The sequence below is a fragment of the Spinacia oleracea genome, chromosome 6, assembly GCF_020520425.1.
Source record: "Spinacia oleracea cultivar Varoflay chromosome 6, BTI_SOV_V1, whole genome shotgun sequence".
Lineage (NCBI taxonomy): Eukaryota > Viridiplantae > Streptophyta > Magnoliopsida > Caryophyllales > Amaranthaceae > Spinacia > Spinacia oleracea.
Window position 1 is genome coordinate 36,648,301 of NC_079492.1, and position 72,089 is coordinate 36,720,389.

A 72,089-nucleotide genomic window follows, 5' to 3' on the forward strand; every position below is an offset into this window, starting at 1 on the left:
AATGCATAATTCTCGCCCGATGGGCGAGTGGCTGCCCTTGGAATTGCTGTCTAGTCAAGTGCTCGATGGGCACCAGATGATGGATGCCCTATTGGGCGCGTGCTGAAGGTGATAAATCTCCTTTTGCTCGCCCGGTTTGGCTCCCTTCGCCCTCCAGTCGTAGGGCGACTGGGTTGACGCATCTATTTCAACTTGATCATCGAGTCTAACTCTTGGAGCTCAAACGTGAGCATCCTAGGCTCCCAAGAGTCGACAATAATCATCCCGAACCTCCTCGGGATCATGTAGCGTCCCATATCATCACGAAACGAACCTAAAAAGGCCAATTTTCCCTTAAACAATCCTGAAACTCAAGGCACACTCAATAACGTATATTATTACTCAAAATGGCTCCTAAGAGCTCATTTAACACCGAAAAGTACTAAGGGACGGGGGTAAAAATGAAGGAAATAATGCACTTGGTCCAAGTATGCATTCAATGCTAAGTCTAATAAATGCGGTTCAGTATTGACTAATTAAACAAGTTAATAATTCAGTGAGATCAAGTGAGCTGAATGCCTAGCTAGAGGCCGCTTCAGTTCAAGTGGAATTAATAATATTAATCCACAACTTACTCTTGACTGAACCCATAGGGTCACACAAATAGTACGTGAACGGATCAAGTATTTAAGTAAATTAAATACTCTATTTATGAATATTCGGAATCGACGGATCTCGGTTCCAGTGGGAGCTGAAATCGTTAAAAGGCAAAATATGAATACTACGGAAATGATGATATTGCCGGAAACGGAAATATGGATCATAACGGAAATATAAATATTATCCAAGTCATAGATGTTGCCGGCAACGGAAACATGGTACGTATCGAAAAATATTACCGGAAATAGAAATATTGCCGGAATCGGAAATATTGCCGGAAACGGAATATTACCGGAATCGGAAATATTGTCAGAATCGAAAATAAATTCCGGAATCGGAAATATTAAATATTTGTTCGAATTAGAAATAAATGCCGGAATCGGAAATATTAAATTTTCGAATCGGAAATGAATTCCGGAATTGGAAAACGCATCGGAAGCGCGACGTACGAAACGATCGTCGGACGAACTTGCTAGACGCAAGGCCCATCACGAAGCCAGGCCGCGCCTAGCGAAGCCCGCGCGCAAGCTAGCAGCAAGGCAAGCCCAGCCCAGGTGAGCAAGGCAGGACCAGCAGCAGCGCCCACGATGGGCCGCGTGCTGCCAGCGCCCAGCCTTGGGCCGAGCCGCGCACCAACGCCCCTTGTGGGCTGCGTGACTGCGATCTTGCGTAGGACCGAGTCCTTGGTCGCTTAGGATTGCTTGCTTAATATCGTTTTCCTAATTCTACTTGAATTGAACGTTTTTGTGTTTGATTAAGCATTAAATTCTAATGGATTAATTTAACTAGAATCCTAATGGGTTTAGTTATTTGAATCCTAGTAGAAATCTAAGTCCGTTATTTCCACCCTATAAATACGTGGTTCATAATCACAATTTATATACAACAATTCAATAAGTATTCATATAGATTACGTTCAAGTGGGAATTTAATAATTTGTCTAAATTAATAATTAACCTTTCCGAATAAATATAATACCTTAGAGAATATCCTAGTTGGTTGAATCTAAGGCGGATTCGAACATGCTGTGGACTATCTACGGAGGGGCGATATTTGGAGTCCTAAACTCGTTCTTGTTCGGTTCGGGAGCAGCTAGGGAAGGCACGCATCACATGTATGTATCCTAAATTATGCTAATTGACTATGTGGCAATTAATTTGGATTCCTTGCTTTATGGTTTTTGCGCATGAAATATATGATTTATATTTGTCATAACCTAACAGTGGTATCACGAGCCTCTAATTAATTCCATAATCAATTATAGTTAACATGGTTAAATTTTATAAATTTGCAATGAATTAAATGGGTGATTAATTTCGTTGTATGTAAGTAATTTCAAATTCTTGCGATTTTTTGATTATATGTTCGCAGGATTTTTTGGCCGTTTATAGTGAATTTTATAGTGAATTTCGCATGTAAACGACGTTTTAAAATTCGAAGCCTAACTATGACTTTTCGGAAGATTTAGTTTTTCGAACGCAAAATTTATAATTTTTATGATGTTAAATTAAATATTTGCGAATCTTGTATGTAAAACTTGAATCTATGATTGACCTACTGTATATGTTTAACAATTTTAAAGCCTAATCTTGTTAATTACACAACCTAATTTGTAATTGTAATTAATTTGTTGGAATTTGAATAATTTAGGATTTGTGTTGATTTTCATAATTAATTAGCAATTTAATTAGGATCCTATGATTAAAAACCACCATAAAATTTGTTAAAATTGAAAATTTTTAAAATTTTATGACCTAGATTTGAATCCATGAAAATAAATATAATCGGAAATTAATTTGAATAATAAATTTTCGATATTTCGCCTAAAAATGAAATTAATATGAGCTATTAATTTGTCAATAAATTAAATTATAAAAGTTTTGATTTTTATGTAAATCGTTCACGAATCTTGCACGCACGAAGCAATGGAAGCTAAGTGTTACCCTTAAGGGGTGTTGCAATAGTGCGGGCATGCGACGACGCTCCAGCGAGCTCTGGTTCGCCAAGCGAGAGATGCTTGCTGCGTGCTATGCGTGGCCTACTCGACGCTTGTGCTACGACCATCGCAAGTAGAAGGCCATGGGCGCTGTACTCGTGCACGCGGCCCATGGGCGCTGCTACTACAAGGCTTCGACGAGACATGGGCGAAAGCTTGTGGCTTTGTCTTAGACCGTTGGTTTGTTTTAATTTTTCGGTTGAAAACAATTTTAATTAAATTTAATTTCGAAATTTAATTTTTTCTCGTAATTTAATTTTGATTAATTTAATTATTATAAATTTATTTATACTAATTATTTTACTAAAATTAAAACCTTGATAAAATTTAAATTAATTAATTTTAATCAACTGAAAATAAAATAAAGGGATTTAAATTATATTTTATATGAGCTTTAAATTTTAATTAAATTTGTAGGTTTCCTGTTGGACTAGGAAATACAATTTTATGTTTAAAATTTGTAAAGCATGTAAATTTCTTGGTTTTAGTGGGAGCTTTTAGTCATTAAACTCTTGATTAGGTCTACATTCCTTTAAGGATAAAACAACTCGATTAGAACTAATAAGGATTGAATAATTTGTAGATTATTGGAAGCCTTAATTAGTTGTTGCAAATGTTTATGTGATGCATAATATGTTCTACTAACTTGCTATGTGGGCCATTCATTGATAAATGATTGGGTGAATGGTATATTGTAAATGTACTGTTTTGCAGTGTAGACACCAACTTTTGTCCCCATTCCCGAAAGGGAAAGGTTCGATGATGAAAGCATAAATCTCTACTTGACAACGCATCTCCTATAAAATAAACGAGTCTCAATTCCCCTTTTCATTTCACCCGAAACCTGATATTTATAGAAAACTGCTATTTATGAAAACCTGCTAAAAATAGTAACTGTCGTAAAATGTAGCTTCTAAAAGTGACAAATCATAAAGGATAGAAACCTGTCAGAATTAGGTGTTGCATTCCAACATAAATCCTAAATGAGATAGAAAACTGCAAGAATCCTATTCCTAATATGATTCGGAAATAAGAGTTACGTATTATTTAAAATCCTAACGAGCCTAGAGTTCGTAACGGGCCCAGACGCATTCCGTCATCAATTTGATACGCACTAAAAGACTCGATTAAGTCTCAAACTTTACGGATTTCAGGAATCCGAATCTGACTAAGAAAATAGCCCAGACCCTATTTTCAACGCCTGGCTCTGGGCGCCGAAATCATCGGCGCCCAGGCCTGGGCGCTGAAAATATCTGGGTACGTGTTTTTTCCTAATTCTTTATGGATTAGAACTCTGCAATTCTATCTTTCCACGAACTCTTCCCTATAAATACAGCCCCAAATTCAACGTGAAAAGAACACACACAACACACAATTATATTCTGAGTATTGACTCCAACCCTTAGCCTAAGCCTCACGCTGCGAAATTGTTCACGCGTTCTGTCGCAATCGATCCATAAATCGAACAGAACGTATCCTGTCCCATAATTGAGATTCGTTAAATAAAAAGGAGAAATAGCAAAGTCAAAGTGGTTGGTTTTCTGAGAACCGTGACGCACCTCTCAAGGGTGCGTCGTAATGTGCCCCTTCTCGATGATTTAATTGCTTTCCTCGCCCTTTTTATGAACTGTTAAACTAACTAAATCTGATTGTTCTTTCACGCCTAACAAATATAATATTTTCGGGAAATTGGATTATCATGCTAGGTCCCTTAATACTATTTAAATCAGATAATCACGATCGATCTAGTATTATATGTTGCATATTGCTAAAATCAACTCAGATTAGTTTAATAGTTAACGCATGTCCCTTCAATTATTTATGCTGAGCTAGTAAGGATATCCTGCCTCTGGAGTTATCGACGAGCGAAGTACTCCTCTCGGTAGTTACAGTCCCCCGAACCCTCAATCTCTACCTTGCGGGTGTATGTTGAGAGATCCCCACACCAGGGATCACAAGGGAACCTACGGCCGTCGTGGTCAAACATGATTGCACTCCCTTTATGTCACGATAACCGGGTTTTGTCAGTTTTTCTCATTGTCGTTAAAAACTGAATGGAGACTCCTATATTACTAGTCAATTGGGTGTAAACTCACAGGAAATCCAATTACACTTGATTGAATAAAAAGAATCGTCACACCCACGAGGGACGAGGTCATGCATTAGCCTCGCGCTTTTTCGACCCCCTCACAGTGGCGAATCCACTGGGGATAGTGAAGGAAATACTCGTGCTTGTGGGTAATCAAAATAGCCGAAGGGTGAAACGATCCCACCCCGCGTTTATTTCCCCATCTAGTTGGGACGACCTGAAAATCAGCATATTAATGTGAACGGGCAGAACCGCATAACGAATCTCGGCTCCCTCGGGAGTTGGGACTAAGGATACCTTTTTCCGCCAATAGGGGGGTTCATACGCCGCGCATGTTGCCCGCTCGGCACTTGTGCAGGTAGTACACCTATCCCGAACCCAATCGCTCGCTCATTAGGTCCCTCTCGTCTGCATGCCCCCTTGGCTTGCACTTGCGGGTTGGCCTCTTGAGCGAAATTCGTCTGTTGAAGACACTACCTCGACCGGGGCATGTGTTGGATCTACGATAGAAGCGGTACCAAGCCAGGCGCAAATAAACTACCCATAGAAGCCTATCATAAACTACGTGGCATATTTAATTTTCAAATCCATGTTTGTAATGTAGTTATGTGTAGCGAAATATGTGATTGTGTGTGACAAACTATCCTAGAAAACAAACGACCTTAAAAATTGCCCAAACATTGATAGACTAAATTGCCAAAGAGTTATACCGAAACACGTGTTCCGCAAACCCGAATGATCGCCACAAAAATAAGCGACGCTCGGATGGCCTGTAACGAATCCCACAAACGCTGCTACGCGTAAAGGACGTTATTAGGCAAGCATGCAAATCGAAGTCGCATAAACAGAAGACAGAAAACGAGAACCAGCCAGGGACGCATTTTCAACGCCCCTGGCTGGGCGCCAGATTTTCTCACGCCCCTCGCTGGGCGCTGAAGTTGCTGCTTGGCCTTCTGGTCAGGCGCAGCAGCCTCGGTGCCCGGGCGAAAGGAAAATACGTAGCGCAAAAAAATGTTCATAAAAAGAATTGCTACGAGGGCGTAAGAAAAGCACTCGATTTCAAAAGCGACTCGTGAAAAAATTAATAACTCTTTGTGTCATTGTTAGGCCTCCTACGACAACAATGCTCGGCACCAAAACCGAACATGCTAATAACTATGAATGTCACACGGGAAAGTATTTCGAAAATCCAAAGAATGACCAAAATAAAAAAAAAACCCAAAAAGTGTACCGACAAAAGAAAAAAAGTAAAAAACCAATTTAGAGAGTCGAAGTCTAGACTAAGTAATACTTGAAACTTTGGGAACCTAAACTTTAGCTTATCTTATGCCTAGGACTGGTCCTGTCACTTGGTGCCGATCAGGGAATCAACGGTTAGTGCGTCTCGAAGATACATCACCAACATCAGGTTTAGTGACTCCAAGCTTCGTCCGTCGTCCCTCATTTCAAGGATCTCCTCTTCCCCAACCTCGATTCGCACCTTCAAACATGTCCATCGAAGATTTGCGAGACCAGATGGTCCAAATGACCCAACTTATGGGCCAACTGAAAATGGAAAATGAAGCTTTAGCGGCTGTGCAAGCCAAAAATGACCTCGATAACGAGAAGAGGATTGAAAAAATGGTCCTACAGCAAACCATGGGGAGCAAATACTTCTCCCTCGATCCTGAACCTTTTCTTGGCAAACTACCAGAAAAGTTCAGTTCATCTGACTTACCAAAGTTCAAGGCCACGGACAACCCCCGTGATCATCTACTGAGCTTTGTGAACGCCATGAACTTGAAAGGCGTGGACAAGTCCATGTATTTACCTGCCTTTCCGTTGTCCTTGGAACCTGTGCCGCTCAAATGGTACTATCACCAGGACCCTAAGCTCTTCCCCACTTGGGAAGACTTTGTCAATGTCTTCATCAAGCAATACTCGTCGAACATGGATTTCCAAGTCACCATGCGCGAGCTGGAAGTTCTCTTCCAAAAGAAAAACGAGGGTTTCACGACCTACTTTGCTAGATGGAGGGACCAGGCGGCCCACCTAATCAATAGGCCTCCCGAAACAGAATTGGTCCAAAAATTCATTGACAACCTGGACCCGGCTTACAGACAACACCTTAGGTACCTGGGACTTGACACTTTCAAAAGAGTTTATGATGTGGGAATAAAGATCGAGGACGACCTCGCCAAAACCATACAAAGCAAACCCACATATAAGAACAACACCTATAATCGGGGTAACACATCCCAAGCCCAAGAAGTCCATGCTGTAGAAGAGACTCCCGCCCGAAGAAGCCCTGGAAGATGGGTCCGAGACCGAAAGTTTGCCCCACTCGGGTCGACTTTGGCACAAGCCTTTGAAAGACTAACCAATCAAGGAATGTTGAGACCTATAGGCCCCACCCACCCTCCTGTCAAAAGCAAATATTGGGTCGAAGGTACTTACTGCAAATTCCATCAAGGAAATGGGCATGACACTGAAAACTGCTGGAATCTAAAACATACGATCCAGGACATGATAGAGGATGAAGTGATACCTCTCCCTAACGTTGCAAACCCAACAACAACAAGAGCCCACTTGGCTCTTGTCACATGTCTCTCGACCAACCAGAGAATTTCGACCACACGGTGTATATTACACCTCAAGGTGCACCACTCGCTGTGGTCCCTATGGATCGAATCGAGAGAGAAGTGTGCGGTGTGTGGAATGATGATGCTGAAGATATTTACCTATCTCAAGTGTCGGGCCAGGACCTCTTCACTGAAACTTGGCCCGGGTATGCTCTCATTGACACCACCCCTCAGGAGCCCGAGGTCGACAACCTCACCCGATCCGGAAGAATATACCAACCAGATATTCACCCACCTCCTATGGACGACATCCCGGTTAGGCAAACTCCTGAGAATGGACGGCACGCCACCGTCGCAGAAGTCATTGAAAATCCTCTCCTGAAACAACTAAAAAGAACCAAGGCCGAGATTACCATCTGGGATCTCATGTGTACCTCAAAGGAACATCGCGAAAAGCTTATTCGCTCACTTGACCTCATCTCAGTACCTACAGATATCACACCTGACTCATTGGTTAGCCATGTCACGAGAGATGCCGGAGAAAAGGCCATAGTTTTCACTGATAAAGACTTACCCAAAGAGGGGGGTGCTCACAATAAAGCCCTTTACCTAGTGGTTGGATGCAAAGGACAAAACATCCCCCTAGCGCTCGTAGATAATGGTTCGGCGGTTAATGTCTGCCCATTGAGAACCGCCCATTGCTTGGGGCTAGGAAATGATGATTTCCAAACCTCCACGCAAGGGGTACGAGCTTATGATAACTCCCGAAGGCCTGTATTGGGAAAAATCAACCTTACCATACAAACCGGGCCTGTGGCACGCACCACGGAGTTTCAAATAATCGACATCAAGCCCACTTTCAACCTCCTCTTGGGGCGACCTTGGCTCCATGACTTAGGAGGTGTGGCTTCTACCTTGCACCAAATGGTTAAACTTAACCATAACGGGGTAATACTGGAAGAAGCAATCCAGTTCATCGAAGATTATGATCCAAAAGACCCGCATGCATCCCGGGTCATCCCTAGAATGCTGTTAGCTCAAGGTTATTTCCCAGGAACCCCATTGGGCATAAGGAAGAAGGAATACACATTCCATCCTTTTCCCGACAAATCTACTCCCTTTGGCTTAGGCTATGAACCAACGGAGGAAGATATTGCTGACCGCCTGTCTAGGCTACGCCTTAACAAAGCCAAACAAACCACCCTCCTTCCCCCGTATCAAAGGACCCTTAACGGGATGTTCGTTCGGGAAGGAGAAGAACACCCATGCTGTGATTTCCCTGAACCCTTCGTTCAGGATGGCTTGCTAAAACCCGGATTTGAAATTTTCCATGACTGCCACACCTTGGATGAGGCACCCCACCTCACCAAGACTAAAACAGCTGAAATATTGGACAACCAGGCTCTATGGACATTGTTTAACGAATCGAGGCCTATGGAGAACGAGACTGTGATGACTACCCTAGCTTTACAAGATGAAGGTTTCGATCCAACTCGGTTAATCTCTCCTGCATCAACACCAGAAGAGGTCGAGAACGGATGGGTGAAGACATATCAGTAGGTCAATGCAAAAGGAATGGAATTCAAGATGAGTACCGGTGAAGGACCGAAGTTTTATGAGACTAAACCCCAGGCTTGAGCCATATAGAGCACCATTAGTAAAAAAGCGCCTAGTAGTTCTTTAGATTGATAGAAAAAAAAAATAGAGACTTTAGATGGTCCTAAGGCCCCTTAGAATATGGGTTAGTTTTATTTCAGTGTGTTTTCCTTACTTTCCGAATCAATAAAGGCGTAATATTTCTCCTAAAAATTTTATTCTAACATTAAATAAGCACCAAATGTACTTGCAAAATACCAAAATAAAGAGGTAGCCCACTCCAGGCCCAACAAAGCCCACTCGGTTTTGAAATAGTGCCATGGGAACCAATTCCCGAAACCCACAAAATAAACCACACTATCCCGTTCATATCCCCAAAACCTAAAAAGCCCAACCAGTGTCATCATAAGAGTCAATCCATGCAACCCAGAATCAAAGGAAATCAAAATCCAAAACAATGCAAATGTTACCAAAAAAACAGATTCATAAAACATAGATTCCATCATACCCTTCACTAACAACACGCACTTCAACCCATCTCAAAAGCCTACACAAAGATCTTCATAACTTCCGCACCCTAACCCCATTTTCAAAACTGTTTCGAGTCACGAATAGAAAAAATTAATCCGGACAAGAACGCATTTCACGCTAACAGTCAAAAAGCCTCCAAAATAGCCTCAAAATTGGCTTTAAATACGAGCAAAATATCAAGGCAAAAAAAAAAGAAAAAAGAAATAAATGCAAGAACATGTGAAGCAAAGCGTCAAAAATTGACCGCCCAAGTCATTTTCAGCGCCCAGGGCTGGGCGCCGAAATTTCTAACGCCCCAGCCTGGGCGTTGAAACTCTCTGCCTGACAAATTTTTTTTCTTTTCAGAAGTGCTCGTCATTTTATCCGCACACAACGGAAAAATAACGAACACTTGGGGGGTACAGTACGTATCCAAATAGGCTTACCAACCAAGAATATAGCCATACAAATTAGTCGAATTTCGAATTTCATATTTTACGCGACTTATGGCAAAAAAAAACGGCAGATGGAAATAATGATAATACTTCACTCATTTGACCGATTAAGTAATATGTTTCCACCTCAGGGCATATCTACCGAAATCCAGCATACTAGAACTTATTCTAAAGCTAGAACTACGCGCGACCTGATTCTGACAAGATACGTAGGCAATCCTTACCAAGGATCCGGTCCAATAAAAAAAAAACAAATATTCTTTGTGCAAAAAGTGTTAGACATATAAAATACATAAAAAAGAGGAGAAACAAAAATAAATGAAAATGAAAAATAAAAATACGCCTTTATTGAGAAATAATAAGAAGGAAAACAAAGTGCTAGGAATAAAAACAAACACAACTGAAATAAATAGAGGGCACCTACACCCTAGCAAGAACTACACTACTCTAGTTCTTCCGGATCATCAAATAAAGTCTTGTAGAGGGCAATGTTCGCAGGATCCACCCCCACAGTCTTCTGCGCTGCCCCAATGTCAATCTCCATAAGAACCGGCTCCTGGACACTAACTTCCAAAGATTCCAAGGCTTCAGAAACATTCTCAGTTATAGCCCGCTCAGCCTCAAGGGCACAGACAATGTTGGGAGAAGGATTATTATCATCAACTAGACTAGCCATTGTTTCTACAGGCGGCTGAGCCTTCCTAACCCATACATTGTTCCGGCGACGATCTCCGCGAGAGCTTGTATTTCTTTTAACAACAGCAGGCCCCTTCATGTTAGGCATCTTTTTAGGCCTGAAACTGGAACGGGGAGGAACTTCCTTTCGCTTTCGATCAGGACGAGCTTTCACAGTCTTAATACTATAGGTACGAGGTTTGGCAGAATCAGGACCCTCATACTTAACACGAATACGAGGTATCAAAAGCTCAGCCGGCTCCCCATTTCGAGCCTCGGTCCTCACATCTTTATCATCGGAGCTCATCCACAACTTGTAGTTTTCAGAAAGACCCACAAAGCCATTTGTAGCTACGGCCCAACGCGGGAGACCATCATAATACTTAGCCCACGCTAGGACCTGTGTTTGTGAAAAGGCCGCTACCTTAGGTGGTACCGTATCAGAAAAGGGGATAGTCTGCCTTAAACCATATTGACGCATGACTCGGTAAGGGAAAATATAAATGGGACGAGATAGCCCCAACAAAGAAACATAAACCGATACATCAGAACCCCCTGTCATAGTAGTCAAACCCCACCATGGTACCACCCACTTGATAGAACAAATTCCATAAGTAAAAAAGGAGGTCCATTCGGCCTCGTCCTGGCCTTGGTGCAAGTATTTTCGGTTACCCAAGGCTATAGGGCGATAATGTTTAGGATCGGCAGGAGCTTCCAAAAGTCTAAGCCGTTCCGCAAGCCAAATCTGCGAAAACAGGTACAATTGAATCAAGAGAATGAAAAAACAAACGGTCCCTGGGGCGCAGTTTCAACGCCCAGGACTGTTAGGTTATGATACATATGATATTACATAAATCATGCGGAAACAACCATTAACCCAGGAATACATATTATTTACACATAATCATATAGCATAATTTAGATGCATACTCTTTGTTGCGTGCCCTCCCTAGCTGCGCCCGAACCGAACAAGAACAAGTCTTTAGGACTCCAAGTGTCGTCCCTCCGTAGATAGTCCACAGCACGTCCGGATCCGCCTTAAGATTGACCAACTAGAATCGCCCTTAAGGTACTAGAATTTTCGGCACTTTTGAGCAAGATGTGTGACTGAATTTTTCTCTCAAAAACTCACTTTGAATACTTGAAACTCGTTATAAATTGTGAACCCATGCCACATATTTATAGGGGTATGGAAAGAGAATTGGAATCCTATTAGGATACGAATTAATTAAACTTAGAATCCTACAAGAACTCTAATTAATTAATTTATCAAATAGAATTAGGAATTTAATCATTAACCGAACTCTTCACGTTTTAGGAATCGTGCATGAACACAAACACTTACGCACACACACACGGCAGCCACGATGGGCCGCCCATGCGCGTGCGTGCGAGCAGCAGCCCACGCAGCGAGGCCTACGCGAGCTACAAGCCCACGCAAGCACCTGCGCGCGCTGCGCGCGCTGTGCGCGCTGCCACGGCCTGCTGGGCCTGGCCTTGCGCTGGGCCTGGCGTGGCCTTGGCTGTTCGTGTGGCGCGCTTGGCTTGCTGGGCGATGGCCTGGCTTCGTGCTGGGCCCTCGTCCGGCAGGCCTCGTCCGATGCTTATTCGTACGATACGCTTCCGATTAAATTCCCGGTTCCGGAATTCATTTCCGATACGAACAATATTTAATATTTCCGATTCCGGAATCAATTTCCGTTTCGAACAAATATTCAATATTTCCGTTTCCGGAATTATTTTCCGATTCCGATAATATTTCCGATTCTGACAATATTTCCGTTTCCGGCAATATTTCTGATTCTGGCAATATTTCCATTTCCGATAATATTTTCCGATACGTACCATGTTTCCGTTTCCGGCAACATCTACGACTTGGATAATATTTATATTTCCGATACGATCCATATTTCCATTTCCGGCAATATCATCGTTTCCGGAGTATTCAATTCTTTCCTGTGACGATCTCAGCTCCCATTGAAACCAAGATCCGTCGATTCCGAATATTCATAGATGGAGTATTTAATGCCATTAAATACTTGATCCGTTTACGTACTATTTGTGTGACCCTACGGGTTCAGTCAAGAGTAAGCTGTGGATTAATATCATTAATTCCACTTGAACTGAAGCGGCCTCTAGCTAGGCATTCAGCTCACTTGATCTCACTGAATTATTAACTTGTTAATTAATACTGAACCGCATTTATTAGACTTAACATAGAATGCATACTTGGACCAAGGGCATTATTTCCTTCAGTCTCCCACTTGTCCTTAGGGACAAGTGTGCATTTCCTAATTCCTTTGTCGCTCGATGCTTGCTCTTGAACATAAGGTAAGAGTTGTCATCCTTATTATGTCCAGAGGTGTTCCTCGGTTTCAGAGTTCAACTGATCAAATAAACAGATAATCATAACCTATGATTCATCCGAGCACGGCCATGCATTTCACAGTTTCTAGCTCTCCGAGTGGCCTTGTACAACTTTTAAGCATCTCATCCCGATTTATGGGAGGACAATCCCAATCTTGCGATCTTGAGATTAGACTTCGTTTGATAGGTGATTACCTGAGCGTTGCCTTTATAGCCTCCTTTTACGGTGCGACGGTTGGTCAACGTCAAAGCAACCAGTTCTCAAACAAGTAATCTAAAATCACTCAGGTATTGAGGATTTAGTGTCTAATAATTTAATGAAATTTACTTATGACAGATTTTCATCTCTTACAGTAAAGTTTCATAGGTCTTGTCCGATACTAATCTTCCCAAAGTAAGTATCTATGCAAATGATTATGACATTGCCATGTCTACATAGTTCAAGAAACAGAACTACTAGTCATCTTGCATTCTAATCGTCTAACGTTTTCTATGCGTCCAATTTTATAGAAAACTCCGACTAGGGACCATTTTCAACCTTTGACATTCAAGTTCACTTGATAGACATTTCTTAGTCACAGGACTGGTCCTGACAGTCTATCTTGAATATATCGTCAAGTTGAAGGGACTCATCATTTAATAAACCACAAATTAAATGGAAAAATGAATTCTTTTCATTTATTGTGAATGATTAACCAATAATGTTTTACAAAGATTTAAACTCTAAAACTTTAAAACATTAAATAGAGACATCAAAGCCATTCTCCAATATGCTTGATTCCCATAGCTGCAGTGTGCGAGTTGTGCTTCGCTTGCGGCAGAGGTTTAGTTAATGGATCTGATATGTTGTCATCAGTTCCAATCTTGCTTATCTCGACTTCTTTTCTTTCAACGAACTCTCGTAGAAGGTGAAATCTACGAAGTACATGCTTGACTCTCTGGTGGTGTCTAGGCTCTTTTGCCTGTGCAATAGCTCCGTTATTGTCACAATACAGGGCTATTGGTCCTTTAATGGAGGGGACTACACCAAGTTCACTTATGAACTTCCTTAGCCATATAGCTTCCTTTGCTGCTTCATGTGCAGCAATGTACTCCGCTTCAGTTGTAGAATCCGCAATGGTGCTTTGCTTAGCACTTTTCCAGCTTACTGCTCCTCCGTTGAGGCAGAAGACAAACCCAGACTGTGATCTGAAATCATCTTTGTCGGTTCGGAAACTTGCGTCCGTATAGCCTTTAACAATTAATTCATCATCTCCACCATAGACCAGGAAGTCATCTTTGTGCCTTTTCAGGTACTTCAGAATGTTCTTGGCAGCAGTCCAATGCGCCTCTCCTGGGTCTGACTGGTATCTGCTCGTAGCACTGAGTGCGTACGCAACATCCGGGCGTGTACATATCATAGCATACATTATTGAACCAATCAATGATGCATATGGAATCCCATTCATTCGTCTACGCTCATCAAGTGTTTTTGGGCACTGAGTCTTGCTTAGAGTCATTCCATGAGACATGGGTAGGTAGCCTCGCTTGGAGTCCGCCATCTTGAACCTATCAAGCACCTTATTGATATAAGTGCTTTGACTAAGTCCAATCATCCTTTTAGATCTATCTCTGTAAATCTTGATGCCCAATATGTACTGTGCTTCTCCTAGATCCTTCATCGAAAAACATTTCCCAAGCCAAATCTTGACAGAGTTCAACATAGGAATGTCATTTCCGATAATACTAGGAAAGCAATTTTTCTCCCACTGACCTTCTTGTATACACAAGATTCGTCTGCGTTCTTGATGAAACTAAAGTCACTGACTGCTTCATCAAAACGTATATTCCAGCTCCTGGATGCCTGCTTCAATCCGTAGATTGACTTCTTTAGCTTGCATACCTTTTTAGCATTCTTTGGATCCTCAAAACCTTCAGGCTGTGTCATAAACACAGTTTCTGTTAAAACGCCGTTTAAGAAAGCAGTTTTGACATCCATCTGCCATATTTCGTAATCGTAATATGCAGCGATTGCTAACATTATCCGAATAGACTTTAGCATTGCAACTGGTGAAAAAGTTTCATCGTAATCCACACCGTGGACTTGCCTGTAACCTTTTGCAACCAATCTAGCTTTGAAAACTTCAAGTTTCCCATCCTTGTCCTTTTTCAGTTTGAAAACCCATTTGCTTCCAATGTCTTGGTAGCCATCTGGCAAATCGACCAAATCCCATACTTGGTTTTCAGACATGGAGTCTAATTCAGATTGCATGGCTTCTTGCCATTGCTTGGAGCTAGGGCTCGTCATAGCTTGTTTGTAAGTCGCAGGTTCATCACTTTCAAGTAATAGAACGTCATAGCTCTCGTTCGTCAAAATACCTAAGTACCTTTCCGGTTGAGATCTATATCTTTGCGATCTACGCGGGGTAACATTTCTAGATTGACCATGATTCTCACCAGATTCTTCTAAAGATCTCTGAGTTTCATCCTGAATGTCATCTTGAGCATTCTCTAGAGTTTGTTGTTCGACTCGAATTTCTTCGAGGTCTACTTTTCTCCCACTTGTCATTTTGGAAATGTGATCTTTCTCCAAAAAGACACCATCTCGAGCAACAAATACCTTGTTCTCAGATGTATTGTAGAAGTAATACCCCTTTGTTTCCTTTGGATAGCCCACAAGGATACATTTGTCAGATTTTGGATGAAGTTTGTCTGAATTTAATCGTTTGACGTATACTTCACATCCCCAAATCTTAAGAAAAGACACATTTGGAGGCCTTCCAAACCATAATTCGTATGGAGTCTTTTCGACAGCTTTAGACGGAGCTCTATTTATAGTGAGTGCAGCTGTATTTAGTGCATGTCCCCAAAATTCTAATGGAAGTTCGGCCTGACCCATCATTGACCTGACCATGTCTAGCAAGGTTCTGTTCCTCCGTTCCGACACACCGTTCCATTGTGGTGTTCCAGGAGGAGTCAATTCTGATAGAATTCCACATTCTTTCAGATGGTCATCAAATTCATAGCTCAGATACTCACCGCCTCTATCAGACCGCAGTGCCTTAATCTTCTTGCCTAATTGATTCTCTACTTCACTCTGAAATTCCTTGAATTTGTCAAAGGATTCAGACTTATGCTTCATTAGGTAGACATAACCATACCTACTGAAGTCATCAGTGAAAGTGATAAAGTAGCTGAAACCACCTCTAGCATTTGTACTCATTGGTCCACACACATCTGTATGGATTAAACCCAATAGTTCATTAGCTCTTTCTCCAACTTTAGAGAAAGGTTGCTTTGTCATTTTGCCAAGTAAACATGATTCGCATTTACCATAATCCTCTAAGTCAAATGGTTCTAGAATTCTTTCCTTTTGAAGTCTTTCTAAGCGTTTCAAGTTTATATGGCCTAATCGACAATGCCACAGATAGGTGAGATCTGAATCATCCTTTTTGGCCTTTTTGGTATTTATGTTGTATACTTGTTTGTCGTGATCTAATAAATAAAGTCCATTGACTAATCTAGCAGATCCATAAAACATCTCTTTAAAATAAAACGAACAACTATTGTCTTTTATTAAAAAGGAAAATCCCTTAGCATCTAAGCAAGAAACTGAAATGATGTTTTTAGTAAGACTTGGAACATGGAAACATTCTTCCAGTTCCAAAACTAGCCCGGAGGGCAATGACAAATAGTAAGTTCCTACAGCTAATGCAGCAATCCGTGCTCCATTTCCCACTCGTAGGTCGACTTCACCCTTGCTTAACTTTCTACTTCTTCTTAGTCCATGTGGATTGGAACATAAGTGTGAGCCACAACCTGTATCTAATACCCAAGAAGTTGAATTAGCAAGTATACAGTCTATAACGAAAATACCTGAAGATGGAACGACTGTTCCGTTCTTCTGATCTTCCTTTAGCTTCAAGCAATCTCTCTTCCAATGCCCCTTCTTCTTGCAGTAGAAGCATTCGGATTCAGAAGTGGGTTGACTGACCTTCCTCTTTACAGATTTGGCGCCAGTTTTCTTAGTTGGGCTGGCCTTGTTGCCACCTTTCTTAGCATTCCTCTTCTTTCCAGATTTCTTGAACTTGCCCCCACGCACCATAAGCACATCCTGCTTATCACTTTTGAGCGTCTTTTCAGCGGTCTTCAGCATACCGTGAAGCTCAGTGAGCGTTTTGTCCAGACTATTCATACTGTAGTTCAGTTTGAACTGATCATACCCGCTATGAAGAGAATGGAGGATGGTGTCTATAGCCATTTCCTGAGAAAATTGCTGATCCAGCCGACTCATATTCTCAATGAGTCCAATCATTTTGAGAACATGTGGACTTACGGGCTCGCCTTTCTTAAGCTTGGTCTCAAGAATTTGCCTATGAGTCTCGAATCTTTCGACTCAAGCCAGATCTTGGAACATGTTCTTCAACTCACTGATGATTGTGAAAGCATCTGAGTTGATGAACGTTTTCTGCAGATCCGCACTCATGGTGGCGAGCATTAGACATTTCACATCCTTGTTGGCATCAATCCAACGATTGAGGGCTGCCTGAGTGACCCCGTCGCCTGCAGCTTCGGGCATCGCCTCATCTAGGACATACTCCTTTTCTTCCTGCATAAGAACTATTTGCAAGTTCCTTTGCCAGTCAAGGAAGTTTTTCCCGTTCAACTTCTCCTTTTCGAGAATTGATCGAATGTTGAATGAATTGTTGTTTGCCATATTAAAAACTACAATTGAAAAGAATAAACAAATAAATAACCATTCACAGTTTCTCTTAATAAACTTAAATTCTAGCATACATGCATAATTCAATGTTTATTAAGCATTTTATTCAAGTTATGTGTTCCGGCAGGTGTGAATAAAATGATTCCAAGATCCTAAAATTATTGAAGAACTAAGCACAGTTTGTCGACTTAATCCTAGAACATCTTAGGTAAGCAAAAGCCTTTTTGCTAATAGTCTAGAAACTATTCTTGGTTGATAGGTACGTCTAAGAACTTATTAGGTAAACCTATCGATTTTGCCACGACATAAAAGGACTCCTTACTTATATCGTTGAGTTTCACCAAAACTAACATGTACTCACAATTGTTTGTGTACCTTGCCCCTTTAGGACCAATAAGTAACACCTCGCTGAGCGAAAACTATTACTAGATTGATGTAAAGGATATCCAAGCAAGTGTATATTTTGGCATGGCACCTTTTAACTCAATTTTTAAGTTTGGAACTTAAGGCTCTTACTATGTTGGTTAGATTTTAAGTGAACTAAAATCCTTAATCATGCAACATAATCAAGCTTTTGATCTCATGCATTTTAAGACATATTTAAAAGCAATAAATAACTTAAAACATGCATAAGATAAATGTGATCTAGTATGGCTGACTTCATCTTGAAGCTTTAACTTCAAAGTCCGTCTTGAAAATCTCCGTGGGAGGCACCATTTTCTTCAAATAGAATAAGCTATAATTAAAACTAATTACAACTATTTGATGGTACGCAGACCATATTTGAATTGAAAAACAACTTTGGTACTTTAAACCAATTACATTCAAATTAATGGTACGCAGACCATATTATCTATCCTATTTGGGCCATACTAGTCACTTCATAACCTGCAAAACAGTACATATACAATATATACCATTCACCCATTCATTATCATGAATGGCCCACATAGCTGGTTAGTAAAACACATTATACATCACGTAAACATTTGCAGCAATTAATCAAGGGCACCAATAATCTATCAATTATTCAGTCCTTATTAATTCTAATCAAGTTGTTTTAACCTTAAGGATTTGTAGACCTAATCAAGAGTTTATGACTAAAAAGCGCTCCCACTTAAACCAATAAATTCATATGCTTTACTAATTTTAAACATAAAAATGTATTTCTAGTCTAACCGGAAACATACAAATTTAATTAAAATTTAAAGCTCATATAAATTTATAATTGAATCCAAAAAGTTTAATTTAATTTCAGTCGTTATTTAAATTAATTCATGATTTTAATTTTAGTAAAATAATTAGAATAAATAAAATTTATTATAATTACAATATTCAAAATTAAAATCCAAGAAAATAATTTCAATTATTAATTTTAAAATTAATTAAAATTACGTGAACTGAAATTTTCAAATTAAACATTCAAAACGATCTAATCGTAACGCAAACACCCTACGCATTGCACGCCCATGGGCCGCACGCACACAGCCATTGCTGGCCATGTGCGCGCAGCCCATGCGCTCGTCGCATAGCTGCTGCATCTCGCATCGCAAGCCATCGCACGCTGTGGTGCTCGCTGCGCGCGCCAGCGCTCATCGCACGCGAGCCATCGCTCGCAGTGCGCGCTCGCCAGCGCTCGCTGCGCGCGCTCCATAGCTCGCTGTGCGCGCGAGCCATCGCTCGCTGTGCGCGCGACATCGCTCGTTGGGCGCGCGACATCGCTCGCTGTGCGCGCGAGCAACGCTGGGCGCAGCGCTCGTGGCACGCGAGCTTGCGCTCGCTGCGCGCGAGGCTGCGCGCTCTTGCGCGAGGCAGTGCGCGTTGTGGCGCAGCTCGCTTGCTGCCCACACGCGACTGCCTTGGCTTGCCTTTCGCCCATGCCCATTTGTTCATACTTCGTGGCCCACAACACAAGGCAGGGCTGCTGCCTTGTGCTCGTACACCACGCCCTTGCTCATTGCATTCGTGCCGCACGGGCGACGAGCTCCCTTGCTCGTCGTCGCATGCCCGCACTATACAACACCCCTTAAGGGTAACACGAAGCGTCCATTGCTTTGTGCGTGCAAGTTATATGAACGAATCGCATAAAAATTTAAAATTTATATTTAAAATTAATGACAAATTAATAAATAATATTAATTTCATAATTTTAGGGCGAAAAAATCGAAAATTTATTATTCAATTGATTTCCGATTGTTATGGATTCAAGTCTAGGTCATAAAAATTTAAAATTTATCATAAATTTACAATTTTTTATGGTGGTTTTTAATCATAGGTTTCTAATTAAATTATAATTAATTATGAAAATCAAATTAATTCTAAATTATTCTAATTTTCAACAAATTAATCATAATTACAAATTAGATTGCATAATTAACAAGGCTAGGCATTCAAACTTGTTAAACATATACAGTAGGTCAATCAAAAATTCAAGATTTATCAACAAGAATCGCAAATATTTAATTTAACATCTTAAATTTACGAAATTTTGCATTCGAAAAACTAAAACCTTCGAAAGGTCATAGTTAGGCTTCGAATTTGAGAATTCTGGGTTCGGCAGAAAACTACTATTTTTGTCAAAATTTTAGAATGCCTTTTACATGCGGAATTGACACAAAAATCACTCGATTTGGATGAGTAACGAAGAAACTGCCGAAAAACTGCGTACGTATAATTAAATAAACGCAATTCGCAATTAATTAACAATTACGAAAATTAATCACCCCTTTTAATTCTTGCAAATTTGTAATATTTAACCATGTTCATGCAAATTAGATTATGAAAATAATAAGGGGCTCGTGATACCACTGTTAGGTTATGATACATATGATATTACATAAATCATGCGGAAACAACCATTAACCCAGGAATACATATTATTTACACATAATCATATAGCATAATTTAGATGCATACTCTTTGTTGCGTGCCCTCCCTAGCTGCGCCCGAACCGAATAAGAACAAGTCTTTAGGACTCCAAGTGTCGTCCCTCCGTAGATAGTCCACAGCACGTCCGGATCGCCTTAAGATTGACCAACTAGAATCGCCCTTAAGGTACTAGAATTTTCGGCACTTTTGAGCAAGATGTGTGACTGAATTTTTCTCTCAAAAACTCACTTTGAATACTTGAAACTCGTCATAAATTGTGAACCCAGGCCACATATTTATAGGGGTATGGAAAGAGAATTGGAATCCTATTAGGATACGAATTAATTAAACTTAGAATCCTATAAGAACTCTAATTAATTAATTTATCAAATAGAATTAGGAATTTAATCATTAACCGAACTCTGCACGTTTTAGGAATCGTGCATGAACACAAACACTTACGCACACACACACGGCAGCCACGATGGGCCGCCCATGCGCGTGCGTGCGAGCAGCAGCCCACGCAGCGAGGCCTACGCGAGCTACAAGCCCACGCAAGCACCTGCGCGCGCTGCGCGCGCTGTGCGCGCTGCCACGGCCTGCTGGGCCTGGCCTTGCGCTGGGCCTGGCGTGGCCTTGGCTGTTCGTGTGGCGCGCTTGGCTTGCTGGGCGATGGCCTGGCTTCGTGCTGGGCCCTCGTCCGGCAGGCCTCGTCCGATGCTTATTCGTACGATACGCTTCCGATTAAATTCCCGGTTCCGGAATTCATTTCCGATACGAACAATATTTAATATTTCCGATTCCGGAATCAATTTCCGTTTCGAACAAATATTCAATATTTCCGTTTCCGGAATTATTTTCCGATTCCGATAATATTTCCGATTCTGACAATATTTCCGTTTCCGGCAATATTTCCGATTCTGGCAATATTTCCATTTCCGATAATATTTTCCGATACGTACCATGTTTCCGTTTCCGGCAACATCTACGACTTGGATAATATTTATATTTCCGATACGATCCATATTTCCATTTCCGGCAATATCATCGTTTCCGGAGTATTCAATTCTTGCCTGTGACGATCTCAGCTCCCACTGAAACCAAGATCCGTCGATTCCGAATATTCATAGATGGAGTATTTAATGCCATTAAATACTTGATCCGTTTACGTACTATTTGTGTGACCCTACGGGTTCAGTCAAGAGTAAGCTGTGGATTAATATCATTAATTCCACTTGAACTGAAGCGGCCTCTAGCTAGGCATTCAGCTCACTTGATCTCACTGAATTATTAACTTGTTAATTAATACTGAACCGCATTTATTAGACTTAACATAGAATGCATACTTGGACCCAGGGCATTATTTCCTTCAAGGACCAGGCGCCCAGCGCCCAACCCTGGGCGCTGAAACTCAGCCCCAGTCAAAAAATATATGCAAAAGTGGCGTATGCGTGCGCAAAGGAGAAAATTGATTACCTGCAGTAATAGGGGGCTTCCCTTAAAATGTTCAGATTTGGCATCCTTCTTCAGCTCATCCGCACTCAGCAAAGTCTCGGCAACAACCAACGGCATGATAGAATAGCAACTTTCCATCTGGCTAATCAAGGGGATCAACCTTATGTCACCGAACTCACCATTGTTATTCGATAGCAAATAGTGATTCAACAAGAAAAATACAAGGGCTCGAATATTCAATTTCTGTTCGGTCATATTCTTACTAGGCCTAAAGTGATGTTTTACAAGTTTTGCCAAGTTAACCTTATCATCTACAACAATTTCAGCAAACATGTTATCATCTAGTCCTAGGAAAGCCCTTATGGTTGTTTTACCCTCTTCAATAGTGCTAGGGGTAACAGGAGTAGCATTAGTAGGATAACCAAGGATTGCAGCAAATTCATCGGGCAAAGGACATATTTCGTTGCCCCGAAAGGCAAAAACATGATGATCAGAGTCCCAAAAGCTTAGGGCAGCATGCAGAAAGTTATAATCAATATTAATTTGTTGTAAGCCTAAAAGTGCCTCTAAGTGGTATTCTTTTAACAAAGCCTTTTCTGTGGGAGTAAGGGCCCGTAGCCAACGCCTAACAGTCCGTTGGAGTGAGAAAGTAGGGATCGACATGGCAAAAGCAATGAGTAATTAAAACACAGCAAAAAGAGAGAAAGAATTTGAGAGTGGTGGAAAATAGGGACGTATCTAGCCCCTATATATAGCTGAACGCACCCAATGACATCCTGATCCCATTCGGAAACGTGTTAGGAAATCCGAAAGTCAAATATTACCAGGAAAAGACTTTCAGCGCCCACGGCTGGGCGCCGAAATGTTTTACGCCTGGCCTTGGGCGCTGAAAATGCAGCCCAAGGCCCAGATTTCCCAAAACGCGGAACAGGAAAGGACTTAAGACCGTGTTGCTAAACACGAGGCCCTATTGCAAGTAGAATCAAGCCCAAAGCACCTTTAGCTCCCAAATAAGCAAAAAAATAAACATTAAAACTTGGTCGAAACTTAGACTCGTCTCAGAAAATGCTTATGTACACTTTTCAAAAAAACAAGTTAAATATCATGGTCATTCTTCGAAACACCAAAAATGTGTATCGTTAAGTCGTTGGTTTTCCAAATAAAAAATGTTTGTCTGTCAAAGGATTAATCCGGGCCAAGATAAAACCGGATGTCGCCTGAAAACTAAAGTCGCACTCCACGGCTTCGCTAAAGTAGCACACTACTATAAAAGGTCGCTCGCACATACGAGCATGACCCCAAACATGATTACAAGATGCGAAAAACGACCGACGAGCCCCAGTGCTTGGGGGCTCGCGAAAAAATAGACTGCAACAAGGAGCGCACGGTCAAAATCACATTCCCGGACTGCGCCATACACCATATCATGTTTGGATATCTCAAAAAAGAACAACAACATGTTCGACCTCATCGAAAGGTCGTCATTGACACTTGTGCACGATCCTCTGATCGAAGACCAAGTCGAGCCGTAAAGACTAGCTCAAAATCACGAAAGCGGACGGTCGCAAGACAAAGGTCCGTCTGAACACGTTGTCAGCCCACGTTCAGGTTACAACTAAATTTGAGCATCCCTCGAAAGAATTCGCTCTTGCAAGAATGAATAAAAAGAAATTCTCAAAAGAAATCACAAAGAACCAAAGAAATAGGAACTTGCCCATCTTCAGTCGGCAAGATCGCGTCACAAACAGCGCGAGTTCCCAAATCGAAAAAACGAATTCAGGGACGTCCACCCTTAGTGGACAGGGCTCGCCCACTTTCAGCGGGCGGGGTCTGCGTCATTAGCCGCGCAGGTCCTCAATTTTCCAAAAATGAAGTCTTCAAAAACAAAATGAAACAGGCTCGCCATCTCCAGCCGGCGGGGTCTACGACGCAAATCACGTAGGTCCTTATTTTCAAAAAAAACACACAAAACAAATTTCAAAAAACAGATTCGTCCACTTCTATCGGACGGGGTGTCCACCCTTAGCGGACAGGTTCGCCGTCTTTAGCCGGCGGGGTCTACGTCACAAACCGCGTAGGTCCTTATTTTCAAAATTCAAAAACAGATTCGTCCACTTCTATCGGACGGGGTGTCCACCCCTAGCGGACAGCTTCGCCGTCTTTAGCCGGCGGGGTCTGCATCACTAACCGTGCAGGTCCTTAGTCGCTGCAGCGATAACTTTTTCTGGTTTTCCCTTTTCCAAAAATTAAAAGGATTGGTTTTCCGTTTTTTCCAAAAAAGAGCGATGTGCTGGATTTTCCTTCGTTTTACGTCCCATAATAACAAGGGGGTTTTCTCGTTTAGCTATCCTTGAAAATGAGAATCTTTAAAAACATTTTTACCTCGTGATTGGGCTTGGCCAGGCCCAATTACACTTTATAGCTTTGATTTCGAAAACATCTGTAGCTACTCCCAATGACAAAGTGAGGAAGTTTCTACGCACCTTTAGATCCTTCCAATGACAAAGTGAGGAAGTTTCTATACTATCAGTTGACAAATCCCAATGACACGTGAGGGATATGTCGACATTTCAAGTGATGACCCTTAAGTCAAATGTTATCACTCGGAGACCCTCACAAAACAGGTCACATACACCATGGCTTGTGTGACGCACTCCGTCTAATACTTTGACCATCGTCTTATTCCAAGACTCAGTCAAAGTGGGGGCTAACTGTAGACACATACTTTTGTCCCCATTCCCGAAAGGGAAAGGTTCGATGATGAAAGCATTAATCTCCACTTGACAACGCATCTCCTATAAAATAAACGAGTCTCAATTCCCCTTTTCATTTCACCCGAAACCTGATATTTATAGAAAACTGCTATTTATGGAAACCTGCTAAAAATAGTAACTGCCGTAAAAGGGAGCTTATAAAAGTGGCAAATCATAAAGGATAGAAACCTGTCAGAATTAGGTGTTGCATTCCAACATAAATCCTAAATGAGATAGAAAACTGCAAGAATCCTATTCCTAATATGATTCGGAAATAAGAGTTACGTATTAATTAAAATCCTAACGAGCCTAGAGTTCGTAACGGGCCCAGACGCATTCCGTCATGAAATTGATACGCACTAAAAGACTCGATTAAGTCTCAAACTTTACGGATTTCATGAATCCGAATCTGACTAAGAAAACAGCCCAGACCCTATTTTCAATGCCTGGGCGCTGAAAATACCTGGGTACGTGTTTTTTCCTAATTCTTTATGGATTAGAACTCTGCAATTCTATCTTTCCACGAACTCATCCCTATAAATACAGCCCCAAATTCGACGTGAAAAGAACACACACAACACACAATTATATTCTGAGTATTGACTCCAACCCTTAGCCTAAGCCTCACGCTGCGAAATTGTTCACGCGTTCTGTCGCAATCGATCCATAAATCGAACAGAACGTATCCTGTCCCATAATTGAGATTTGTTAAATAAAAAGGAGAAATAGCAAAGTCAAAGTGGTTAGTTTTCTGAGAACCGTGACGCACCTTTCAAGGGTGCGTCGTAATGTGTCCCTTTTCGATGATTTAACTGCTTTCCTCGCCCTTTTTATGAACTGTTAAACTAACTAAATCTGGTTGTTCTATCACGCCTAACAAATATAATATTTTTAGGAAATTGGATTATCATGCTAGGTCCCTTGATGCAATCTAAATCAGATAATCGCGATCGATCTATTATTATATGTTGCATATTGCTACAACCAATTCAGATTAGTTTAATAGTTAACGCATGTCCCTTCAATTATTTATGCTGAGCTAGTAAGGATATCATGCCTCTGGAGTCATCGACGAGCGAAGTACTCCTCTCGGTAGTTACAGTCCCCCGAACCCTCAATCTCTACCTTGCGGGTGTATGTTGAGAGATCCCCACACCAGGGATCACAAGGGAACCTACGGCCGTCGTGGTCAAACATAATTGCACTCCCTTTATGTCACGATAACCGGGTTTTGTCAGTTTTTCTCATTGTCGTTAAAAACTGAATGGCGACTCCTATATTACTAGTCAATTGGGTGTAAACTCACAGGAAATCCAATTACACTTGATTGAATAAAAAGAATCGTCACACCCACGAGGGACGAGGTCATGCATTAGCCTCACGCTTTTTCGACCCCCTCACATGCAGGTTATGGAAAGTGACTAGTATGGCCCAAATAGGATAAAAAATATGGTGTGCGTACCATTAATTTGAATGTAAATTTGGTCTAATGCACCAAAGTTTTTAATTTTAAATATGGTCTGCGTACCATCAAATAGTTGTAATTAGTTTCAATTATAGCATATCCTATTTGAAGAAAATGGCGCCTCCCATGGTGAAATTCAAGACGGAGTTTCCAATCCATTTTCAAGACGGAGTTTGAAGTTGAAGCTTCAAGATAAAGTCGGGCCATACTAGATCACATTTATATCTTATACATGCTTTAAGTTATTTATTGCTTTAAATATGTCTTAATTATGCATGAGATTATGGCTTGATTATGTTGCATGATTAAGGATTTTAGTTCACTTAAAATCTAACCAACATAGTAAGAGCCTTAAGTTCCAAAATTTAAAAATTGAGTTAAAAGGTGTCATGCCAAAATAACACTTACTTGGATAACCTTTACATCAATTTTAGTAATAGTTGTCCGCCATAGCGAGGTGTTACTTATTGATCCTAAAGGGTAAGGTACACAAATAATTGTGAGTACATGTTAGTTTTGGTGAAACTCAACGATATAAGTAAGGAGTCCTTTTATGTCGTGGCAAAATAGATAGGTTTACCTCATAAGTCCTTAGACGTACCTATCAACCAAGAGTAGTTTCTAGACTATTAAAAAAGGATTTTCTTACCTAAAATATTTTAGAATTGAGTCTAATACATAATGTGCTTAATTCTTCAATGATTTAAGGATATTGGATTCATTTTATTCACACCTGCTGGAACACATAACTTGAATAAAATGCTTAATAAATATTGAATTTTGCATGAATGCTAGAATTTAAGTTTATTAAGAGAAACTATGAATGGTTATTTATTTGTTTATTTTTTTCAATTGTAGTTTTAACTATGGCAAACAACAATCAAAACATCATCAAGGGTTCTGAACTTATGATCCAGTTGAACCTAACAAATTTTCTTGAATGGGAAGCTAAGCTGGTTGAAGTAGTGAGACTCAATGGATTTGAGTATGTACTGTTCAATCCATGTCAGGCTACTATGCCAGAGACATGTGTAAGGTTATGATACATATGACAATTCATAAATCATGCGGAAAAACCATTTAGCCAGGAATACATATTATTTACACATAATCATATAGCATAGTTTAGATGCATACTCTTTGTTGCGTGCCTTCCCTAGCTGCGCCCGAACCGAACAAGAACAAGTCTTTAGGACTCCAAGTGTCGTCCCTCCGTAGATAGTCCACAGCACGTCCGGATCCGCCTTAAGATTGACCAACTAGAATCGCCCTTAAGGTACTAAAGATTTTCGGCACTCTTAGGTAAGAAATGTGTCTGAATTTTCTCTCAAAAACTCACTTTGAATACTTGAATAATCTGTTAAAATATGTGACCCTAGGCACATATTTATAGAGTTATGGAAAGGGTTTTGGAATCCTATTAGGATACTAATTTATTTAATTATAACCCTACTAGGACTCTAATTAAATAATCATTATCTAATAGTTTTAGGATTTAATCACACTTCGAATCCTGATTGCTTCAGGATTCCCGCACAAGCAATGCACGAGCACCGTACACCCGCGCAAGCCTTGCGGCCCACGCTAGGCGCACAGCGCTCGGCCCATTGCTGCGCTCCGCGCGCGCGCGCCCAAGGCCTTGGCTGGGCCCGGCCTTGCGCTGGGCCTGGTCGAGGCTTGGCGTGCGCTGGTGTGCGTTGGCTCGCTGGGCGACGGCCTGGCTTTGTGCTGGGCCTTCGTCTAGCGGGCCTCGTCCGATGCTAATTCGTACGATACGCTTCCGATTAAATTCCCGATTCCGGAATTCATTTCCGATACGAACAATATTTAATATTTCCGATTCCGGAATCAATTTCCGTTTCGAACAAATATTTAATATTTCCGTTTCCGGAATTATTTTCCGATTCCGATAATATTTCCGATTCTGACAATATTTCCGTTTCCGGCAATATTTCCGATTCTGGCAATATTTCCATTTCCGATAATATTTTCCGATAACATAGAATGCATACTTGGACCAAGGGCATTATTTCCTTCAGTCTCCCACTTGTCCTTAGGGACAAGTGTGCATTTCCTAATTCCTTTGTTGCTCGATGCTTGCTCTTGAACATAAGGTAAGAGTTGTCATCCTTATTATGTCCAGAGGTGTTTCTCGGTTTCAGAGTTCAACTGATCAAATAAACAGATAATCATAGCCTATGATTCATCCGAGCACGGCCATGCATTTCACAGTTTCTAGCTCTCCGAGTGGCCTTGTACAACTTTTAAGCATCTCATCCCGATTTATGGGAGGACAATCCCAATCTTGCGATCTTGAGATTAGACTTCGTTTGATAGGTGATTACCTGAGCGTTGCCTTTATAACCTCCTTTTACGGTGCGACGGTTGGTCAACGTCAAAGCAACCAGTTCTCAAACAAGTAATCTCAAATCACTCAGGTATTGAGGATTTAGTGTCTAATAATTTTAATGAAATTTACTTATGACAGATTTTCATCTCTTACAGTAAAGTTTCATAGGTCTTGTCCGATACTAGTCTTCCCAAAGTAAGTATCTATGCAAATGATTATGACATTGCCATGTCCACATAGTTCAAGAAACAGAACTACTGGTCATCTTGCATTCTAATCGTCTAACGTTTTCTATTCGTCCAATTTTATAGAAAACTCCGACTAGGGACCATTTTCAACCTTTGACATTCAAGTTCACTTGATAGACATTTCTTAGTCACAGGACTGGTCCTGACAGTCTATCTTGAATATATCGTCAAATTGAAGGGACTCATCATTTAATAAACCACAAATTAAATGGAAAAATGAATTCTTTTCATTTATTGTGAATGATTAACCAATAATGTTTTACAAAGATTTAAACTCTAAAACTTTAAAACATTAAACAGAGACATCAAAGCCATTCTCCAATATGCTTGATTCCCATAGCTGCAGTGTGCGAGTTGTGCTTCGCCTGCGGCAGAGGTTTAGTCAATAGATCTGATATGTTGTCATCAGTTCCAATTTTGCTTATCTCGACTTCTTTTCTTTCAACGAACTCTCGTAGAAGGTGAAATCTACGAAGTACATGCTTGACTCTCTGGTGGTGTCTAGGCTCCTTTGCCTGTGCAATAGCTCCGTTATTGTCACAATACAGGGCTATTGGTCCTTTAATGGAGGGGACTACACCAAGTTCACCTATGAACTTCCTTAGCCATATAGCTTCCTTTGCTGCTTCATGTGCAGCAATGTACTCCGCTTCAGTTGTAGAATCCGCAATGGTGCTTTGCTTAGCACTTTTCCAGCTTACTGCTCCTCCGTTGAGGCAGAAGACAAACCCAGACTGTGATCTGAAATCATCTTTGTCGGTTTGGAAACTTGCGTCCGTATAGCCTTTAACAATTAATTCATCATCTCCACCATAGACCAGGAAGTCATCTTTGTGCCTTTTCAGGTACTTCAGAATATTCTTGGCAGCAGTCCAATTCACAAGATTCGTCTGCGTTCTTGATGAAACCAAAGTCACTGACTGCTTCATCAAAACGTATATTCCAGCTCCTGGATGCCTGCTTCAATCCGTAGATTGACTTCTTTAGCTTGCATACCTTTTTAGCATTCTTTGGATCCTCAAAACCTTCAGGTTGTGTCATAAACACAGTTTCTGTTAAAACGCCTTTTAAGAAAGCAGTTTTGACATCCATCTGCCATATTTCGTAATCGTAATATGCAGCGATTGCTAACATTATCCGAATAGACTTTAGCATTGCAACTGGTAAAAAGGTTTCATCATAATCCACACCGTGGACTTGCCTGTAACCTTTTGCAACAAATCTAGCTTTGAAAACTTCAAGTTTCCCATCCTTGTCCTTTTTCAGTTTGAAAACCCATTTGCTTCCAATGGCTTGGTAGCCATCTGGCAAATCGACCAAATCCCATACTTGGTTTTCAGACATGGAGTCTAATTCAGATTGCATGGCTTCTTTCCATTGCTTGGAGCTAGGGCTCGTCATAGCTTGTTTGTAAGTCGCAGGTTCATCACTTTCAAGTAATAGAACGTCATAGCTCTCATTCGTCAGAATACCTAAGTACCTTTCCGGTTGAGATCTATATCTTTGCGATCTACGCGGGGTAACATTTCTAGTTTGACCATGATTCTCACCAGATTCTTCTAAAGATCTCTGAGTTTCATCCTGAATGTCATCTTGAGCATTCTCTAGAGTTTGTGTTCGACTCGAATTTCTTCGAGGTCTACTTTTCTCCCACTTGTCATTTTGGAAATGTGATCTTTCTCCAAAAAGACACCATCTCGAGCAACAAACACCTTGTTCTCAGATGTATTGTAGAAGTAATACCCCTTTGTTTCCTTTGGATAGCCCACAAGGATACATTTGTCAGATTTTGGATGAAGTTTGTCTGAAATTAATCGTTTGACGTATACTTCACATCCCCAAATCTTAAGAAAAGACACATTTGGAGGCTTTCCAAACCATAATTCGTATGGAGTCTTTTCGACAGCTTTAGACGGAGCTCTATTTATAGTGAGTGCAGCTGTATTTAGTGCATGTCCCCAAAATTCTAATGGAAGTTCGGCCTGACCCATCATTGACCTGACCATGTCTAGCAAGGTTCTATTCCTCCGTTCTGACACACCGTTCCATTGTGGTGTTCCAGGAGGAGTCAATTCTGATAGAATTCCACATTCTTTCAGATGGTCATCAAATTCATAGCTCAGATATTCACCGCCTCTATCAGACCGCAGTGCCTTAATCTTCTTGCCTAATTGATTCTCTACTTCACTCTGAAATTCCTTGAATTTGTCAAAGGATTCAGACTTATGCTTCATTAGGTAGACATAACCATACCTACTGAAGTCATCAGTAAAAGTGATAAAGTAGCTGAAACCACCTCTAGCATTTGTACTCATTGGTCCACATACATCTGTATGGATTAAACCCAATAGTTCATTTGCTCTTTCTCCAACTTTAGAGAAAGGTTGCTTTGTCATTTTGCCAAGTAAACATGATTCGCATTTACCATAATCCTCTAAGTCAAATGGTTCTAGAATTCCTTCCTTTTGAAGTCTTTCTAAGCGTTTCAAGTTTATATGGCCTAATCGACAATGCCACAGATAGGTGAGATCTGAATCATCCTTTTTGGCCTTTTTGGTATTTATGTTATATACTTGTTTGTCGTGATCTGATAAATAAAGTCCATTGACTAATCTAGCAGATCCATAAAACATCTCTTTAAAATAAAACGAACAACTATTGTCTTTTATTAAAAAGGAAAATCCTTTAGCATCTAAGCAAGAAACTGAAATGATGTTTATAGTAAGACTTGGAACATGGAAACATTCTTCCAGTTCCAAAACTAGCCCGGAGGGCAACGACAAATAGTAAGTTCCTACAGCTAATGCAGCAATCCGTGCTCCATTTCCCACTCGTAGGTCGACTTCACCCTTGCTTAACTTTCTACTTCTTCTTAGTCCCTGTGGATTGGAACATAAGTGTGAGCCACAACCTGTATCTAATACCCAAGAAGTTGAATTAGCAAGTATACATTCTATAACGAAAATACCTGAAGATGGAACGACTGTTCCGTTCTTCTGATCTTCCTTTAGCTTCAAGCAATCTCTCTTCCAATGCCCCTTCTTCTTGCAGTAGAAGCATTCGAATTCAGAAGTGGGTTGACTGACCTTCCTCTTTACAGATTTGGCGCCAGTTTGCTTAGTTGGGCTGGCCTTGTTGCCACCTTTCTTAGCATTCCTCTTCTTTCCAGATTTCTTGAACTTGCCCTCACGCACCATAAGCACATCCTGCTTCTCACTTTTGAGCGTCTTTTCAGCGGTTTTCAGCATACCGTGAAGCTCAGTGAGCGTTTTGTCCAGACTATTCATACTATAGTTCAGTTTGAACTGATCATACCCGCTATGAAGAGAATGGAGGATGGTGTCTATAGCCATTTCCTGAGAAAATTGCTGATCCAGCCGACTCATATTCTCAATGAGTCCAATCATTTTGAGAACATGTGGACTTACGGGCTCGCCTTTCTTAAGCTTGGTCTCAAGAATTTGCCTATGAGTCTCGAATCTTTCGACTCGAGCCAGATCTTGGAACATATTCTTCAACTCACTGTTGATTGTGAAAGCATCTGAGTTGATGAACGTTTTCTGCAGATCCGCACTCATGGTGGCGAGCATTAGACATTTCACATCCTTGTTGGCATCAATCCAACGATTGAGGGCTGCCTGAGTGACCCCGTCGCCTGCGGCTTCGGGCATCGCCTCATCTAGGACATACTCCTTTTCTTCCTGCATAAGAACTATTTGCAAGTTCCTTTGCCAGTCAAGGAAGTTTTTCCCGTTCAACTTCTCTTTTTCGAGAATTGATCTAATGTTGAATGAATTTTTGTTTGCCATATTAAAAACTACAATTGAAAAGAATAAACAAATAAATAACCATTCACACTTTCTCTTAATAAACTTAAATCCTAGCATACATGCATAATTCAATGTTTATTAAGCATTTTATTCAAGTTATTTGTTCCGGCAGGTGTGAATAAAATGATTCCAAGATCCTAAAATCATTGAAGAACTAAGCACAGTTTGTCGACTTAATCCTAGAACATCTTAGGTAAGCAAAAGCCTTTTGCTAATAGTCTAGAAACTATTCTTGGTTGATAGGTACGTCTAAGAACTTATTAGGTAAACCTATCGATTTTGCCACGACATAAAAGGACTCCTTACTTATATCGTTGAGTTTCACCAAAACTAACATGTACTCACAATTATTTGTGTACCTTGCCCCTTTAGGACCAATAAGTAACACCTCGCTGAGCGAAAACTATTACTAGATTGATGTAAAGGATATCCAAGCAAGTGTATATTTTGGCATGGCACCTTTTAACTCAATTTTTAAGTTTGGAACTTAAGGCTCTTACTACGTTGGTTAGATTTTAAGTGAACTAAAATCCTTAATCATGCAACATAATCAAGCCATAATCTTATGCATAATTAAGACATATTTAAAGCAATAAATAACTTAAAGCATGCATAAGATAAAGGTGATCTAGTATGGCCCGACTTCATCTTGAAGCTTTGACTTCAAAGTCCGTCTTGAAAATCTCCGTGGGAGGCACCATTTTCTTCAAATAGGATAAGCTATAATTAAAACTAATTACAACTATATGATGGTACGCAGACCATATTTGAATTGAAAAACAACTTTGGTAGTTTAGACCAATTACATTCAAATTAATGGTACGCAGACCATATTTTCTATCCTATTTGGGCCATACTAGTCACTTCATAACCTGCAAAACAGTACATATACAATATATACCATTCACCCATTCATTATCATGAATGGCCCACATAGCTAGTTAGTAAAACACATTATGCATCACGTAAACATTTGCAGCAATTAATCAAGGGCACCAATAATCTACCAATTATTCAGTCCTTATTAATTCTAATCAAGTTGTTTTAACCTTAAGGATTCGTAGACCTAATCAAGAGTTTATGACTAAAAAGCGCTCCCACTTAAACCAATAAATTTATATGCTTTACTAATTTTAAACATAAAAATGTATTTCTAGTCTAACCGGAAACATACAAATTTAATTAAAATTTAAAGCTCATATGAATTTATAATTGAATCCAAAAAGTTTAATTTAATTTCAGTCGTATTTAAATTAATTCATGATTTTAATTTTAGTAAAATAATTAGAATAAATAAAATTTATTATAATTACAATATTCAAAATTAAAATCCAAGAAATAATTTAAATTATTAATTTTAAAATTAATTAAAATTACGTAAACTGAAAAATTTCAAATTAAACATTCAAAACGATCTAATCGCAACGCAAACACCCTACGCATCGCACGCCCATGGGCCACACGCACACAGCCATCGCTGGCCATGTGCGCGCAGCCCATGCGCTCGTCGCATAGCTGCTGCATCTTCCATCGCAAGCCATCGCACAAGTGGTGCTCGCTGCGCGCGCGCCAGCGCTCGATGCACTCGAGCCATCGCTCGCTGTGCGCGCTCGCCAGCGCTCGCTGCGCGCGCTCCAGCGCTCGATGCACGCGAGCCATCGCTCGCTGTGCGCGAGCCATCGCTCGCTGTGCGCGAGCCATCGCTCGCTGTGCGCGAGCAATTGCTCGCTGCGCGCGATCGACGCTGGGCGCAGCGCTCGTGGCACGCGAGCTTGCGCTCGCTGCGCGTGAGGCTGCGCGCGCTTGCGCGAGGCAGTGCGCGTTGTGGCGCAGCTCGCTTGCTGCCCACACGCGACTGCCGTGCCTTGCCTTTGCCCATGCCCATTCGTCCATAGCTCGTGGCCCAAGACACAAGGCAAGGCTACTGCCTTGTGCTCGTGCACCATACCCCTGCTCATTGCATTCGTGCCGCACGGGCGACGAGCTCCCTTGCTCGTCGTCGCATGCCCGCACTATACAACACCCCTTAAGGGTAACACGAAGCGTCCATTGCTTTGTGCGTGCAAGTTATATGAACGAATCGCATAAAAAATTTAAAATTTATATTTAAAATTAATGACAAATTAATAAATTAATATTAATTTCATAATTTTAGGGCGAAAAATCGAAAATTTATTATTCAATTGATTTTCGATTAACATGGATTCAAGTCTAGGTCATAAAAATTTAAAATTTATCATAAATTTACAATTTTTATGGTGGTTTTTAATCATAGGTTTCTAATTAAATTATAATTAATTATGAAAATCAAATTAATTCTAAATTATTCTAATTTTCAACAAATTAATCATAATTACAAATTAGATTGCATAATTAACAAGGCTAGGCATTCAAACTTGTTAAACATATACAGTAGGTCAATCAAAAATTCAAGATTTATCAACAAGAATCGCAAATATTTAATTTAACATCTTAAATTTACGAAATTTTGCATTCGAAAAACTAAAACCTTCGAAAAGTCATAGTTAGGCTTCGAATTTGAGAATTCTGGGTTCGGCAGAAAAATACTCTTTTTGTCAAAATTTTAGAATGCCTTTTACATGTGGAATTGACACAAAAATCACTCGATTTGGATGAGTAACGAAGAAACTGCCGAAAAACTGCGTACGTATAATTAAATAAACGCAATTTGCAATTAATTAACAATTACGAAAATTAATCACCCCTTTTAATTCATGCAAATTTGTAATATTTAACCATGTTCATGCAATTTAGATTATGAAAATAATAAGGGGCTCGTGATACCACTGTAAGGTTATGATACATATGACAATTCATAAATCATGCGGAAAAACCATTTAGCCAGGAATACATATTATTTACACATAATCATATAGCATAGTTTAGATGCATACTCTTTGTTGCGTGCCTTCCCTAGCTGCGCCCGAACCGAACAAGAACAAGTCTTTAGGACTCCAAGTGTCGTCCCTCCGTAGATAGTCCACAGCACGTCCGGATCCGCCTTAAGATTGACCAACTAGAATCGCCCTTAAGGTACTAAAGATTTTCGGCACTCTTAGGTAAGAAATGTGTCTGAATTTTCTCTCAAAAACTCACTTTGAATACTTGAATAATCTGTTAAAATATGTGACCCTAGGCACGTATTTATAGAGTTATGGAAAGGGTTTTGGAATCCTATTAGGATACTAATTTATTTAATTATAACCCTACTAGGACTCTAATTAAATAATCATTATCTAATAGTTTTAGGATTTAATCACACTTCGAATCCTGATTGCTTCAGGATTCCCGCACAAGCAATGCACGAGCACCGTACACCCGCGCAAGCCTTGCGGCCCACGCTAGGCGCACAGCGCTCGGCCCATTGCTGCGCTCCGCGCGCGCGCGCCCAAGGCCTTGGCTGGGCCTGGCCTTGCGCTGGGCCTGGTCGAGGCTTGGCGTGCGCTGGTGTGCGTTGGCTCGCTGGGCGACGGCCTGGCTTTGTGCTGGGCCTTCGTCTAGCGGGCCTCGTCCGATGCTAATTCGTACGATACGCTTCCGATTAAATTCCCGATTCCGGAATTCATTTCCGATACGAACAATATTTAATATTTCCGATTCCGGAATCAATTTCCGTTTCGAACAAATATTTAATATTTCCGTTTCCGGAATTATTTTCCGATTCCGATAATATTTCCGATTCTGACAATATTTCCGTTTCCGGCAATATTTCCGATTCTGGCAATATTTCCATTTCCGATACGTACCATGTTTCCGTTTCCGGCAACATCTACGACTTGGATAATATTTATATTTCCGATACGATCCATATTTCCGTTTCCGGCAATATCATCGTTTCCGGAGTATTCATTTCTTGCCTGTGACGATCTCAGCTCCCACTGAAACCAAGATCCGTCGATTCCGAATATCCATAGATGGAGTATCTAATGCCATTAAATACTTGATCAGTTTACGTACTATTTGTGTGACCCTACGGGTTCAGTCAAGAGTAAGCTGTGGATTAATATCATTAATTCCACTTGAACTGAAGCGGCCTCTAGCTAGGCATTCAGCTCACTTGATCTCACTGAATTATTAACTTGTTAATTAATACTGAACCGCATTTATTAGACTTAACATAGAATGAATACTCCATCTATGAATATTCGGAATCGACGGATCTTGGTTTCAGTGGGAGCTGAGATCGTCACAGGCAAGAAATGAATACTCCGGAAACGATGATATTGCCGGAAACGGAAATATGGATCGTATCGGAAATATAAATATTATCCAAGTCGTAGATGTTGCCGGAAACGGAAACATGGTACGTATTGGAAAATATTATCGGAAATGGAAATATTGCCAGAATCGGAAATATTGCCGGAAACGGAAATATTGTCAGAATCGGAAATATTATCGGAATCGGAAAATAATTCCGGAAACGGAAATATTAAATATTTGTTCGAAACGGAAATTAATTCCGGAATCGTAAATGTTAAATATTGTTCGTATCGGAAATGAATTCCGGAATCGGAAATTTAATCGGAAGCGTATCGTACGAATAAGCATCGGACGAGGCCTGCCGGACGAGGGCCCAGCACGAAGCCAGGCCATCGCCCAGCAAGCCAAGCGCGCCACACGAACAGCCAAGGCCACGCCAGGCCCAGCGCAAGGCCAGGCCCAGCAGGCCGTGGCAGCGCGCACAGCGCGCGCAGCACGCGCAGGTGCTTGCGTGGGCTTGTAGCTCGCGTAGGCCTCGCTGCGTGGGCTGCTGCTCGCACGCACGCGCATGGGCGGCCCATCGTGGCTGCCGTGTGTGTGTGCGTAAGTGTTTGTGTTCATGCACGATTCCTAAAACGTGCAGAGTTCGGTTAATGATTAAATTCCTAATTCTATTTGATAAATTAATTAATTAGAGTTCTTGTAGGATTCTAAGTTTAATTAATTCGTATCCTAATAGGATTCCAATTCTCTTTCCATACCCCTATAAATATGTGGCCTGGGTTCACAATTTATAACGAGTTTTTCAAGTATTCAAAGTGAGTTTTTGAGAGAAAAATTCAGTCACACATCTTGCTCAAAAGTGCCGAAAATTCTAGTACCTTAAGGGCGATTCTAGTTGGTCAATCTTAAGGCGGATCCGGACGTGCTGTGGACTATCTACGGAGGGACGACACTTGGAGTCCTAAAGACTTGTTCTTGCTCGGTTCGGGCGCAGCTAGGGAGGGCACGCAACAAAGAGTATGCATCTAAATTATGCTATATGATTATGTGTAAATAATATGTATTCCTGGGTTAATGGTTGTTTCCGCATGATTTATGTAATATCATATGTATCATAACCTAACAGTGGTATCACGAGCCCCTTATTATTTTCATAATCTAATTTGCATGAACATGGTTAAATATTACAAATTTGCAAGAATTAAAAGGGGTGATTAATTTTCGTAATTGTTAATCCAGAATTCTCAAATTCGAAGCCTAACTATGACTTTTCGAAGGTTTTAGTTTTTCGAATGCAAAATTTCGTAAATTTAAGATGTTAAATTAAATATTTGCGATTCTTGTTGATAAATCTTGAATTTTTGATTGACCTACTGTATATGTTTAACAAGTTTGAATGCCTAGCCTTGTTAATTATGCAATCTAATTTGTAATTATGATTAATTTGTTGAAAATTAGAATAATTTAGAATTAATTTGATTTTCATAATTAATTATAATTTAATTAGAAACCTATGATTAAAAACCACCATAAAAATTGTAAATTTATGATAAATTTTAAATTTTTATGACCTAGACTTGAATCCATAACAATCGAAAATCAATTGAATAATAAATTTTCGATTTTTTCGCCCTAAAATTATGAAATTAATATTATTTATTAATTTGTCATTAATTTTAAATATAAATTTTAAATTTTTATGCGATTCGTTCATATAACTTGCACGCACAAAGCAATGGACGCTTCGTGTTACCCTTAAGGGGTGTTGTATAGTGCGGGCATGCGACGACGAGCAAGGGAGCTCATCGCCCGTGCGGCACGAATGCAATGAGCAAGGGCGTGGTGCACGAGCACAAGGCAGCAGCCCTGCCTTGTGTCGTGGGCCACGAGCTATGAACAAATGGGCATGGGCGAAAGGCAAGCCAAGGCAGTCGCGTGTGGGCAGCAAGCGAGCTACGCCACAACGCGCACTGCCTCGCGCAAGAGCGCGCAGCGAGCGCAAGCTCGCGTGCCACGAGCGTTGCGCCCAGCGTTGCTCGCGCGCACAGCGAGCGATGTCGCGCGCCCAGCGAGCGATGTCGCGCGCCCAGCGAGCGATGTCGCGCGCCCAGCGAGCGATGTCGCGCGCCCAGCGAGCTATGTCGCGCGCACAGCGAGCGATGGCTCGCGCGCACAGCGAGTGATGTCGCGCGCCCAGCGAGCGATGGCTCGCGCACAGCGAGCGATGGCTCGCGCGCACAGCGAGCGATGGCTCGCGCGCACAGCGAGCGATGGAGCGCGCGCAGCGAGCGCTGGCGAGCGCGCACTGCGAGCGATGGCTCGCGTGCGATGAGCGCTGGCGCGCGCAGCGAGCACCACAGCGTGCGATGGCTTGCGATGGGAGATGCAGCAGCTATGCGACGAGCGCATGGGCTGCGCGCACATGGCCAGCAATGGCTGTGTGCGTGCGGCCCATGGGCGTGCAATGCGTAGGGTGTTTGCGTTACGATTAGATCGTTTTGAATGTTTAATTTGAAAATTTCAGTTCACGTAATTTTAATTAATTTTAAAATTAATAATTGAAATTATTTTCTTGGATTTTAATTTTGAATATTGTAATTATAATAAATTTTATTTATTCTAATTATTTTACTAAAATTAAAATCATGAATTAATTTAAATAACGACTGAAATTAAATTAAACTTTTTGGATTCAATTATAAATTTATATGAGCTTTAAATTTTAATTAAATTTGTATGTTTCCGGTTAGACTAGAAATACATTTTTATGTTTAAAATTAGTAAAGCATATGAATTTATTGGTTTAAGTGGGAGCGCTTTTTAGTCATAAACTCTTGATTAGGTCTACAAATCCTTAAGGTTAAAACAACTTGATTAGAATTAATAAGGACTGAATAATTGGTAGATTATTGGTGCCCTTGATTAATTGCTGCAAATGTTTACGTGATGCATAATGTGTTTTACTAACCAGCTATGTGGGCCATTCATGATAATGAATGGGTAAATGGTATATATGTTGTATATGTACTGTTTTGCAGGTTATGAAGTGACTAGTATGGCCCAAATAGGATAGATAATATGGTCTGCGTACCATTAATTTGAATGTAATTGGTCTAAAGTACCAAAGTAATTTTTCAATTCAAATATGGTCTGCGAACCATCAAATAGTTGTAATTAGTTATAGCTTATCCTATTTGAAGAAAATGGTGCCTCCCACGGAGATTTTCAAGACGGACTTTGAAGTCAAAGCTTCAAGATGAAGTCGGGCCATACTAGATCACATTTAATCTTATGCATGTTTTAAGTTATTTATTGCTTTTAAATATGTCTTAAAATGCATGAGATCAAAAGCTTGATTATGTTGCATGATTAAGGATTTTAGTTCACTTAAAATCTAACCAACATAGTAAGAGCCTTAAGTTCCAAACTTAAAAATTGAGTTAAAAGGTGCCATGCCAAAATATACACTTGCTTGGATATCCTTTACATCAATCTAGTAATAGTTTTCGCTCAGCGAGGTGTTACTTATTGGTCCTAAAGGGGCAAGGTACACAAATAATTGTGAGTACATGTTAGTTTTGGTGAAACTCAACGATATAAGTAAGGAGTCCTTTTATGTCGTGGCAAAATCGATAGGTTTACCTAATAAGTTCTTAGACGTACCTATCAACCAAGAATAGTTTCTAGACTATTAGCAAAAGGCTTTTGCTTACCTAAGATGTTCTAGGATTAAGTCGACAAACTGTGCTTAGTTCTTCAATGATTTTAGGATCTTGGAATCATTTTATTCACACCTGCCGGAACACATAACTTGAATAAAATGCTTAATAAACATTGAATTATGCATGCATGCTAGAATTTAAGTTTATTAAGAGAAACTGTGAATGGTTATTTATTTGTTTATTCTTTTCAATTGTAGTTTTTTTATATGGCAAACAACAATTCATTCAACATTCGATCAATTCTCGAAAAGGAGAAGTTGAACGGGAAAAACTTCCTTGACTGGCAAAGGAACTTGCAAATAGTTCTTATGCAGGAAGAAAAGGAGTATGTCCTAGATGAGGCGATGCCCGAAGCTGCAGGCGACGGGGTCACTCAGGCAGCCCTCAATCGTTGGATTGATGCCAACAAGGATGTGAAATGTCTAATGCTCGCCACCATGAGTGCGGATCTGCAGAAAACGTTCATCAACTCAGATGCTTTCACAATCATCAGTGAGTTGAAGAACATGTTCCAAGATCTGGCTCGAGTCGAAAGATTCGAGACTCATAGGCAAATTCTTGAGACCAAGCTTAAGAAAGGCGAGCCCGTAAGTCCACATGTTCTCAAAATGATTGGACTCATTGAGAATATGAGTCGGCTGGATCAGCAATTTTCTCAGGAAATGGCTATAGACACCATCCTCCATTCTCTTCATAGCGGGTATGATCAGTTCAAACTGAACTACAGTATGAATAGTCTGGACAAAACGCTCACTGAGCTTCACGGTATGCTGAAGACCGTTGAAAAGACGCTCAAAAGTGATAAGCAAGATGTGCTTATGGTGCGTGGGGGCAAGTTCAAGAAATCTGGAAAGAAGAGGAATGCTAAGAAAGGTGGCAACAAGGCCAGCCCAACTAAGAAAACTGGCGCCAAATCTGTAAAGAGGAAGGTCAGTCAACCCACTTCTGAATCCGAATGCTTCTACTGCAAGAAGAAGGGGCATTGGAAGAGAGATTGCTTGAAGCTAAAGGAATATCAGAAGAACGGAACAGTCGTTCCATCTTCAGGTATTTTCGTTATAGACTGTATACTTGCTAATTCAACTTCTTGGGTATTAGATACAGGTTGTGGCTCACACTTATGTTCCAATCCACAGGGACTAAGAAGAAGTAGAAAGTTAAGCAAGGGTGAAGTCGACCTACGAGTGGGAAATGGAGCACGGATTGCTGCATTAGCTGTAGGAACTTACTATTTGTCGTTGCCCTCCGGGCTAGTTTTGGAACTGGAAGAATGTTTCCATGTTCCAAGTCTTACTAAAAACATCATTTCAGTTTCTTGCTTAGATGCTAAGGGATTTTCCTTTTTAATAAAAGACAATAGTTGTTCGTTTTATTTTAAAGAGATGTTTTATGGATCTGCTAGATTAGTCAATGGACTTTATTTATTAGATCACGACAAACAAGTATATAACATAAATATCAAAAAGGCCAAAAAGGATGATTCAGATCTCACCTATCTGTGGCATTGTCGATTAGGCCATATAAACTTGAAACGCTTAGAAAGACTTCAAAAGGAAGGAATTCTAGAACCATTTGACTTAGAGGATTATGGTAAATGCGAATCATGTTTACTTGGCAAAATGACAAAGCAACCTTTCTCTAAAGTTGGAGAAAGAGCAAATGAACTATTGGGTTTAATCCATACAGATGTATGTGGACCAATGAGTACAAATGCTAGAGGTGGTTTCAGCTACTTTATCACTTTCACTGATGACTTCAGTAGGTATGGTTATGTCTACCTAATGAAGCATAAGTCTGAATCCTTTGACAAATTCAAGGAATTTCAGAGTGAAGTAGAGAATCAATTAGGCAAGAAGATTAAGGCACTGCGGTCTGATAGAGGCGGTGAATATCTGAGCTATGAATTTGATGACCATCTGAAAGAATGTGGAATTCTATCAGAATTGACTCCTCCTGGAACACCACAATGGAATGGTGTGTCGGAACGGAGGAACAGAACCTTGCTAGACATGGTCAGGTCAATGATGGGTCAGGCCGAACTTCCATTAGAATTTTGGGGACATGCACTAAATACAGCTGCACTCACTATAAATAGAGCTCCGTCTAAAGCTGTCGAAAAGACACCATACGAATTATGGTTTGGAAAGCCTCCAAATGTGTCTTTTCTTAAGATTTGGGGATGTGAAGTATACGTCAAACGATTAATTTCAGACAAACTTCATCCAAAATCTGACAAATGTATCCTTGTGGGCTATCCAAAGGAAACAAAGGGGTATTACTTCTACAATACACCTGAGAACAAGGTGTTTGTTGCTCGAGATGGTGTCTTTTTGGAGAAAGATCACATTTCCCAAATGACAAGTGGGAGAAAAGTAGACCTCGAAGAAATTCGAGTCGAACAACAAACTCTAGAGAATGCTCAAGATGACATTCAGGATGAAACTCAGAGAATTTTAGAAGAATCTGGTGAGAATCATGGTCAATCTAGAAATGTTACCCCGCGTAGATCGCAAAGATATAGATCTCAACCGGAAAGGTACTTAGGTATTTTGACGAACGAGAGCTATGACGTTCTATTACTTGAAAGTGATGAACCTGCGACTTACAAACAAGCTATGACGAGCCCTAGCTCCAAGCAATGGCAAGAAGCCATGCAATCTGAATTGGACTCCATGTCTGAAAACCAAGTATGGGATTTGGTCGATTTGCCAGATGGCTATCAAGCCATTGGAAGCAAATGGGTTTTCAAACTGAAAAAGGACAAGGATGGGAAACTTGAAGTTTTCAAAGCTAGATTGGTTGCAAAAGGTTACAGGCAAGTCCACGGTGTGGATTACGATGAAACTTTTTCACCAGTTGCAATGCTAAAGTCTATTCGGATAATGTTAGCAATCGCTGCATATTACGATTACGAAATATGGCAGATGGATGTCAAAACTGCTTTCTTAAACGACGTTTTAACAGAAACTGTGTTTATGACACAGCCTGAAGGTTTTGAGGATCCAAAGAATGCTAAAAAGGTATGCAAGCTAAAGAAATCAATCTACGGATTGAAGCAGGCATCCAGGAGCTGGAATATACGTTTTGATGAAGCAGTCAGTGACTTTGGTTTTATCAAGAACGCAGACGAATCTTGTGTATACAAGAAGGTCAGTGGGAGCAAAATTGCTTTCCTAGTATTATATGTCGATGACATATTACTTATCGGAAGTGACATTCCTATGTTGAACTCTGTCAAGATTTGGCTTGGGAAATGTTTTTCGATGAAGGATCTAGGAGAAGCACAGTACATATTGGGCATCAAGATTTACAGAGATAGATCTAAAAGGATGATTGGACTTAGTCAAAGCACTTATATCAATAAGGTGCTTGATAGGTTCAAGATGGCGGACTCCAAGCGAGGCTACCTACCCATGTCTCATGGAATGACTCTAAGCAAGACTCAGTGCCCAAAAACACTTGATGAGCGTAGACGAATGAATGGGATTCCATATGCATCATTGATTGGTTCAATAATGTATGCTATGATATGTACACGCCCGGATGTTGCGTACGCACTCAGTGCTACGAGCAGATACCAGTCAGACCCAGGAGAGGCGCATTGGACTGCTGCCAAGAACATTCTGAAGTACCTGAAAAGGCACAAAGATGACTTCCTGGTCTATGGTGGAGATGATGAATTAATTGTTAAAGGCTATACGGACGCAAGTTTCCAAACCGACAAAGATGATTTCAGATCACAGTCTGGGTTTGTCTTCTGCCTCAACGGAGGAGCAGTAAGCTGGAAAAGTGCTAAGCAAAGCACCATTGCGGATTCTACAACTGAAGCGGAGTACATTGCTGCACATGAAGCCGCAAAGGAAGCTATATGGCTAAGGAAGTTCATAGGTGAACTTGGTGTAGTCCCCTCCATTAAAGGACCAATAGCCCTGTATTGTGACAATAACGGAGCTATTGCACAGGCAAAAGAGCCTAGACACCACCAGAGAGTCAAGCATGTACTGTGATGGAATTGGCCATTACAAAAGAGAATGTCCCAAATATAAGGAAGATCAGAAGAACTGAACAGTCGTTCCATCTTCAGGTATTTTCGTTATAGACTGTATACTTGCAAATTCAACTTCTTGGGTATTAGATACAGGTTGTGGCTCACACTTATGTTCCAATTCATAAGGACTAAGAAGAAGTAGAAGATTAAGCAAGGATGAAGTCGACCTATGAGTGGGAAATGGAGCACGGATTGCTGCATTAGCTGTAGGAACTTATTATTTTTCGTTTCCCTCTAGGCTAGTTTTGGAACTGGAAGAGTGTTTCCATGTTCCAAGTGTTAATAAAAACATCATTTTTGTTCCTTGCTTAGATGCTAAGGGATTTTCCTTTTTTAATAAAAAGACAATAGTTGCTCGTTTTATTTTAAAGAGATGTTTTATGGATCTGCTAGATTAGTCAATGGACTTTATTTACTAGATCACGACAAACAAGTTTATAACAAAAATACCAAAAAGTCCAAAAAGAATGATTCAGATCTCACCTATCTGTGGCATTGTCGATTAGGTCATATTAACATGAAGCGCATAGAAAGACTTCAAAAAGAAGGAATTCTAGAACCATTTAACTTAGAGGATTATGGTAAGTGCGAATCATGCTTACTTGGCAAAATGACAAAGCAACCTTTCTCTAAAGTTGGAGAAAGAGCAACTGAACTATTGGGTTTAATCCATACAGATGTATGTGGACCAATGAGTACAAATGCTAGAGGTGGTTTCAGCTACTTTATCACTTTCACTGATGACTTCAGTAGATATGGTTATGTCTACCTAATGAAGCATAAGTCTGAATCCTTTGAAAAATTCAAGGAATTTCAGAGTGAAGTAGAGAATCAATTAGGCAAGAAGATTAAGGCACTGCGGTCTGATAGAGGCGGTGAATATCTGAGCTATGAATTTGATGACCATCTGAAAGAATGTGGAATTCTATCAGAATTGACTCCTCCTGGAACATCTCAATGGAACGGTGTGTCAGAACGGAGGAAGAGGACCTTGCTAGACATGGTTAGATCAATGATGGGTCAGGTCGAACTTCCAATAGAATTTTGGGGACATGCACTAAACACAGCTGCACTCACACTAAATAGAGCTCCGTCTAAACCTGTCGAAAATACTCCATATGAGTTATGGTTTGGAAAGCCTTCAAATGTGTCTTTTCTTAAGATTTGGGGTTGTGAAGTATACGTTAAACAATTAATTTCAGACAAACTTCAACCAAAATCTGACAAATGTATCCTTGTGGGCTATGCAAAGGAAACAAAGGGGTATTACTTCTACAATACATCTGAGAACAAGGTGTTTGTTGCTCGAGATGGTATCTTTTTGGAAAGAGATCACATTTCCAAAATGACAAGTGGGAGAAAAGTAGACGTCAAAGAAATTCGAGTCGAACAACAAACTCTAGAGAATGTTCAAGATGACATTCAAGTTGAAACTCAGATATCTTTAGAAGTATCTGGTGAGAATCAAGAACCAAAATTGAAATGTAACCCCGCGTAGATCGCAGAGATATAGGTCTCAACCGGAAATATACTTAGGTATTTTGACGAACGAGAGCCATGAAGTTCTATTGCTGGAAAGTGATGACCCTGCGACTTACAAACAAGCTATGATGAGCCCTAGTTCCAAGGAATGGCAAGAAGCCATGCAATCTGAATTAGACTCCATGTCTGAAAACCAAGTTAATTTGGGATTTGGTCGTTTTGCCAGATGGCTACCAAGCCTTGGGAAGTAAATGGGTTTTCAAACTGAAAAAGGACAAGGATGGGAAACTAGAAGTTTTCAAAGCTTGATTAGTTGCAAAAGGTTACAGGCAAGTCCACGGTGTGGATTACGATGAAACCTTTTCACCAGTTGCAATGCTAAAGTCTATTCGGATAATGTTAGCAATCGCTGCATATTACGATTATGAAATATGGCAGATGGATGTCAAAACCGCTTTCTTAAACGGAGTTTTAACTGAAACTGTGTTTATGACACATCTTGAGGGTTTTGAGGATCCAAAGAATGCTAAAAAGGTGCAAGCTTAAGAAATCCATTTACGGATTGAAGCAAGCATCAAGGAGCTGGAATATACGTTCCGATGAAGCAGTCAGTGACTTTGGCTTCGTCAAGAACGCAGACGAATATTGTGTATAGAAGAAGGTCAGTGGGAGAAAAAAATGCTTTTCTAGTATTATATGTCGACGACATATAACTTATCGGAAATGACATTCCTATGTTGAACTCTGTCAAGATTTGGCTTGGGAAATGTTTTTCGATGAAGGATCTAGGAGAAGAACAGTACATACCGGGAATCTAGATTTACAGAGATAGATCTAAAAGGATGATTGGACTTAGTCAAAGCACTTATATCAATAAGGTGCTTGAAAGGTTCAAAATGGCAGAGTCCAAGCGAGGCTACCTACCCATGTCTCAGGCAATGACTCTAAGCAAGACTCAATGCCAAAAAAACACTGGATGAGCGTAGAGGAATGTGTGGGATTCCATATGCATCATTGATTGGTTCAATAATGTATGCTATGATATGTACACTCCCGGATGTTGCGTACGCACTCAGTGCTACGAGCAGATACCAGTCAGACCCAGGAGAGGGCATTGGACTGCCGCCAAGAATATTCTGAAGTACCTGAAAAGGCACAAAGATGATTTCCTGGTCTATGGTGAAGATAATGAATGAATTGTTAAAGGCTATACGGACGCAAGTTTCCAAACCGACAAGGATGATTTCATATCACAGTCTGTGTTTGTCTTCTGCCTTAACAAAGGTGCAGTAAGCTGGAAAAGTGCCAAATAGAGCACCATTGCGGATTCTACAACTGAAGCGGAGTACATTGCTGCACATGAAGCAGCAAAGGAAGCTATTTGGCTAAGGAAGTTCATAGGTAAACTTGGTGTAGTCCCCTCCATTAAAGGACCAAATAGCTCTAAATTGTGACAATAACGGAGTTATTGCACAGGCAAAGGAGCTTAGACCCCACCAGAGAGTCAAGCATGTACTTCGTAGATTTCACCTCCTACGACAGTTCGTTGAAAGAAAAGAAGTCGAGATAAGAAAGATTGGAACTGACGACAATATCTCAGATCCATTAACTAAACCTCTGCCGCAAGCAAAGCACAACTCGCACACTGCGGCTATGGGAATCAAGCATGTTGGAGAATGGCTTTGATGTCCTTAATTAATGTTTTAAAGTTTTAGAGTTTAATACTTTGTAAAACATTTTGGTTAACCATTCATATAAATGAATAGAATTCATTTTCCATTTAATTTTGTGGTTTATTAAATGATGAGTCCCTTCAATTTGACGATATATTCAAGATAGACTCAAGATAGACTGTCAGGACCAGTCCTGTGACTAAGAAATGTCTATCAAGTGAACTTGAATGTCAAAAGTTGAAAATGGTCCCTGGTCGGAAGTTTTCTATAAAGATGGATGCATAGAAAACGCTAGACGACTAGAATGCAAGATGACTGGTAGTTCCGTTTCTTGAACTATGTGGCCATGGCAATGTCGCAATCATTTGCATAGATACTTACTTTGAGAAGACTAGTATCGGACAGACCTATGAAACTATACTGTAAGACATGAAAATCTTTCATAAGTAAATTTCATTACATTATTAGACACTAATCCTCAATACCTGAGTGATTTGAGATTACTTGTTTGAGAACTGGTTACTTTGACGTTGTCAACCGTCGCACCGTAAAAGGAAACCATAACGACAACGCTCAGGTAATTACCTATCAAATGAAGTCTAACCTCAAGATCACAAGATTGGGTTTGTCCTACCATAAATCGGGATGAGATGCTGAAAGGTGTACAAGGCCACTCGGAGAGCTAGAAACTGTAAAATGCATGACCGTGCTCAGATGAATCATAGGCTATGATTATTTGTTTATTTGATCAATTGAACTCTGAAACCGAGAAATACCTCTGGACATAATAAGGACGACTACTCTTACCTTATGTTCATTAGCAAGCATCAAGCGACAAAGGGATTAGGCAATGCACACTTGTCCCTAAGGACAAGTGGGAGACTGAAGGAAATAATGCCCTTGGTCCAAGTATGCATTCAATGCTATGTCTAATAAATGCGGTTCAATATTAATTAATTAAACAAGTTAATAATTTAGTGAAATCAAGTGAGCTGAATACCTAGCTAGAGGCCGCTTCAGTTCAAGTGGAATTAATAATATTAATCCACAACTTACTCTTGACTGAACCCATAGGGTCACACAAATAGTACGTGAACGGATCAAGTATTTAAGTAAATTAAATACTCTATTTATGAATATTCGGAATCGACAGATCTCGGTTCCAGTGGGAGCTGAAATCGTCTAAAGGCAAAATATGAATACTCCGGAAATGATGATATTGCCAAAATCGGAAATATAGATCATAACGGAAATATAAATATTATCCAAGTCGTAGATGTTGCTGGAAACAGAAACATGGTACGTATCGGAAAATATTATCGGAAATAGAAATATTGTCGGAATCGGAAATATTGCAGGAAACAAAATATTACCGGAATCGGAAATATTGTCCGAATCGAAAATAAATTCCGGAATCGAAAATATTAAAAATTTGTTCGAATCGGAAATAAATGCCGGAATCGAAAATATTAAATATTGTTCGAATCGGAAATGAATTCCGGAATCGGAAAACGAATCGGAAGCGCGACGTACGAAACGATCGTCGGACGAGCTTCCTAGACGCAAGGCCCATCACGAAGCCAGACCGCGCCTAGCGAAGCCCGCGCACAAACGAGCAGCAAGGCAAGCCCAACGCAAGCGAGCAAGGAAGGCCCAACAGTAGCGCCCACGATGGGCCGTGTGCTGCCAGCGCCCAGCCTTTGGCCGAGCCGCGCACCAACGCCCCTTGTGGGCTGCGTGACTGCGATGCTACGTACGACCGAGTCCTTGGTCGTTTAGGATTGCTTGCTTAATATCGTTTTCCTAATTCTACTCGAATTGAATGTTTTGTTTTTGATTAAACATTAAATTCTAATGGATTAATTTAACTAGAATCCTAATGGATTTAGTTATTTGAATCCTAGTAGAAATCTAAGTCCGTTATTTCCACCCTATAAATACGTGGTTCATAATCACAATTTATATACAACAATTCAATAAGTATTCATATAGATTAAGTTCAAGTGGGAATTTAATAATTTGTCTAAATTAATAATTAACCTTTCCGAATGAACATAATACCATAGAGAATATCCTAGTTGGTTGAATCTAAGGCGGATCCGAACGTGCTGTGGACTATCTACGGAGGGGCAACATTTGGAATCACTAGTAGAAAAAATCACATTTGCAGCGCGGGTAAAACGGGCTTTTTGCAGCGTTTTCGCGCGCTGCAATTGTGATGGTTGCAAATACCGTAAGATTTTTTGCAGCGATCGTAGATGCTGCAAATAATTGGTTAATTGCAGCGCGGGTATACCTGTATAAGTTGCAAATAGTTTATTAGTTGCAGCGCGAATCGACCCATCTAAGCTGCAAATAAAAAGTAGTTGCAACGCCTTGTTGAGAAATACGCGCTGCTATTAGTTATCATTTTGCAGCTTAGTGCTAGCCCACGCGCTGCAATTAATTTTTTTTTTAAAAAAAATAAATAAATGTAATAGGTCCGATCAGATGCATATTTATATATTTATCCCTGGACAATCCTATTATTTTGACAAAAAGTTATAATAAAAACATTATAAATAGTTTAATAGGTTGCAAAAAATTTGCCATAGTTTCCCTTGTAATTTGCGAAACCCGGCAAAACGGGAATTTATAAAGACCTGTATAAAAGACATAACATACATATATGTTCCAACAACCATATATATGCTCCAAGTAGCATCCAACGTCATATCCAACACATAACAAAAACATAAAACATAACATTACTAGACAACAAACTCATTCGCCAGCATCCATCAAATAGTTGTCCTTAAAATACTTTGCCCATTGTTCTCGAGTTTCTTCTAACTCCTCATCAGAATATGGCATTTCTCTTTGTACATAACCCTTCAAAAAACAAAAACTTGGTATTATTTATTCGAAAACTAATTTAAGAGAAAATTGAATCTTATACCTAATTAAATAAGTTCACGTACCTCAGACAAATTATCCTTGTATTCATTGTATAGTGTGACAACATCATGCATGTATTTCATCACATAATAACCACTATCCACTGCATCAACTTGTTGAGCACACTATTTACACAAATGAGGCACGTATATATGTGTCAAAGCAAATATTTTCAAATTAAGAGATTTAAGGAGTACAAAATTTAATTAGTACCTTCATCTGTATGAATCGTAACTTTTGTGACTTAATCTTCCGTTTGTCATTCTTTCAATAAAGAAATTAAATATAGCATGTGTTTTATTGATATAATATAATGAGTAATGGGTTTGTACATTCAACTTACATTTGTATACAATTGAACCCTTCTAACTTCCGTGTCTCGGGAGGGGGAGGAGTGGCCGAATCAAACACATATGCTAGGCCAAGGACAAGATCAAGGACGATAAGAACCCAATGATACCTTAGGTTCTTTAGTGCAAAGTTGGGAGCGAAAATGCCTCAATTTGGCCTAAATATGTGGAATAAGAACAACAAAATTTGAAGAAACTTAATCAAAGGATTGTGTATTGATTTAAGAAAAGAGGGGAAATGTGGAAAAACACATGAGCATTGATTTACTCCCATAGGAAGACATATTTAGATTTGTATCGATCTACTCCTATTCCATAGAAACAAAATAAAATTTCTGATTTGTAATCAACATTTCAAAACAGGTTCAAAACTCATCAAAAATATCCAATTCCCAGAATCGATTTTAGTGCAAAGATCAAATTCTTGACAAATAAGAAATACCCAATTTCTAGAATTGGTTATTATGCACATTCAACTGTGTTCAAATTAAAACAACATCCTTTAATTTTTCTTGCAGATTAAGCTACCAATAAATATATCAAATTATCTAAATCGATTTATTTGTCCAAATTAAGCTGAAACCTAGACCAAAAACACAAACTAAAAATAGAGTAATTGCTTCGCTATCTTAGATGACCCTTTGCCCAGAATTTCAAAATATCTAAGTTTATACAAAAGATCTAATTTTTACCTCACTTCACTAATCCAAATCAAAGTACCATGTCTCAAACAATACCAATCAAAACGCCCATATAAAAATCAAATTATCAAGCAAAGACGTCCCAAGAACAAACTAATTACTAAATCATAGATGTAAAAAAACCATAGAAAACAAAACAAATTCATGGCAAAAATAAAAAAAACACATGAAAAATAAAGTGAAGATATACCTAGAGGTATCATTATCAGGGTCACGATCACCAACATGATGTTCAACATTACAAACAACAGCTCCTTCAGGAATAGATCTCAAAGGAAGAACATTTCCTACCATAAGATTAGCCTTCTTCCGACAATAGATGAACATAGACGCTAGGAGAAGCGGGATCAAGCAATGCAAGCAAACAAAGCAGATCTGACATTAAAAGTAAGAGAAGCTGGGTCAAAGTAGATTATTTAGTTTCGGAAATAATTTTGGCTGTTTTGGTTACTTTAGAGTTTTGACGTATTAAAAAATCACAATACTGGTGTAATCCTGGTATTTAAGCTCCAAGACTGAAACAATGCTATTAACACTTAGCCAAAATTTACAAATCAAACAAAAGGAGTCTCCTACCTTGCACTGGAGCATTTTCTGGACTTGCAGGTTGCACCCCTTCTATTGCTACCCAATGGCACATGATTGATGTATCCAGTGGAGCTTTCGGTAAAGAAGCTTCAATTATCTGCATGTTGATAGGAGCTCATATAAGTTGCAATTTTTCAAAGACAAATATACCCATTAAGAAAGTTTAGGACTTTAGGTTATCTTACATCTTTGAAGTCCACATCCGTGTCCTCAATGTAGAACAAAATCCATGTGTTCCCCGTAAAGGATTGCCTGAAGCAAAGCCATAAACTGGCTGAGACAAACAAAGACAGTAGACTCATTAAAAGAGACAGTTTGAAGGCAACCTCACAATAGTTGCTCCCCACACACACAAAAATATAGTTTTTCTTTAATTGATCAGTGTACTAATATATATAAGTGCAAACAATTACAAAGCTACCACTACCAGCATGTACACTCTCACAGGTGAGGTCATTATTTTGGTTTCCACATTCCAAAGCATATTAAAGAATCGCATCAATACCGCATTACATTGCACAAAATAAACCCTAATCTTACACAAACCAAAAATGCGAAACCACATGCAAATCAAAACCTAATAAAATCATTCTAACCATAAAATCTGAACTGAAATTAATGCAGTAAAAAAATGAATAAAAATCAAACAGATGTGATAGATTTATCTCAATTCTTTGGTAACTTTTTCATATAGCTCCCAATTCTTTAGTTTCTCATTTCAGACAGGTGTTCTCAGATGAATGCAAAGAAAGAAAAAAAAAAAAGAGGATAATTTGCTACAATTAGTATGAATGAGCTTAAACCAAATCAGAACATAAACATAATTACATGCACTGCATATAAAACACATGCAAGAAAAGAGATGGATAAAGTACTTACACGGCAAAAGAAGACAACAACAGCCAAGGCACAAACACCTCCAAGAAGAATATGAAGACCATTTTTTGCAGTTCTCTGCAAGAACAAAGATCTACTGTAACATAGGATAATAGCCTTTGATTTGTGCACTTGTCATATCAATTAAATAATAAATACCAAGCCAAACAACATCAAAGACGTGCACCAAAACCAAATTCAAATTGCTGACTTGCCGTTACATTTATATGTAAATACCAGTGACTATTTGTTCGATGAGAAACAAAAGGAACGGAAAAAGCACCCTAAATAAAATCCATTATACAAACTGTTAATTCAAATCAAAAGGTCCAATAACAGAAAATGAATGACCTGAAACCCTGCATTTCTACTCGATCCCTATGGTCAAACAAAGCAGCAGAATCAAAATCAGGTTATTGATTCACTATGATCAACAATTACGAAAAAAAAGTCCAATAACAGAAAATGAAAAACCCTGCATTTCAGGTTATTGATTCACTATGATCAATAACTACGAAAAAAGGTCCAATAACAGAAAATGAAAAACCAATTCAACAAAACTATCAGAGTTATTGCTCCTGTTTTAAGAATCACCCAGTTTCATCTCATAGGATGCGACTAACTTCACCCAGTTTCATCTCCAGCTAACATTAAAATTACAATATGTATACAATGACAGCCAATAATTAACCGGACCTTCTAAAAAATGTAAAGCAAAAGAACACTATCATCCCCCCCAACCTCCATGAAAGATGAGAAACATAAAGCCAGCACCAAAATGATTATATCAATGAAATTAATCAACAAATAACCACTGAAAACAAAAAAGAGGGCCTTACTCTACAGACTTAAAAAAAAGCCCTGAAATCTGTTTGTTCAAAGGATCTAGTATATGTAACGGATACAAAAGAGTACAACTAACCCTCAGTCCACAGTCCACAGTATTAATAATAACATTCATTAGAAGCTGAGTTAACTTACAGCACACTGGAAGTAAACAAAAAGGGAGAACAAAATAAGTCTCCTCAGAATACCATGTGTGCCATCCAACAAATAAAAGAGGGCAAATATGGAAACTGTAAAGGCAATGGGAGGCAAGATATGTGGTGGTTACAGTCAAGATAGTGCCACAACAAAGGAGCTCTACAGGAAAACAACAAACAGGGTACTGATATTTATCAAGAGAGGAAAAAATAGAAACAGTTGTCTCACATGAGCCGTCCAGGAAAACAAAAAACATTTTACGGATTTCACCCATTTCCATGACCATGGAATGTGACAAAACTATCCAGAAAATACAAAAAACTCAATACAGTTGCTAAGCTGAAAACTGCCAACTACAGTTTAAATTTAAATCTACATTTGATTTGAGTATCAAAAGCTTTTCCAGAAATCAACCTTAATGAAAGCATCATATGGTGGGTGTTTTGTGTTTTGTGCTATAGTTATCTTCGTGTTTTTTATTTGTTTACTGAACCGGTGAGGCTGTGAGTTATCATTGTCACAGAAGCTATATCATTCTCCAAGAAATGCCCCATACATCATTACTACAGTTCTATGGGTGTGCTGGTTAGTGGCTACTTTATCTTCTTTTTTGAATGCATCTTTTAGATTTCGTAGGAAATTTTTGTTTATGTTTCTCCTCCTTAAAGAAATCACAAATTTCTGTTGTATACATTTCTCTTTTTGGTTTTGGTCTCAGAGAATATTTGTTTCGACTTGTATTTATGTGTGGCTATTGCAGTTTGCAATCAGGTTCCTGTTGGTATTTTTTGTAGCAGCTGTTGCTACTGGTTGTGGTAAGTTATGCTTTAAATCTTTGTAATATTCTTAGACCTTCCAATTCTTTTCATCTTTCTCTATAGTTATGCGCTAAATCTTGTAACACATTTTCCCCAGTTCACAAATTAAGTCGAGAGGTCAATCCTAACATCACTCCTTGCAGGGCCTAGTAATACCGCTGTTAAGAATTTACTTTAAGATTCATTTGAACCAGGAAACTTTTCACGCGAGTTATCTGAAATCATCTCATAGAATAAATTCATTTCTGATGAACTTCAAATGTCAGGTACTCCTTTCATTTCAAGTATAAATAGTAATACTTAGACCTACTTCTTTCCTGTTTTTTTGAGGTATAGTTTACGCAAAAAGTTATGCAAATTAGTTATTGTTTTCTGCTGTTGGAAATATGTTGGCCTGGTAAATGAAGTTTAGACCTCTAAGCACTGAAATTTCATAAAGAAATTACAGCTTCACTTAAATCATGTATTCATGTTACTATTTCTAATTCATGTAAGCAAGAGCTAAATTCTAATTTGTTTACTGAAACCTTTTTATTAGGAAGCATGTCAACATAATAAATCAATTTGGCCATTTATGATAGTCCTCTACAAGTCCCTAAACTAAATGTTTTCGTATCTGAGAGCGACTAGGATAGTCGTCTGGTAGAAAGGGATGAAGCACCAGAAATCCTTGATGCCTTCATTATTCTAGCTAGCAATACTAGCAAACTCCACTTCCACTTTCATTTCCAATTCCGCATTCGTTTTCTTGTTCAGGCATTGGTGGTGGGTGTTCCACGTTTTTTTATCCAAAATGAAGCATCAAAGAAAGGAACAATCTGAATAACATGAAATAGACGAAACCGAAAACGCCCACCATATAATTCCAACAATTCACGGTTCCTCACCAAAATCATCATTAAAATCATCTAATATCCCACTGCTTTAAACCCATATAAACATCAACACTGATTTAAACCCATAACCATCAACACATATATTCATCAAATTATGCAATTAATACCTTTGAACAACTCAGTCAACCTTTCATTCCTACCCAAATTAAAATTGGCCGGCGACTAGTATAATTAAAATTAGGAGAATAATATTCTTATTAGGTCATAAAAATTGGTGAAGAAATTAAAACAACATAATACCAACTATAGACTTACCTCCAAATGGTGTTACCGGCGGTGAGAGATGCAGAGAAGGAGCGCGGGACGAAACTTTTTCCGATGGGCAAGAAACTTTTTCGATGGGCGCGCGACGAAGGAGCAGACCGAAGAGAGCAGAAGTTGGCTATGGAGTTTCGTCTATCTAGGTTTCACTGGGTTTTTTTTTTTGAATTCGATCTAGATCTGAGTACAATTGATCGAGGACTGGTATCGAGGAGATGAGTGAATTCTATCTAATTGCAGCAACTTCAAAGGGGCAAAGTTGCAACTTGTTAGAACAAAAGGTCTTGCGCGTATAAGGTGTACAATAAATTTATTGTACACCAACATAACTTTAACCTTTTTTTTTTGTAACTTTAACCTAATTTTGATTAACTTTTATATTAGTAAAAAAAATTGATAGATAAATATTTTAAAGGGTTAAATGATTAATTTTATACATTATTAGTTATTTTGAAGAAATAAGTTTTACTAAAATGAAAAAAAAATTCACTGAAAAATAGATAACTTTTACATATATATGCATTACTTTTAAGCATTTAAAGTTAACTTTTACTCCGTTGTACAATATTTATTGTACACCCATTATAAATAAGAATTTGTGCTTGCTAGAATTGCAGCAAAGGACAAGGGTGTGAGTTGCAATTTATTCGCCTAGTTGCAACTTATACTGGAGGCACGCGCTGTGAAATCTCTTTTCTAAAAAAAATTTGCTTTTTCGCAACTCGGGGTCAATACATTCGCTGCAAGTAGCTCATTTAATCATTGACCCGCGTTGACCAAATCTCTGTTGCAACTCGTATGACTTGTATGAGTTGCAATTAATGAGCTGCAAATGACATTTTTTCTACTAGTGAATCCTAAACTTGTTCTTGTTCGGTTCGGGAGCAGCTAGGGAAGGCACGCATCACATGTATGTATCGTAAATTATGCTAATTGACTATGTGGAAATTAATTTGGATTCCTGGCTTTATGGTTTTTCCGCATGAAATATATGATTTATATTTGTCATAACCTAACAAAAACTCTATATAAAATGCACATATCAAAATCCCCCAAGATAAACCTTTGCTTGTCCCTAAGAAAAGAGCATCAATGAGACAAAGACGATTAACTCACCCCAAGATCAATGTAGAAAAGTAGACGATAAGACAAAGATAAAGTCAAGGTAGGCAAATATCATAGTCGAACTATCTAGTCCTCACGGTCACACATCAACCTGTATAAAGTTCACACAAGGCTCACAAGACATACGCATATAATCAAGATTGGGTCTCACCAAGTGAATCACTCCTCTCGTTATGTGGCGGGCTAAGTGAACCAAATGTGGCTCGTTCACTGTCCTTTCCATTATGAACATGTGAAGGAAATATGTCCTTCACCCAAGGTGCATTTAGTCTAATACCAAGGTTCAGATTAGTTGCGAACAATTAATTCAGTGAGATCAAGTGATCGGAACAGCTAGCTGGAGCAATGCTTCCGATAAGTGAGTTCTAATGAATATTAAGCTCACAACTTACTCTTGACTGAACCTACAAGGTCACACCAATGGCACGTAAAAGATCACCGGATTAAATGAATCGAAAATTCATTTAATAGCTTTTCGGGAATTAGTTTTGGAAAACGTATTACACTATACGACCTTGCATCGGAATCGTATATCGTATCGCGAATAATCGTAAGCTGGGCGAAACGAATAAATCGTATCGTACGACAGTGATTCGTCGTATACGAAACGATAAATAATATCCAGAAGGAATTAGTCGCGAATATGAAGGGCATCGGAGTTGCCGGCCCGTCGAGCCAAGCACGCAAGCGTGCAAGGCCCAACGAGCCAGCAAGGTCGCGAGCAAAGGCGAGAAGCCAACCCGCGTGTGGGCACGAGCACGCAACACAAGCAACGCAGCAGCGAGCATGCGAGGCCCACGGCCCAGTAGCTCGGCTATGCGCGCTGTGGGCTTCGGCCTGCAGCGTGTTGGCTGTGCGCGGGTCTGTGTGGTCGTGTGTGCAAGTGTGGCCGGTCAAGGCCTTGTCTTGGCTGGTTACACAATATAATATTAAGTTATTATATTTTTGCACACACCCTAATACACACAATCAGTTTTCCAAACCCTAAACCTAATTCAGAAATTACGTTCTACAGTTTTCTCTCTCTGTGAAAACCGTTCTTCCCAAAAGCAAAAACTCTTGATTGATTGTCTAAGCTACGGTTATCAAGACGGATCTGATCGTGTCGGTGAACCAAGTAGAGGAATGACAAGTGGAGTTCTAAGTTCGTGTTCGTTGACAGATTACTAGGGAAAATACGCTTCGAATGTAAGTTTGCTTAATCTGTGCTTTATACATGTTTCCTGGCTTTGGGGATTGTTTCCGCACATGTTATTATGTTTAACTGTATTCCCCTACAGTGGTATCACGAGCCTTATGTATTCAAAGCATGTTTAGGCATGAATTTATTGTGTTTTTGCTGTTGTCGAAATTTTGGGAATTTTTGTTGATTTTTCGGAATTTTTTATGAATTATTGGATTAATTGCGTAACCTATTCTGAAATAAAAAAGATTCGGTTTTTCGACATTTTTGACCCTAATTTGATTGAAAACGATTTTCTAAGATCAACTCATGAGAACGGAATTGCAAAAACAGGCCACGAAGTGATGTTTTTTGGGCGTTTTTGTTAATTTTCGATTTAAAATTAAAAGTGTCGGAAAGTATTTCAATTAAAAGGTCGACTTAAACAACTCGGAATTGATTGAAATTTCGACACGATGTTGCTGGGTACATTCTTGATCTTTGGTAAAATTTCAGATTTTTCCGATAAGTATAAACCCTAATTTTGCTTTCCCCAAATTCGTAAAAATTAGATCCCTAATTGATTTTTTAAATAATTTAGATCTAATAATTCGGATAATTGGGAAATGGAATATAATTTCATGGGTCAGTGGCTAATTTTAAAAATTATTAAATTAAAATTTTGAATGGTTTTGTTAATTTTAATCGCACTTAAACCAAATTATTAAAATCTGAAATTTAAATGTTTAAAGAACGATTTAAAAATTTGGATTTTATTATTTAAAAGTTCCAATTTTTGGTTGAATCATTCGTTCTTAATATTTGAATAATGTTAGCCTTGATTTAATATTTTACGAAATTGGATTGTCGTTAATTTTATTAAATCGTAAAAACCGTTGTTTTTCGAAAATAAAAATAGTAACTTTTTGTGGACACGTAATTTGTGTCTCGCCATTGGGATGATGACGATACCATTATCCATGTTAGGTAATTGGAGCAACTCCTTGCGGAAATTCCAATTGCTAAAAGCATGTCCAAAATCCAAGAGCCACAATCCAATCCCCGAGGCCGTTCCCCTTCCGGAACTCGGTACAAAATACAATTTTCAAAAACAAATTTCAAAATCCAAGTACTATCTCATCCAGTAGACCATTCCATTGGTTTTACTAAGCCCTTTCCACTCAAAATCATATAAGGCAAGTCAAATTCGGGCGCCGACCCACAAAACCGAGCAAGCCGAGCCTCGTCCCGTAAAACCGAAATTCAAAACCCGAAACGGCTTGTTTTTAGACGCAAAATCAAGTCTTAACCCCCAAGCAAACACTACATGCCAAACATCGTACTATCCGTACGAAGGTACATCAATACAAGACAAATCAAGGACGGAGCCCGCGTCCTTGTTTTGGCAGCATTCCTGCCACGTCACCAGCGCTGGGCGCTGCTTCGGCGTGCTGCGCTGGCAATGGCTGGCGTTTAGCAGCCATTCCCCCTATAAATACCCCCTAATTCCAAGCATTAAGGGAGGCAGATTCAAGACATAACGCCGTAATACAAAAAATGCACCTCAATATTCAATACAAAAATCAATACAAAATCCTCCAAAAATACCATACAATCTTCAAGCTTTAAGCAATTGGGAGTTCTAATCGGAAAGCTTGCCTCAACCTAACTAGGTAATTCCGAATACCAACCTTAATCTATTCAATGATGTATTGATTTTCTATTTTCAAAATGATTAGTAAGTTGGCATTTTTACTCTTAAAAATGTCACTTGCAACATTCATACATCTTTTCAAAATCCAAGCTTTTCAAAATACAAAAATGCAAACTTTCAAGATTCAAGGATGTTCTAAGTTGTTTGTAATCACTTCTTTGAACTAGAATCATTCTCAAGTATGGAGTAATCAAAGATGATGCCTTTCTAACTTTTAAAGGTTTATTCTTTGAGATTCAACACCCCATTTTTCAATATACAAGTTCAAGTTTTCAAATTTCAATATCCAACAATGTTTAGGGTTGTTCATTACTACTTCCCTAAACTAGGATCCTTTCAAAGCAAGAGCACATCAAAGATCTAACCTTTTCAACATTAAAAGGCCCGATCTTGATTCAAGTCTCTTAATTTCAATATTTCAAGTTCAAGTTCAATATTTCAAGTTCATGTTCAAGTATTTCAAGTTCAATATTTCAAGTTTCAAGCTTTCAAGTTCAAGTCCTATATGCAAAATCTAGGATACTTTGGGATGAACAACTTCTCCCAAGTTGAGATTTTTGGCTTTGAATTCGTGTCGAGCGCACTTATTTTTAAGTCGCCGTTTGGCGTTGGGATCTCATGTGCCCAAGTACAAATTTCAATATGGCAATTTCAATTACGCACCTTTCAATTATGCACTTTCAATTCCGCAATTTCAATTCCGCACTTTCAATTCCGCAATTTCAATAACGCATTTCAATTCCGCACTTTCAATTATGCAACTTTACTTGCCTAGTCCTTCTAGGAAATGTGGGCCTACTCCCTAATCCATATCTAGGGGGTCTTGTATTTACTAATTCCACACTTATTTACTATTGTGATGTTGCTTTATTTACTTTATTGCTTTCATCACCGCACATGCTAAATACAACAAAATACAAGGTTACATCACGCTTAACAAAGATAATTTCTTGGACAAACCGATCTTAGGTTCCCTTTAATTAACTTTAAAGCAAAGTGACCGCCATACAAAGTAGAAATTCAATTTGTCCTAAATTCAAACCCACATAGTCTAAACTAGGGTATTTTCGAAAATGTTGTGTCACGCACTTGAATTATTTCTAAACCTCGCGGAATAAGCATCTCGTTCCCTTGCCCGGATCTCACCCATCCGTTTCGAAGATTCAAGTCTTATCCTAATAGAGTCATTTACGGTCTTTCCAAACGAGACCCTAAACAATGTTTGGTGGCGACTCCTACAAAGTACAAAAATACGAAGGTTTCTAAAACAACCGCCCCCCGTAGGGGAAACTCCAAAAACACCCCCTACACTTTTTATGAAAAATAACATAAATGCAAACGTTCGTGAAATAATTTTTTTTTAAAAATCGAGTTGGTCCGTAGTACGGACCAAAGGCACAAACACAAGGGTGGGGTGGACGTGAGGCTTGTCAAGCCACGCGGGCTGTCGCATCAGTGCCGAGCAGTAGCGACGCGGGCATCAGCATGGGCGCTGAGTGCCGCGCGCGCGCTAGGCGAGGGATTGTAGGGGACTACAGTTAAACATAATAACATGTGCAGAAACAACCCCCAAAGCCAGGAAGCATGTATAAAGCACAGATTAAGCATACTTACGTTTGAAGCGTGTTTTCCACAATAATATGTCAACGAACACGAACTTAGAACTCCACTTGTCGTTCCTCTACTTGGTTCACCGACACGATCAGATCCGTCTTGATAATCGTAGCTTAGACAATTGATTCAAGATAGTTGCTTTTGGGAAGAACTCACTTTGGAGGCACAGAGAGAATTAGGGTTCTCTGAGTCTCTAGGGTTTGAGTGTGTAACACCCTAATAATTCCTTGCTTTTTATAAAACATATTCCAACTTAAAACACAGGAATTACCAAGATATTACCGCCACCGTGATAACGGCTAAGGCTATTTACCAGAATTACGCAGCGGAAATAACTAACTTTCAAAACACATTAAATAAATAGTTAATGGTCATTAAAACAAGTTGGAACCGTTGAGGCCCAAACTAAAACAAACCGTTTGAAATCCATTAACTGAAAATAGTAGTATTAGTCATGACTATAAATAGAAATAGAAATAGAGTTTATAAATTACGGAAGTATAAAACTCTCAACTCGAATCCCATGATAACTTCTCCCGCAAGTTATCTCTACAAACCCGCTTTATTGAAAATCTACTCCCCAACAACGCAAATGCAATTGATGAATCATCATAGGGTCATTAAGGCGAAGGCCATGACCAGAAGACATGAAGCACGAAGTCAGCAAAAGCTGAGTACGGACAAGCTAGAATAACATTCTATCCTAACATGCTTAACTCGACAATTAAATAATCCACATGCAAAAGCCATAAAATAAACGAGTAAACATGGAGACAAGACTCGACACGAGACACGACTCTTGACTCACAGATTAACAAAAAGTAGCTTCGAACGGGTAAAGTAAAGTATCCTCAAAAGGAAAGAAACGGTGATGGGAGCCAACCATACACCAAAATAAGTCGGGCTACTACCGACAGTCGGGCCATACCGACAGGAATTCCAATGCACAACGGCATAAAAGAGAATGAAACAACGTCTTGTATCATTCTAGGAGTACAAGTTTTCCGGCAAGACTCCCCCCATTGTTCATACTCAAGGTATATACGTTTCAAGAGTTTTGAAGCTCTTTGGGTTACACTTTACGTTAATTAGTATATTATGTTCAAGGCGACTCAAGACACAACATACAAACAATTGAACAATTCAACAATTCAACAATGACGACACTTCATTATTTTAATTCTTTAGGACTTGTGATCAAACATAGACTCAAGTGAAATTACTCCCATTGTTCCTTCTCAAAAACACTGTTTGAGATAACCCGACATTGCCTATTAACAAGCGGGGTGTGCCCTTAGCACGAATTGTCCTTAATTCAATTCACATAGACTCTCTTAACATATTCTACCCCTTTGGTAGAATATATATTGCTCTCTGGCAATATTCGACTGGCTCAATAATTATGCTAGACATCCTGTACTATAGCATAATAATAATAACAACTTGCATGCGCAATACTCATACATGCAAACCAACTTGAACAACATGTTTGACATAATTCAACGATCATAAAAGTCTATAACATGATAGTTTAATAGAATCTATAAGGCATAATTCAATTCATAACATGCTCGTTCATATAGATTCAATAATAATAATAACATGCTCGTTCTCAACATTAAACATGAATTCATAACAACATAATCATTCCCAATCATCAAACATGAATTCATAGCATATAAGTTCACATGATTCGCATTTAATACACTTCACAAAGTCCTCAAGGGATGGGTGGTCACCCTAGTCTTGTACGTACCTGGAATACCTAAGTACGGGGGCCACTGTGCGAATCACGACTCACTAGAAATCAACTCCTATAAAACAAAATAAGAGAACTAAATTATTATCCATGTTTACTAAATTTCCAGAAACTATTTAAGAAACTAAAACCCTTAGTTTAATTAAAATTCATTCACTAATTGGTAATTTAATAGTCTCAAATAGTCAACTCAAGTCCTAGCATAAAAACATTGACCTTTTCGCTTTAAAACCCTTAAAAACCAACTTTTTAAGGCTTATAACCAATCTGAAAATTTAGGTTGATTCCCATAATTTAAATTGTCATTAAATTATGTGAATCAATCGCTTAATCGATTTGAAACCGAAACCCTAACAATGGTTTAATCCGAAAACATGTTTTGACTTCAAAAATCAACACTTTATAAACTTATTAAATCTGAAAATCATAATTTAAATCATCAAAACCAATCTCTTTAATTAAAACACAATACTAACCCAATACGGTGTTCATAACCGTTTTAATTAATCCAAACAATCCAATAATTAAATTTAATCACAATACTTAAATCAATTTAAAACTGAAAATTAATAATTTTGAAAACAAAATTTGATCTTTCCAATTGGAAACACACACACACAACAATTATTCGTGTTGTGTGTGTGTGCGTCGCACAAACAATGCAACAACAACACACGCAACACGCACCGCAAGCAGCAGTGGCGCACGTGCAAGGGGCGAGAGGGCGCTGGGCACAACAAGGCACACACACGCGGCACATCATGTGCGCAAGGGAAGGCGAGAGGTGTTGGGCACAGGCGGGACACAACGCGCGCACACACAACACTGCTGTTGTGCTGCGACGCGACGCAGGACGAGGGTGAGCAAGGGACGAGCACGCGAGTGCGCACAACAAGCAGCAGCAGCGGCCTCGTGCACGAGTGCTGGGCGCTGCGGGGCTGCGACGCGACGAGAGGGAGAGAGAGGGGTGCGCGTGAGGCGCGGCTGGGCACGAGCACAAGGGCACAGCTCGTGCCTTGTGGCTCAAGAAAGAGCCGGACGAAGAGGAGAGGTAAGAGAGGAGAGAGGAGAGCAAAATTCAGAATTTTTAAGTTAGGGGATCTCATGAAGGGGAGGGGTATTTATAGGTTCTTATCCCTTCATGGGTTAGGTATTAGGGTTTAAGGTTGGGCTTGCTTTTTGGGCTTAGTTGAATTTAATCCTTGCAAGCTTTTGTTTGGTTTGATTATGGCAAACGACTGGGCCTTAATTAAATTATATTCGTTTTTGAAATACGACCCAACAATTCCCGATTAAATAAATTCATTGAATTAATTTAATAAAAATACGGTTTTCGAAATAATTAATATTTAGTTAATTAAAAATAAAAAGCGCATTTAATTCTCATTAAATGAAATTAATTTATTAAAAAATACAACGAAATTCTTTATAAATATAATAAAATATATTTATAATTATAGAAAAATACGAGGTATTACAGTCTACCCTCCTTAAAAGAAGTTTCGTCCCGAAACTTGGGCACGGAAATCACAATTTTAAAACTAAACTTGAGACTATTTTGAGACTTTAGTGCGTTTTATTTGCAAAAATTTTTAGTTGCTGTACTCTTTAAGTTTCAACATGACAATAAACAGTGAAACTTCACTGGAAACAACGATTCAAGCATATCCTTAAGGGTAAATTGGGTAAATAAGATAAAAAGCGCGAAATTCTACCGCACTCTACCCCTCTTAAAGAAAACGAGTTACGGCCCCGTAACTCAACTAACCTCGGGAAAAAGCTCGGGATATTTCTTTCTCATTTCCTCCTCCGCTTCCCAGGTAGCTTCCTCAGACTCTTGGTTAGACCACAACACTTTTACGATCTTAACATCCTTAGTTCGAGTGCTACGTACTTTTCTATCAAGTATCTTGACAGGTCTTTCATCGAAGGTCAAACTTTGGTCTAAATCTATGGTCTCCGGTTGCAGTACATGAGACTTATCCGGGACATACTTCCTCAATTGGGACACATGAAACACATTATGCACTCTATGCGAATCCATGAGCAAGGCTAGTCTATACGCTACCTTCCTTATCCGTTCTAAGATCTCATATGGGCCTATATATTTTGGGCCAAGCTTTCCCTTCTTCCCAAATCTCATCACTCCTTTCATTGGTGAAACCTTTAACAACACTTTGTCACCTACTTGGAACTCTTCATCCCTACGCTTTAAATCTGCGTAGCTCTTTTGGCGATCTTGCGCGGCTTGGATTTTGGATTGAATAGTCCTAACCTGATTCATAGTGTCCTCTATCAATTGGGGACCTAGTACAACGGTTTCACTAATGTCATTCCAACATAGTGGACTTCTACATTTTCGTCCATACAAGGCTTCGAATGGTGCCATTCCAATACTGGCATGATAGCTATTGTTGTATGAAAACTCAATTAAATCTAGGCTATCTTCCCATCCTCCTTGGAAACCAATCACACAAGCTCTTAGCATATCTTCTAGGGTTTGAATAGTCCTTTCGGTTTGTCCATCCGTGGCTGGGTGGAATGATGTACTCATTTTCAATGTGGTACCAAAGTTCTTCTGCACACTTTTCCAGAAATTCGAAAGGAACCTAGAATCTCTATCTGATACGATATCCTTAGGAACTCCATGTAATCTCACTACATGTTTGATGTAAGCTTTGGCAAGTTGTTCCATTTTCCAGGTTTCTTTCATTGGTATGAACACTGCTGACTTAGTCAACCTATCGACCACTACCCAAATGGTGTCATTTCCACTTTTCGACTTGGGTAAACAAGTGACAAAGTCCATTGAGATACAGTCCCACTTCCAACTCGGAATTTCTAAAGGTTAGACCTTTCCCTGAGGTCTCCTATGCTCAATTTTAACCTTCGGACAAGTCAAACACCTTGCCACGAATTCAGCCACTTCGTTCTTCATCCTTGGCCACCAATAGACCTTTTGCAGATCCTTATACAGCTTGTCACCTCCCGGGTGAACAGAATATGGCGTATTGTGACCTTCCCTCATCAACTTCTCCTTTATTTCATCACACTTTTGAGGTACGCACCATTGTCCTTTATACCTCAAACTTCCATCCCAGTGGATCTTAAAATCAACCTCATTTCCTTGCGAAATCTTCTCCTTGATCCGCTCTAGCTTAACATCACCAGCCTGATTCTCCCTGATTTCATCAAATACTGACGACTGGATGGTTAAGGCATTCATCATACCCTCAAGGCATTCTCCACTCACTATTTCTAGATTCAATCGCTGCATGTCCTTACATAGCTCGTTAGCAACTACTAACGTATTCACACCATGACTTGATTTCCTACTCAAGGCATCTGCAACTACATTGGATTTTCCCTCATAGTACTGAATATCCAGATCATAGTCTTTAATCAATTCCAACCACCTTCGTTGGCGCATATTTAAGTCTTTCTGTGTGAAAATGTACTTCAAACTCTTATGATCCGTAAATATCCTACATTTCACACCATACAGATAATGTCTCCATATCTTCAATGCAAACACTATGGCGGCTAACCCTAAATCATGGGTAGGGCAATTGGATTCATATGGCTTCAACTGCCTCGTTGCATACACAATCACTTTCCCGTTTTGCATCAACACACACCCTAAACCATTCTTAGAGGCATCACTATACACATCATAAGTACCGCTCTCATCTGGCAAAGTTAACACCGGCGCGGTTGTCAATCGCGCCTTTAAGGCTTGGAACGCTTCCTCACACTGGTCATTCCATTCAAACTTCGCTTCTTTCTTCATCAAGGTTGTCATTGGTTTGGCGATTCTAGAAAAGTCTTGCACAAAGCGTCTATAATAACCCGCTAAACCAAGAAAACGTCGAATATCGGTGACACTCTTAGGTGTAGGCCACTCACTGACAGCTTTTATCTTTGCAGGGTCCACTGCAACTCCTTCCTTAGATACAAAATGTCCTAAGAACGCAACTCTTTCTAGCCAGAATTCACACTTCGAGAATTTGGCATACAACTGATTGTCTCTAAGGGTACTCAACGCTAACCTTCAGTGTTCCGCATGATCCTCCTCATTCTTAGAGTAGACCAGAATATCATCTATGAAAACCACTACAAACTTGTCCAAGAATGCATGGAATACTCGGTTCATTAAGTCCATAAAGATTGCAGGTGCATTGGTTAACCCAAAAGGCATAACAGTGAACTCATAATGACCGTATCTAGCCCTAAATGCAGTCTTTGGTATATCGTGATCTGCGATTCTCAATCGATGATAACCTGACCTCAAGTCAATCTTCAAAAACATTCCTGCTCCTTTCAACTGGTCAAATAGATCATCTATCCTAGGCAAAGGATACTTATTCTTGATTGTGACCTTATTGAGTTCCATGTAGTCTATACAGAGTCTCATGCTACCGTCCTTCTTCTTCACAAACAAGACTGACGCTCCCCAAGGCGATGCACTTGGTCTAATATAACCTTTCTCTAGAAATTCCTCAAGTTGACCTTTCAACTCACTCATTTCTGCTGGAGCCATTCGGTATGGGGCTTTCGAGATAGGTGCAGTTCCGGGTGCTAAATCTATGGTAAAATCGATTGGTCGACTGGGCGGTATTCCCGGGATTTCCTCTGGAAACACGTGCAAGAATTCACTCACCACTGCAATATCCCCTGGTTTCTCTTTTATTACATGGTCTAGGTCTCTCACATTGCATAAGAAGACAGGGTTCCCTTTGTGTATTAATTTCACGAGCTCCATTGCCGTGACGATTCCTACACTCCTAGGCTTCCCAAAACGGCGATACGATACCACCTTTCCTAGACTAGACTTCAAGTGAATCTTCTGCTTCTCACAGTCAATCTTAGCTTTAAACATGGCCAACCAGTCCATTCCCAAAATCACATCTAAATGTCCTAACTCAAACTCAATTAGGCTAGACAAGAATATGGTCTTGGCTATGGTTAAAGGTACATTCCTATGGATCTTAGTGCATTTCACGATCTCACCTGTTGGTATCACTATGGGTACTTCTATTTCTTCGAGTTCCTTCAGCTCTAACTTCTCTAAGATACCCTTTGATATAAACGAGTAAGTCGCACCAGAATCAAATAGTACTTTAACTAAAACGGAGTTAATAGAAAAAGTACCAGCTATGACGTCAGACGAGTTTTCGGCTTCCTGCCTAGTGATCACATTCAGCTTCCCTTGGGAAACTTCCTTGTTATAGCCACTTCCATTGGCATTTCCATTGGCATTTCGGTTCCCATTTGGTTGATAGTTCCCTCCGGGCTTTCCATTACCCTGGCCGCTATTGCCATTGTTTCCACTCTGGTTACCCCTTTGGTTTCCACCATTATTTCCCCCATTCCGGTTTTGGTTATTCCGGTTGTTGTTCTGGCGGTTGCCTTGGTTACCTTGGTTGGGTTTCCCATTCTTGGCCCAACACTCAAATTCTCTATGGCCTAGCTTCTCACAAAACCTACAGACAACTTGGTTTCCATTATAGTTTCGACCTGGGTGATTAGTATGACACGTTTACACTCATAGACTCTCGTTCCATTCCCTGCAGACTGATTCTTATCTCCGTTGTTATTGTGGAAGTTGTTCCTATTTCCACCATGGTTTCCCTTGAACTGGAAATGGTTGTTTCCCTTGTTTTTCTTAAAATTCCCCCGATTCTGCTGACCACCACCTTGGTTTTGGTTGCCAACATCCTTCCTCTTTTCACCAATCCCATTCTTTCTTTGCTGCAGGCCATACAGATGGGCAGCTTTTCCATATAGGGTGTCAATAGATGTAAAGGTCTCTCCAGCAAGCATTAGTTGCAAGTCCATAGTCAATCCACTCTCAAATCTCTGGGCTCTAAGCTCCTCCGTTGCCACCACTTCCGGTGCAAACCTAGACAACTCGATGAACTTCGAATAATACTCTGTCACAGACATACCATCCATTTTCAACTCGATGAACTCTTGAGCTTTCTGCTTCTTCAGATATGGTGGGTAAAACTTGTTTCTTAAGGCTACCTTGAATGATTCCCATCCAAATACAGGTGTAGCTCCCAAAGCATTCTTACATATTTGCCACCATAGATCGGCTTCTCCCCTAAGGTAATAAACAACACTATTAACCCTAAGGTTCTCTGGGCAATTGACAGCTACGATAAGCTTATCGAACTCCCTTAGCCAATTCTCAAGTACAGTCGGGTCTATCTCCGCTGGGTACAAAGGAGGCTTACTTTGGGCCACCTTCTTAAACATCTCACCAGCTGGATCAACTCCCTGGTTATTCCTATTCTGTGCTAAGTTCTGCACTACTTCAGCCAGTTGCCTGACCACGTCAGCAATTCCTTGGGTAGTAATTTCCCTTCTCCCGAATAAAATAAAAGACTAACTTTAACAACTGAGGTTGGACACTGCCTTACTAACACATTGCACTAGCTAGTCATTCAATTGGTGCACATACACAAAAAAATTCTGACCCTAGGCTGGATAGGCGCCTGTTTATGGGCCGCTTTTCCCCTTAGTCCGCATCACAAAGTTCAAGTGGTGAAAGATTGAACCACCTTGCAAGTACAATTTCATTGAAGAAATGCATAAAATTCCTTTTGCGATAATCGCTCAAAGATAATATAGACTTAGAATTAAGGATATAAGAAGGAATTCTAGATTTTATTACTTCAATGGAAAAAAATGATACATCCTTTGGATCATACTTTATTCGGAAAGCCACAAAACTGAACTACTAAAACCATAAATAGTAGTGTACTACTTTATTGCTTCACTAAATCTAGGCACTAGCTATTACAAAAGCTTAAAATGCTACTCAACTATCCAGCCACCCTTACAAGTAGGTGAAGAGGGCTCATGGTCTTCAAAATCATCAAAGTCTTCCTCTGGATCAGACTCATACTCCATATCCTCATTGTTTTGCTGTAACACACTGTTTACCTCATCATTGTCGACTTCAGGCTCAATTTTTGTGTCACTGGAGATCTCAATAGTGGGTTCAGGAATGATAGGTTTAGGGTTCTCAATCTCAAAAACGTCATCATCACTGTCCTCATCCATCTGAGTCTCTATATCATGATCTAATCCTGTAAGGTTGATGTTCTCTACCGCCTTACCATCATCAAAACATTCCTCTGCGAGCTCTATAATCGTAGTCATAATCTCCAAATCATATCTCCATCTACCATCTGGAGTACCATACTTGTAGTAATTAGGAATACCATTTTCCATATGCATATCCCGAAATCGATTCTTAAGCTCTATGTATGGGTTCTTGGAAGGTAAGCAATGAATAACCATCTCTGCCATAACATCTTTCTTTCTCAACTCAGGTAGGTTCTTCACTGAAGCAAAGTAATTGCAGGCAAACTCAATCTTCTTGACATAAATGTGTGGGGTCTCACAGTCTAGCTTCTCTAGGTTTCCTAGATTTGCGTACTTTGAAATCAACATCTTAATCCTGAAAGTTAACAACTACAAAGTCTTACTAAAAGTGTTCCAAAACAAGGTAAGTTCGTTGAGCCATACAATTTTCAATGCACAAGTACATGCTTAATCATGATTCGTGATGCAATTAATCACATAAAGCAAACAAAACATGATCAAGCTTTAAAAGATCACAACATCAAGGCATAATCACATAAACACTTGATTAGAAAGGCATACTTAGACAACACATACTTAGACTAATTAACCCTTCTTATTCTACCCATTCCTCACTTAGAAAAGAATTAAAAAAATTCGAAATTAATTTAAATAAATAACTTCAAATATACGCGAAATTATTAAAATCGAAAATTTTAAATAATTACTCGAATAATTTAATTAATTCAATTATTTTCAAAAATAATTCCAAAGAATTAAATAAATAATTAAATAATTAATTCGGAATTTTCGAATGAATTTATTATTATTCTTTTTTTGAAAATTCCGAAAAATCCGAAAATAAAATTAATTTTTTTTTTTGAAAAGTCCGAAAATATTTCGGAAATTCGAAAAATAATTCGAAATTTAAAATAATTTTCAAATACTAGAAATAATTGGTATTTGGCTTTTCAAAATTTTGAGTACTCATAAATAACGTTTTGACTTTAGGAAAATAGTTTTCGAAAATCCTAAAGTTCCGCAATCGTAGTTTAAGGAGTTACCACTTTGCACTATTAATTAATGCAAAGCAGCTCTCAAACTAGAGCTCTGCAAATACCACTTTGTAGTATTACTTACTACAAAGAAGGACTGAAACTAAGCTCTGATACCACTTTGTAACACCCTAATAATTCCTTGCTTTTTATAAAACATATTCCAACTTAAAACACAGGAATTACCAAGATATTACCGCCACCGTGATAACAGCTAAGGCTATTTACCAGAATTACGCAGCGGAAATAACTAACTTTCAAAACACATTAAATAAGTAGTTAATGGTCATTAAAACAAGTTGGAACCGTTGAGGCCCAAACTAAAACAAACCGTTTGAAATCCATTAACTGAAAATAGTAGTATTAGTCATGACTATAAATAGAAATAGAAATAGAGTTTATAAATTACGGAAGTATAAAACTCTCAACTCGAATCCCATGATAAC

The 72,089-nt window shown here is 39.5% G+C and overlaps 1 protein-coding gene across 7 annotated transcripts; it reads right to left on the minus strand.

Moving 5' to 3' along the window:
• Nucleotides 1-50,355: 50,355 nt before the first annotated feature.
• Nucleotides 50,356-56,387, minus strand: LOC110780121 (uncharacterized). Of its 7 annotated transcripts, none has more exons than XR_008923340.1 (7): nucleotides 56,114-56,387; nucleotides 53,164-53,238; nucleotides 52,470-52,558; nucleotides 52,273-52,381; nucleotides 50,989-52,071; nucleotides 50,669-50,770; nucleotides 50,356-50,579 (listed from the first exon to the last, which is right to left on the minus strand). XR_008923340.1 is itself a non-coding variant. In XM_056831462.1 (6 exons), exons 2-5 carry the CDS (start codon nucleotides 53,223-53,225, stop codon nucleotides 51,995-51,997), a joined length of 315 nt encoding a protein of 104 aa, XP_056687440.1. In that variant the 5' UTR covers nucleotides 53,226-53,238; nucleotides 56,114-56,386; the 3' UTR covers nucleotides 50,356-50,579; nucleotides 50,669-51,994. The 7 variants fall into 7 exon arrangements, 3 of the variants coding, with proteins under 3 accessions (XP_056687440.1, XP_056687439.1, XP_056687438.1); XR_008923339.1 differs by having other exon boundaries at nucleotides 50,669-51,153; nucleotides 51,887-52,071; nucleotides 56,114-56,383; XR_008923341.1 differs by having other exon boundaries at nucleotides 51,887-52,071; nucleotides 56,114-56,381.
• Between the last annotated feature and the right edge of the window lie 15,702 nt (nucleotides 56,388-72,089).

What these genes read in the sequence shown, in the direction of transcription:
- LOC110780121 (XM_056831461.1), bottom strand. Translation starts at nt 53,225, where the DNA reads ATGGTCTTCATATTCTTCTTGGAGGTGTTTGTGCCTTGGCTGTTGTTG. An exon ending in TTGTTGTCTTCTTTTGCCGT is followed by an intron (nt 52,555 to 53,163) that starts GTAAGTACTTTA and finishes TGTCTCAGCCAG; the next exon opens with TTTATGGCTTTGCTTCAGGC. An exon ending in AGAAAATGCTCCAGTGCAAG is followed by an intron (nt 52,072 to 52,272) that starts GTAGGAGACTCC and finishes TTTTAATGTCAG; the next exon opens with ATCTGCTTTGTTTGCTTGCA.